Consider the following 72,089-nt stretch of genomic DNA (forward strand, 5'->3'; position numbering starts at 1 on the left):
TTTAAGTACTCAGTCATCTTCACCTTACTTCCCCCTGAAGAACTGGGTTGTGCTTCAACAACCGGGACTGCTAGTTCAGGTGGTGGTGGTGGAGGTACTGTTTCTCTGGCTTCAGGCTGTACTGGACTTGGATGAAAAGGTGGGGGTGGATACATGTGATATGGTGGATAGAAGGAAGGATAGGGCATATATGGCATGTAGGGTGGATATGGGGCAAAGCTGGAGTAATCCGACGTGCCTCCCATCGGATCCCCTGGGCCCTGTGGAAAGGGTGGATAGCCAAATCCCGAGGCCTGTACGCCTCCCTGGGACTCCCCCATACCTTCTTCTGACCTTCCTACACCCATGCTTACGTCTCTACTCTGAGCCTCCTCCATAGCAACTCTCTCTTCTTCTGATCTTCCCCCTCTGCCTATTCCTCTTCTGCTTTCGTCAGAAGACCTTCGAGGGTCTCTTGACGTTCCCTCCCTGCTTGACCTGTGAGTCCTTGCCCTTGGCAATGCAGGAGGACGAGCAGCTGTACCCTCACTTTCAGGTGGGACTCCAGTCAATCTCGCGGATCGACGAGTTCCTCGCATCTTAACTCTCTCTGGAAAACAACACATAACAGAGCACATAAGCAACACATATCATAGCATTGCACATCATCAACAGATAGACAGGACTAACATCCTATCCTAGTGGACATGTTTTCCTATTGTGCTTGACCAACTAAACCTCTATGAGCCCAACTCTAGTTTTATAGGTCCGACCATGTGAACCAAGGGCTCTGATACCAATCTGTAACAGCCCGGAAACCGAACTGCTATCGGCACTAGGATCTAGATCGACTTAAGGTCGCCGGGACCCGTAGTAAGCCTGCTATACTGTCTGTGTACCTGTGAAATCCCATACATGATCATACATTTTCTATCAAACCATTAAAACTTTTCTTTCCTCCAGGGCTTAACCTGTGCATGCACTATATCTCTGCTATTTTATCCCCACTCAAGGCGGATATAACTCATCATATTAAGCCTGGTTTTCTCATCAATATGACCAAGAAAAAGAAACATACATAATCTGATCATGTGTCTACAACAAGGGATTACAACACTTCTCAGTCAAGCACAAGTCTATACATTGTACATTATCTCTTTACATATACATGTCCACACTAGCTCTTACAAACTATATACTCTTCCTGTACCCTGCTGACTTCCCTCTGAACTCTGAACCTGCACAACTGGAGTTAGGGGAGAGGGATAAGCTACTATAGCCCAGTGAGTAGAACAGGATAAAGAACAGGTGATAAAACATGCTCTCATGAAAGCTATCACATCACAAGTAATCACATCATCTCAGTATGGACGGATCAACACTCCCTCTATCTGGGTACTGCATCTCATCTGGGGTACCGAAGTACCATGTGCCTGGTCCCCTTAGGGCTGTTCCAGGTCTTTGTGCCTGGTCCCCGTAGGGCTGTTCCAGGTCTTTCCTTCGAGGGCTATTGAATCCGTACTATGTCCATACAGTCATAGAAACAATGTACAAGGAGCAATGCCAAGTACAAGGATAAATGCAATGCATCATATTCGTGTACACTAATGCACTCACCCTATAGCATATTCATGATGCATGAAGTATGATAAAATATGCATTTCTCATATTCAAACATTACGTTCAGTTCCACTCACCTCGGGTTGACTCTGAACTGACTCGGCAGGTTCTGAAACTGGACTCACTGCTGACCTCCCTGATTCCTCTGGTCCGTACCTACACAGGTGGACTCAAATGAGGGACCAAACTAACTAACGAACATCTCTACGAAACTCCCTAAAAACCTCTACAAGATCCCCTAACAAGCACATAAAACATGCAAAAGAAAGCTGGACAGGGCACTTTCGGCGGCAGGTTCGGCGGCCGAAACCCCTCTCCAGAGACGAAACTCATGCATGTTCGGCGGCACCTTCGGCGGCCGAAAGTCTCATCCAGAGACGAAACTCAACCTTCGGCGGCACTTTCGGCGGCCGAACCTTGCCTCCAGAGATGAAAGTCCCAAGTTTCGGGGGCAAGCTTTGGCAGCCGAAACTGCCTCCACAAGTGTAACGACTCAAAATCGGACCGCTACCGGCGCTAGGATCCAGATCGGCTTAAGGCCGCCGGGACCCGTAGCAAGCCTGACATGTAACCTGTAAACCTGTTTAATCCCATACATGATCAACAATCATACGTAAAAATTAAAAACTTTTCTTTCCATATACATCAACCCAACTCAACCTGTGCATGCACTGTACATAACATAAATCATAAACCTTGATCCCTCAGTGGGATCTCATCAGTGCCCCCAAATGGGTGACACAACATATGTTGAGTTGGTTTACATAAATGACATAAAAATCTCTAAGATCATGTATTAAAAGGGATAACAACAATCTACGGTCAAGCACACTTCTAACATCCATAAACATCATCTCATTTCATAACTATACTGATTAAGACTTTACATTACAATTTTGATCATGTCCATTGCTAGCTATTACATAAACAAAACTTCATTACTCTATCCGGACTCCTGCTCTATCCTGTACCTGCAAGCCTGGGGGTAAAGGGAGAGGGGTGAGCTAAAAGCCCAGTGAGTAGAACTATAAAACATATTAACACTATGCTCCAATGAAATGCATCATAACACAAACAATTCACATAAGGGTTGGGTGAACTTGTCACCAATTAGTCCAAGCTAACTCTGTGCCAGGCCGTAGCATGGGGTCCTGGTCTTCCTGTCATACATACATTACTTACCATTGTCCCAGGGCCTCCTCTAGGCTCCTGGTCTTCGAGTCCCATAACCGTGCCAGGCCGTAGAATGGGGTCCTGGTCTTTCCTTACTCTGTGCCAGGCCGTAGAATGGGGTCCTGGTCTTCCTGTCATGGACTAATTGGGTCATCCAACATTCACCCACATCAACAACAATCGATGCAATGCAGCATATTCGTGAAAACTAATGCAATCATCCTATTGCATAATCATGATGCATGAAACATGATAAAACATTCCATTTAAAAGATTAAGTTTAGTTCCACTCACCTCTGGCTGACTCTGACAACACCGAAGCAGCTGAACTCACTGCTGGGGTCCTCGGTTCCTCAGGTCCGAACCTACACAGGTGGACTCAAATGAGGGACCAAACATACCTGAACATAACTATAAACTACTCCCCAAAAACCCCCTAAAACATCATGAAACAACCATACACAATCATGCAAAGGAGGCCTGGACAGGGCACTTTCGGCGGCAGGTTCGGCGGCCGAAAGTCCCTCCAGAGCCGAAAGTCAGGCAGGTTCGGCGGCACCTTCGGCGGCCGAAACTGCCAGACAGAGACGAAAGTCTCCTTTCGGGGGCAAGCTTCGGCAGCCGAAAGGCTGCCTCCCCAGCCATGTTCGGCGGCCGAAAGTCCTTCGGCTGCCGAACCTGGTTTCTGCCAAAGGGCAGAAACTTGGCTCCCTTTGCACATTTCGCCTCCAAACCTTTCCAACATGCATCAAACCTATTCTACAACACACAAACACAAGCATACATGTTCCTAGGGGCCTCAAACCATCATAAACCCCATCTACAACACATCAAGCATCCACATTGTTCAAGAACATACATTTATACCCATAAACATAACCATAACCTAAACATGCATTCTACCCCATAGATCTACTTAAAACTTACTTTAAACATGTAATGAGCTTAAGATCGGCTCTTACCTCTTGAAGATCGAGAGAGAGACGACCTAAACTTGAAGTTGGGAGAACTTGAGTTCTTGAACCTCCAAGCTCCAAAACTTTGCTCAAAAGCTCAAATCTTCAAAACAAAGTTAAAACAAGTGAAAATCTTGAAAGATTTAGAGGAAGAACATCAAAAATGGGTGAGGGACGGCGGAGAGCTCACCTTGGCCGAAAATGGGGAAAAGCTCGCCCGTTTTCGGCTAAGGGACCCTTTTATAGTGGCTGGCCAGACCACGTTCGGGGGCCGAATGTGCCTCCGCATGCATGCCATGTTCGGCAGCCGAACCTGGACTTCCCTCACTTATGCTTTCGGGGGCCTAAAGCACACCCGCAACGCGTGCATGTTCGGCGGCCGAACTTGAGGTTCGGCGGCCGAACCTGAGTTTTCCTCCAATGCTATTTTCATGCAAAAAACTCATTTTCTTTCATGCTTAAAACATAAAACACATTAAAACATTTCATAAGAACATGGTTTTACCCTACTAGAGGCTTCCGACATCCGAGATTCCACCGGACGGTAGGAATTCCGATACCGAAGTCTAGCCGGGTATTACATTCTCCCCCCCTTAAGAACATTCGTCCTCGAATGTTCCTCAACTAGCACATGCAAGGCATACAACATATCATACACATAAAACACATAGAGACTAACCTTAGAAAAGATAAGGGTACTGCTGGAGCATGGACTCCCGTGTCTCCCAGGTGCATTCTTCCATATTGTGGTGGTTCCAAAGGACTTTCACCATCGGGATTTCCTTGTTTCTCAGCTTCCTGATCTGGGTGTCTATGATCCGCACTGGCTGCTCAACATAGGTGAGATCCTCTTGGATCTCCACATCAGGCTCACTAAGAACCTTGCCCGGATCTGACACGAACTTTCTCAACATAGAAACATGGAAAACCGGATGGATTCTTCCCATTGAAGCAGGCAAATCTAGCTTGTACGACACATTCCCAATCTTTTGCAAGACTTCAAAGGGTCCGATGTATCGTGGGGCTAGTTTACCTTTCTTCCCAAAGCGAACCACTCCTTTCATTGGAGACACCTTGAGCAATACCAGATCCCCCTCCTGAAACTCTACTAGTCTTCTGCGGATGTCTGCATAACTCTTCTGTCTGCTTGCAGCAGTCTTGATTCTTTCTCTGATTAAGGGTACCACCCTGCTGGTGATCTCTACTAACTCAGGCCCTGCCAAGGCCTTTTCTCCAACTTCTTCCCAGCAAACAGGTGACCTGCACTTCCTCCCATATAAAGCTTCATATGGAGCCATCCCGATGCTAGCATGATGGCTGTTATTGTAGGCAAACTCCACCAAAGGTAGATGCTGCCTCCAAGAACCGCCAAAGTCCAGCACACACATTCTTAGCATATCTTCTATGGTCTGGATGGTCCTCTCTGACTGTCCGTCTGTCTGTGGATGGAAGGCAGTGCTAAAATCCAACCTGGTACCCATGGCATCCTGCAGACTCCGCCAAAACCTGAAGGTGAACTGGGGTCCTCTATCTGACACTATAGAAACAGGAACCCCATGCAGTCTGACTATTTCATCAACATACACCTATGCCAACTTGTCCACAGAATAGCCACTCCTGACAGGGATGAAGTGAGCAGATTTGGTGAGTCTGTCCACAATCACCCATATGGAGTCCAATCTATTGGACACCGCCGGTAACCCCACTACGAAGTCCATAGCTATATTCTCCCATTTCCACTCTGGAATAGGTAGCGGGTTAAGCATTCCAGCCGGCTTCTGATGTTCCAGCTTCACCCTCTGACACACTTCGCAGGCTGACACAAACTGTGCCACTTCTTTCTTCATCGCTGGCCACCAATAAACTTTCTTCAAGTCTTGATACATCTTGGTGGCTCCGGGGTGAACACTGTATCTTGCATTATGAGCCTCTCTCATAATGTCTCCTTTTAGCCCTATGTCATCTGGTACACACAATCGACTCCCATAGCGGAGGATCCCCTTACTGTCAAATCTGAACTCGCTGTCCTTGCCTGACTGAACAGTCCTGGCAATCTTCACTAACTCTGGGTCCTCATGCTGTTTCTGAGCCACCTGCTCCAGAAACACAGGTGTCACTCTCATCTGGGCCACTAAAGCACCTGTACCAGACAACTCCATCTGTAGACCTTCATCAATGAGCTTGTAAAACTCCTTCACCACTGGTCTCCTCTCTGCCGTGATGTGGGATAGGCTGCCTAGTGACTTCCGGCTTAGGGCGTCTGCCACGACATTCGCCTTACCCGGATGATACTGAATCTTGCAATCATAGTCACTCAGCAGCTCTACCCATCTCCTCTGCCTCAAGTTCAAATCCCTCTGACTCAAGATGTACTGCAGGCTCTTATGATCTGTAAAGATCTCACATTTAACCCCATAGAGGTAGTGCCTCCACATCTTGAGTGCAAAAATTACTGCTGCCATCTCAAGGTCGTGTGTGGGGTAATTCAACTCATGCTTCTTTAGCTGCCTCAAAGCATAAGCAATCACCCTTTCATTCTGCATTAGTACACAACCCAGTCCCACACGGGACGCATCACAAAAGACTGTAAAGTCCTCATCACTAGATGGCAGAGCTAAAACTGGTGCTGAAGTCAACCTCTTCTTAAGCTCTTCAAAACTCTCTTCGCACTGGTCGGTCCACAGAAACTTCTGATTCTTCCTGGTTAGTCTGGTCAGAGGAGCTGCTATTTTCGAGAAGTCCTGAACGAACCTCCTGTAGTAACCTGCCAAACCCAAGAAACTCCTGATCTCTGTCACTGAAGTGGGTCTAGGCCAGTTAGCCACAGATTCTATCTTCTTGGGGTCCACCTCAATCCCATTCTCTGACACGACATGCCCCAAGAATGAAATGCTCCTCAGCCAGAACTCACACTTAGAGAACTTGGCATATAAGCCATGTTCCCTCAAGGTCTGTAGAACCAACCTCAGATGATGGGCATGCTCCTCTGCGTTCCTGGAATACACTAAGATATCATCTATGAAGACAATAACAAAGTGATCCAGGTATTGGCTAAACACTCTATTCATGAGATCCATGAATGCTGCAGGGGCGTTGGTTAACCCGAACGGCATTACAAGGAACTCAAAATGCCCATATCTGGTCCTGAAAGCCGTCTTTGGCACATCCTCATCTCTGATCCTCAGCTGGTGGTACCCAGATCTCAGATCTATTTTGGAGAAACAACCCGCTCCTGCTAGCTGGTCGAATAGATCGTCGATCCTTGGCAATGGGTACTTGTTCTTGGTAGTGGCTTTGTTCAACTGTCTGTAGTCGATACAAAGCCTAAAGGATCCATCCTTCTTTCTCACGAACAAAACTGGAGCACCCCAGGGTGAGGTACTCGGTCGGATGAAGCCCTTGTCTACCAACTCCTGTAACTGCTCCTTCAACTCTTTCAATTCTGCTGGCGCCATCCTGTAGGGAGGGATAGAGATCGGTTGGGTTCCAGGCATCAGTTCTATCTCGAACTCTATCTCCCTAGCAGGTGGTAAACCTGGCAGCTCGTCTGGGAACACATCTAAGAACTCTCTAACCACTGGCACTGAGGCAGGCTCTCTAACCTGACTGCTAAGCTCTCTCACATGAGCCAAATACCCCTGACATCCCCTCCTGAGCAACCTACGAGCCTGAAGAGCTGATATCAGACCTCTAGGTGTACCCCTCCTGTCTCCTCTGAAGACAACCTCAGACCCATCCTGACCTCTGAACCTGACTACCTTGTCCCTGCAGTCCAAGGTAGCACCATGGGTAGATAACCAGTCCATCCCTAGAATGACGTCAAAATCTGTCAAATCTAGAACCACTAGGTCGGCGGACAAGCATCTTCCCTCAACAAACACAGGACTACACTGGCAGACTGACTCTGCCACAGATGGATCACACTTGGGTCCACTGACCCAGAGAGGACACTCTAACCCAGAAGTCATTAGACCCAACCTCCCCACGGCTCTCGGAGCAATAAAAGAATGAGATGCACCAGGGTCCATCAAGGCATACACATCTGAACAACCAATGATTAAATTACCTGCCACCACGGTGTTAGATGCATCTGCCTCCTGCTGTGTCATTGTGAAGATCCGTGCTGGAGCTGATGGACCTTCACCTCTGAAGCCCGCTGAAGAAGAGGCTGCCCCTCTCCCTCTACCTCTGCCACTGGCCTGAGTCATGGCTGGAGCTGCTGGCTGCGCTACACTGCCTGAAGCTGTCTGCTAGGACTGAGCCATCGGGACTGCTCTTGGACAATCTCGAGCCATATGCCCCTCCTGACCACATCTGAAACAGGCGTTCGTCCCAAACCGACATACTCCTTTGTGTGGCCTACCACACCTCGCACAAACTGCATTATCCGCACCAGAGCTTGAGCCACTCCCAAATCCCAGACTGGACTTGACTTTACTCCAGAACTTATTCTTCTTTCCCTTGGGCTTACCCCATCTCTTACTGCCTGAAGCTGCTGCACTCAGGGTAGAAGGATCTAACCTTCCCCCACCCGGAGTTTTTGAACCAGAAGATTGTGCCACTGTCTGCTTAACTGTCCCCTGAATGATGGCACTGGCCTCCATTTTCCTGGCCATATCTACTATGGCATGGAAGCTCTCCCTGTCCACGGACTGAATCAAGGAGGAATACCTGGAATGAAGTTTCATGACATACCTCCTTGACCTCTTCGAATCTGTGTCCAGACTCTGCCCAGCAAAAGGCAACAGCTCCAAGAATCTGTCGGTGTACTCCTCTACACACATATCCTCTGTCTGCCTCAACTGTTCGAACTCTATCATTTTCAGCTCCCTTGAACTATCGGGAAAAGCCCAACCTGCAAACTCGTTTGCAAACTCTTCCCAGGACATGTTGTCCACTCTTGGGTTCATATAATTCTTGAACCACTCTCGTGCCTTCTTGCACTTAAGTGTGAACCCAGCCATCTGAATGGCTTTACTGTCATCAGCCCCAATCTCCTCTGTGATCACTTTAACCCTTGCAAGATATACAAATGGGTCATCCCCTTTTTCATACTGAGGAGCACCCAGTTTCATGTAATCTGTCATCCTGACCTTGCTCCCACTGGCTGAGCTAGGTCTAGAAGGTTGAGTAACTGGGGCTGCTGGTTCTGTAGGTGGTGGAGGTGGTGCAACATTTTCTGAGGTAGGGTTTGCTGGATTTGGATAGTAAGGTGGGGGTGGATACATTGGGTATTGTGAATATGGCCGGTAGTATGGTGGGTATGGCATCTGTGTGGGATAAGGGGTGAAGCTAGGGTAATCCGATGTACCTCCCATCGAATACCCGGGATGTTGTGAGAAATGTGGGTAGTAGGGTGGCTGAACAAATCCCGAGGCCTGAGTGCCTCCTTAGGACTCTCCCATACCTTCTTCCGACATGCTAACTCCCAAACTGCCATCCCTCCTCTGCTCTACATCCATCTGGTCTCCCACTTCCTCTGACATTCCGCCCTGAACTGTTCCTCTAACTGATCTGCTCCTACCCAGATCCAAAGACCTCCTAGGGTCTCTTACTACTCTTTCTCTGTTAGACCTACTAGACATTGCCCTAAGCAATGCTGGAGGACGGGCGCTCGTGCCCTCATCCTCAGGTGGTACTCCAGTCAATCGTGCAGATCGACGAGTTCCTCTCATCCTGTTTTCTGAAAAATAGCACACATAGCACAAACATTAGCATCATATGGTTCATATGGGCACACATGAACCCGCATCACATACATCACATATCATAGCATATCATTAATGCACATGCATATTATCATGGCATTTCACATCATCATGCAAGTCAGGACTCCACATCCTATCCTAGTGGACATGATCTTTCCTATTGTGCTTGACCTTCTATAACATCTATGAGCCCGACACTCTAGGTCCGACCATATAAACCTAGGGCTCTGATACCATTCTGTAACGACCCGAAAATCGGATCGCTACCGGCGCTAGGATCCAGATCGGCTTAAGGCCGCCGGGACCCGTAGCAAGCCTGACATGTAATCTGTAAACCTGTTTAATCCCATACATGATCAACAATCATACGTAAAAATTAAAAACTTTTCTTTCCATATACATCAACCCAACTCAACCTGTGCATGCACTGTACATAACATAAATCATAAACCTTGATCCCTCAGTGGGATCTCATCAGTGCCCCCAAATGGGTGACACAACATATGTTGAGTTGGTTTACATAAATGACATAAAAATCTCTAAGATCATGTATTAAAAGGGATAACAACAATCTATGGTCAAGCACACTTCTACCATCCATAAACATCATCTCATTTCATAACTATACTGATTAAGACTTTACATTACAATTTTGATCATGTCCATTGCTAGCTATTACATAAACAAAACTTCATTACTCTATCCGGACTCCTGCTCTATCCTGTACCTGCAAGCCTGGGGGTAAAGGGAGAGGGGTGAGCTAAAAGCCCAGTGAGTAGAACTATAAAACATATTAACACTATGCTCCAATGAAATGCATCATAACACAAACAATTCACATAAGGGTTGGGTGAACTTGTCACCAATTAGTCCAAGCTAACTCTGTGCCAGGCCGTAGCATGGGGTCCTGGTCTTCCTGTCATACATACATTACTTACCATTGTCCCAGGGCCTCCTCTGGGCTCCTGGTCTTCGAGTCCCATAACCGTGCCAGGCCGTAGAATGGGGTCCTGGTCTTTCCTTACTCTGTGTCAGGCCGTAGAATGGGGTCCTGGTCTTCCTGTCATGGACTAATTGGGTCATCCAACATTCACCCACATCAACAACAATCGATGCAATGCAGCATATTCGTGAAAACTAATGCAATCATCCTATTGCATAATCATGATGCATGAAACATGATAAAACATTCAATTTAAAAGATTAAGTTTAGTTCCACTCACCTCTGGCTGACTCTGACAACACCAAAGCAGCTGAACTCACTGCTGGGGTCCTCGGTTCCTCGGGTCCGAACCTACACAGGTGGACTCAAATGAGGGACCAAACATACCTGAACATAACTATAAACTACTCCCCAAAAACCCCCTAAAACATCATGAAACAACCATACAAAATCATGCAAAGGAGGCCTGGACAGGGCACTTTCGGCGGCAGGTTCGGCGGCCGAAAGTCCCTCCAGAGCCGAAAGTCAGGCAGGTTCGGCGGCACCTTCGGTGGCCTAAACTGCCAGACAGAGACGAAAGTCTCCTTTTGGGGGCAAGCTTCGGCAGCCGAAAGGCTGCCTCCCCAGCCATGTTCGGCGGCTGAAAGTCCTTCGGCTGCCGAACCTGGTTTCTGCCAAAGGGCAGAAACTTGGCTCCCTTTGCACATTTCGCCTCCAAACCTTTCCAACATGCATCAAACCTATTCTACAACACACAAACACAAGCATACATGTTCCTAGGGGCCTCAAACCATCATAAACCCCATCTACAAGACATCAAGCATCCACATTGTTCAAGAACATACATTTATACCCATAAACATAACCATAACCTAAACATGCATTCTACCCCATAGATCTACTTAAAACTTACTTTCAACATGTAATGAGCTTAAGATTGGCTCTTACCTCTTGAAGATCGAGAGAGAGACGACCTAAACTCGAAGTTGGGAGAGCTTGAGTTCTTGAACCTCCAAGCTCCAAAACTTTGCTCAAAAGCTCAAATCTTCAAAACAAAGTTAAAACAAGTGAAAATCTTGAAAGATTTAGAGGAAGAACATCAAAAATGGGTGAGGGACGGCAGAGAGCTCACCTTGGCCGAAAATGGGGAAAAGCTCGCCCGTTTTCGGCTAAGGGACCCTTTTATAGTGGCTGGCCAGACCACGTTCGGGGGCCGAATGTGCCTCCGCATGCATGCCATGTTCGGCGGCCGAACATGAGGTTTGGCGGCCGAACCTGGACTTCCCTCACTTATGCTTTCGGGGGCCTAAAGCACACCCGCAACGCATGCATGTTCGGCGGCCGAACTTGAGGTTTGGCGGCCGAACCTGAGTTTTCCTCCAATGCTATTTTCATGCAAAAAACTCATTTTCTTTCATGCTTAAAACATAAAACACATTAAAACATTTCATAAGAACATGGTTTTACCCTACTAGAGGCTTCCGACATCCGAGATTCCACCGGACGGTAGGAATTCCGATACCGGAGTCTAGCCGGGTATTACAACAAGGGGTTCGGCGGCCGAACCTTCCTTAGGCGGCCGAACCTGGTTTTGCCCGTTGGACAGAACCCTGCTCTGTTTCATGCAAACCTTACCCAAAACGTACCCAACATGCATCTCAACTACTCCCAACTAGCACATACCAGAAAACATGCACAAAGAGGTCCAAAACTAGCCTAAAACCTCACAAAAACACATCAAACAACACTGAACATGCTTGAACATATACATCTCCCAAAAAACCTCACCTAAACCTACTCATACATACTACCCATCAAACTTTCATACAACCTTTAAAAATTAGCAAAGAAGTTCAGGATCCACCCTTACCTCCTGAAGAACTTGAGGATGAGTGATCCTAACGTGGAGATATGAAGAAAACCTCTTCCAAAGCTCCAAACTTCCAAACTTGCTAGTTTTGCTCAAAACCTTCAAAACACACCAAAACTCTTAAAACCCTTGAAAGATTTGGTGAAAAACATGGAAAACATGAAAGTCAACTTGGGAGAGGCTGGAACTCACCTCTGGCTGCAAGTGGAGGAGAAATAGCCTCTTTCCACCGACCTTTGGCCCTTAAATAGGTGGCTGGCCAGACCACCTTCGGCAGCCGAATGTGAATCCGAAACCATGCAATGTTCGGCGGCCGAAAGTGACCTTCGGCGGCCGAACCTTTGCATTTCTCCCTTATTGCTTTTCTTTCAAAACTCATTTCCACATGCCAAACTCTTTAAAACACAGCGGAAAACAGATGTCTTACCCTTCTCGAGGGTTCCGACACCCGAGATTCCACCAGACGACAGGAATTCCGAGGCCAGACTCGAGCCGGGTATTACACCTTCTTTCCCACAGACGGCGCCAGTTGATGATCTGAGATCCAAAAAAAGGGTTTACAAAGGGTTCTGTAAACTTAGAAAAACTTAGTTTGTCCGGAGGGTGTCTTTCCTTTTATCCTGCTTTTCTTGTGGCGTGTCCCAACCTTTCTACTATAGTACCACATTTTCTGTCGTATGGGCTCGTACGTACGGATAACGCAGTGACCCTCCCTATGTCAGGCGGCCATTTAACTCCCTCCGGCGCTCGAGTGGACAGGGCTGTGAAGTAATTGGACTTATTGTCCTTTTCTTTCACGACAGGGTTGGAGAGAAAGAGAGTCTGACTGGAGAGTTTGGATGGAACCATTCTTAAGGCCGAGCGAGCTGGTCATATCTCAAACCGGTATGGAGAAATTCAGCGGTCATCAGAATTTATCATAGGAGAGTTTTTTCTTTGGTGAAAATGGATATTTTTTTTATATCATTTTTAAAAAATAATTGACAAACTGGGTGAGTATGAAAAAGAAATTATATGTACCGGAATGATAGAAATGAAAGAATATCTTTCATAGTTTATAAGAGAAAGAATTTTCCACTATATGAAAGAAAAATGACAAATCCAATGAAAGAATACAATAATATTAAGCAAAAATGACGAAATCCCAATGTAGGACTAAGATAAGTTGCATTCAGGAGGAAAGCCTTGGGGAAATCTGTTGGCATCTGTGCAATAGTTGTATATCATGTAGTTGTTCCTCACCCATTGCAGCCTCCCTTGACTTGTTGAATCAAGCTCTTCTGACAGCCATGAATTTGTCATGGAGTTTGAAGTCCCACAGGAAGATATCCCATTAGACCAAGCACATGCATTTGCTTTGAAGTTTCTATAGGAGGCAGTGAATGGAGCCTGACTCCAATCTGTCTTCACTAGACCACCTCTTGTAGCCCAATCATCAGCATTCCATAGACTAGAGTAAATTCTCATGGGCTGATTCTTTAGATATGGAACACCCATTGATTCCAAGTTCTTGAACTCTCTAATTGGAGTGCCATCTACAGAGAAGATGATCCTCTGGGAATTCCATAGAATGGTATATGTGTGGAAATCTGCAGTTGGATCAAACCACAGATAGAATTGCTGCTCTCTGTTGCCTTTGCCTTGGCTAAACACATTAGTGTGGAGGATGTAAGGATCGCCACTCAAGTTCCCCAAGAACTCAAAATCAATCTCATCCCAACTGGAATCATTTGATTTTAACTGCATTGAGTTTCAAATTCTACAATTTTAGACCCATAATCATATAATTGAAAATATTAGCAGAAAAAAAAAATAGCAAAAGGAAGTGAAGAACATACGTAATAGGCGGTGACAGTGCCAGCAGAGTTGCCAGGGACAAGCTTGAGCTGCATATCAATCTTTGCAAAGAGATATTCATTCCTGGACTGAAATCCAGAGCCAGAAGCTTGATCAAGAGAGAGAGAAAGAAGCTGTCCATTGTTGAGAATTTTAGCTCGGCCGTCTCCCCATGTAATATCAAAATCATTATAGAAGTTGCTGGCGGAAGAAACCATCAAAGAGGAGATAAAAAGAGACGCAAACAGCGAAAGCACCATGTATAAAGAAGCCATATTTTGCGAGAACAATTCGATTTCGCTTTGGAAGATGAGAGGAGAGATGGGTTTGAGAGAAGTACGGATTGGTAAGCATTTATAATGGGGAAGAGAGGAGTGGAAAAAAGAGAAGGGTGTAGGAAAGGTCCGTCCATTCACTGTGAGCTTAGCTGTGCACAGATGTTTGTTTACTGTGAGAAAATGATAATGCTTACAGCTGTAAAACGGGGCTGCTGTTTGAAATTATAATAATAAAATACTACAGTAAGTGATAGGGACGCGTCTCAGGCTTTTAGTCGGGTCTTCATAATGCTTACCTGGCACCTGGCTAAAAGACGGTGCAGGAACTCAAAGTTTGTGAGAAGATATTTTAATTTTGTTATTTTTATATTATTAAATTTCCCCAAATAAATAATTACGTTAAAACCGAAGAGAAACAAGCCATTCACCCAATTGGTTTTTTTAATAAATTATTCAATATCTCAAATCTCTTATTACTTAGAATATAAATATTACACAATGATTTGACTTTAACCCTCTAAATATATGTTAGGGAAATCCTTTAAAAATTTACCTGCACCGTCTTTTGCAAGTTGGCATGAAAGCATTATGAAGATGCAATCCAAAGCCTGAAAGACGCTTAATTATCATAAATTTTGTGATTTGTTTGGTAGTGCGATTTTACAGCTATAAGCAGCTCCGTTTCTCCACGTCCCCCATCGAAACGCCTGTCCCTAGGTAAGCTCATGGGACCTTCCTATGCTCTTTCCTTTGCCTTTCTTTCTTCTCACTCGTCTCTTCCCCGCTATAAATTACTACCCAACCCATCGTTCTCTACAAACCCATTTCTCCTCATCCAAAGCTAAATTAATTTCTTATAGCAAACTATGGCTTCTTTACACATGGTGCTCTCGCTATTTGTGTCTGTTCTTGTCGCCTCTTTGATGGTTTCTTCCGCCAGCAACTTCTATAATGATTTTGATATTACATGGGGAGACGGCCGAGCTAAGATTCTCAACAATGGACAACTTCTCACTCTCTCCCTTGATCAAGCTTCTGGCTCTGGATTTCAGTCCAGGAATGAATATCTGTTTGCAAAGATTGATATGCAGCTCAAGCTTGTCCCTGGCAACTCTGCTGGCACTGTCACCGCCTATTATGTATGTTGAGATCTTCACTTCTTTTTGCTTCTGTTTCTGCTAATAATTTCAATTTCAATTATGCGACTCTAGTACTAACATTGTGGATTTTGAAATTGAATCTGCAGTTAAAATCAACTGGGTCCACTTGGGATGAGATTGATTTTGAGTTCTTGGGGAATTTGAGCGGCGATCCTTACATCCTCCACACTAATGTATTTAGCCAAGGCAAAGGCAACAGAGAGCAGCAATTCTATCTGTGGTTTGACCCAACTGCAGATTTTCACACATATACCATTCTATGGAATCCCCAGAGGATCATCTTCTCTGTAGATGGCACCCCAATTAGAGAGTTCAAGAACTTGGAATCAATGGGAGTTCCATATCCAAAGAATCAGCCAATGAGAATTTACTCTAGTCTATGGAATGCTGATGATTGGGCTACAAGAGGTGGTCTAGTGAAGACAGATTGGAGTCAGGCTCCATTCACTGCCTCCTATAGAAACTTCAGTGCAAATGCGTGTGCTTGGTCTAATTGGGTATCTTCCTGTGGGACTTCAAACTCCATGACAAATTCATGGCTGTCAGAAGAGCTTGATTCAACGAGTCAAGAAAGGCTGCAATGGGTGAGGAACAACTACATGATATACAACTATTGCACTGATGCCAACAGATTTCCGCAAGGCTTCCCTCCTGAATGCAATTTATCTTAGGCCTACGACGCTGGGATTTCATCAGTTGTACTTAAAACATGTATTATTCTTTCATTCTTTTATTGGATTTGTCATTTTTCATTCATATAGCGGAAAATATTATTTCTCCTTCCCTGTTCACTATTTAGAGTTTGCATATTAAATTAATAAATTTGAAACAGTAGCTAATATCTTGTATATTTTGTAAAATAAAATTTTAGTTAGTAGATTAAGTAAATACATGAAGTGAACTCGCAAAGAATTTCACAATTTAATTTATTATTTTATGTATTTATTTAATCATTTCATTAACGAAAAAATAGATAAGAAGAAACTCTTTATATTCATTTTATAGTAGAGATGAAATTGAAAAATAATCATCCATTATAATCCAAAAAGAATATAGTTCCGTTGAATATAGTTCCGTAAATAACATAGAGAGAGAATGAATGAAATAACTTTTGGAAGTAATCATATTTGTTTTTGGCAAATATGCTCATTTGATACTTGAACTCACTTAGATTATATCTAGATAAATAGAATGGAAAAATATGGATATGTGTATTTCCGGATAAAATAGTTATTTTAAGGCCTACAATGATTTCCTAAGTATTAGATAGCTGTTGTTAAACCAGTCCAATGCTTTATGAAATAGGTGGAGTGATGTCACCAAATTTTTTTATACATGTGAAAATAAAGGAAAAGAAACAATATATATTTTTTACATATCTATTTAGTTTATCAATTATTTTTTAAAATAATATAAAAAAATATCTTCATTTACAATAGAAAAATTCTCTTATAATGAATTATATAAACGTTGAAATTATAAAAATAACAAAACAAAAATCCTAAATAATGAATTTATAAATAGACTCCTAGGCTCTAGATAAAGAATAATTTATTTTGAATACACTTAAAAAAAATACTAAAACATATAATGATAAAACTAAAAAAATATCCTTTTTGAGTGGATTCTATTATGAGAAAATTTAATTTTTTTTCACCCGCACTCCTAATATCATGTTTGAATGAGGTGAGGAAAGTTTAGATTATGGAAGCGAAAAAGAGGGTAAGGGTAAAGAGGTTTTGTAACATCCCCTATTCGATTAATATTTTAATCGAGTCGGAAATACCACACACTAAATTATTTCATAATCGTTTGAAAATAACTTTATTTTATTTAATATTAGACTACTAAATTAAAAAGTAACATTTTATTTGCATAAAAGGGAGAAACTGATGGAATCTTCCCTATTTTACTATATACCTCAAAAACTGTGAATTAATTAAAAATTGAAAATACTTTTAATAATTTAAAACAATGTAGGATACTCAAATATGAGTTACCTTCATGAAGAAAAGGATGATAATATATATATATTCCATTTGCAAGCTGCATTAACAATATATATGTAGAACTACTAGTACTCCAAAGTGACTTTGATTGTCTGACTATAGATCCATCCCTCTTCAACTGTTCAACTATCTACGATCTGTGCAAGGAAAAAGAAATTTCTACGCACTAAGCTACTTGCTTACTGATACTCACTATCATACAAATTATAGGTTATTATAAAAGAAGCAACATGGTAATAACGAGTATATATATATATCATGCATTATAAATGTAAATAAAGTGCGAGAGCATAAAGGAAACAATGCAATTATCAGAAGACATTAAGCGTACTGTGATTCTCAATCATAAAGTATATTTATTGTTAAAAATGTTGTCTTAACGTAGTTTTGATTTAAATGCCAACCCTTATAAGTTTAACAAACTCAAATAGCTAAACAAGGAATGATTATATTTGTATGCACCAAGTACAAACTATAGGCCTAGAGGCTGATAACTATAGTGGTAGGCACCATTGCCATACCAAAAAGCACCTCAACGTAACCCTCGAATCATATAAATTGTAGCGTAGTACTACTAATGTGTATGACATACCACATCCTTATGCTAACTATCAATTTTTATGAAACTCACTAGGGCCAATAGTATTTATATTAAGTATTTGCATTTTTTTTACACATAATTGTGCATTCAAGTTTAAATAATAAAATCCTCTTGACATCTATTTCGAGTGTACAACTACTAGCAACTTCATACGAATACATGCATAACAATTTATTAGTTGCCATAATATGTATACATAACTTATATGTACATTTACTTAGTAAGTAAACATATTAAATAAATCAATTTATATTTTTCACCTAGAGGGCAGATTTCTGTTCAATTTTGTAGCCAAATTTTAGCATGGTTTAAAGCATATTTAACTCATAAAATTTGTTTCTCTATGACCTAACTTTCTAAAAAAATAAAGATCAACTCATTTGGATAACTATAACTCAAGTTATAGTGCATTCTCTCTAGGTTGCAAATGGTGCAACTAACAACCTTGGTTTGGTCACCTATGCTTGTATTGACTTGTGTAGCTTTAAATATAAGGTTAACAACATAATTTGGCAAAATTATCTTCTATAAATTTTTAGCTCTATATTAGTTTTAATTTGATATAAATTTCAAGTTAAATGGACAATCCTAGATCAAGTTATGCTCATTTATCTCCTAACTGCCTATAACCATTTAAAATTAAGTTTCAGGTTTAGTATTATTCACATGTACTATTCACATGTATTATTCATTCTGATTTGAAGAACAAATTCCAATAAGAATTAGGCTAATATCTCTTCTAAAAAGTTATAAGACAGTGCCATATGATTCATTTGAGACATGTTTTAGACCATTTAGACCTATCTAACTCCATATATGCATTATTTACCAAAATTGTACATAGGGCATCAATTTCGCAACAATAGTAATTTTAATCTTAAATAAGTTTTATTTGATTTATTATTTTAACCTAACTATATGCATGGGTATTTTTTATAATATATTAGCTTTCTAAAGCATCAATAATTACCTAATTTGGATAATTATAACTCAACTTATTGCCAATTAAACTAAGACGATAAAAAATAACACTACAAATCCAACATTATCTTTTCCTTTAAGCCAACTTTATTCCTATATTTCAAGCCTTTAATCACAGGATTGGACCTTATAGTCTTCATGAAAGTTATAGTTATATGTCTCAAGATTATTTTAGTATAAATTACATAGCAATTAAATATTTTCATCACAAGTTACAATATCAATAATAAGGACTATTCAAACAAATTTACTAATTTTAGCATCACAACACAATCTTAATGAACTCAAATCAATTCTCATTCCCATGCATATGAATCACTCAAAAACATCTAAATATAGTAAACTTACACATTTTTACTCAATAAATACAATTAATTGACATACACAAATTAAAGGTTAAGTGAGCACAAACTAAAGTAAGCTAGTTGCTCCTAGTTGACTTCTTTCTCCTTTCCCTTTGGCTTGGAGCTTTGGGAAGCTTCTCCTCTACAATTCGAACAACCAAAACATCACATTAAAGTGCAGTGCAATTTAAACTCTATTCAGGTCTATTCTAAAGTCATGCAAGGTAAGAGAACAATTCCTATTAGTAATATGTCCTACAGCCCATCGGTTGGTTGTAGTTAGATATTATATTTCTGTATTTTTAAGTGTTTAATACATTTTAATAAAGGCATCTATTTATATTTAATATAAAGGTTAGTTCATGAAACTACATTATTATGTAAAAAAAATTATAAAGTGCTTATAATCGTGAGATTTCTATTGCATTTCAGAAATGTCTCTAAATGTTCTTATTAATTGTTCTTATCGTTATTGGACAACGATTAGAACTGTTGAGATTGATACATATTATGTTCTTTCTTTTTAGAGGAGCAACTAATCTCATAGGTTGATATATATGAAATATCTAAAACTAATATGTAGGTACTTATTTTATAAATAAGTGCATTACTTATTTTATAAATGAGTACACTTAACTGACCTGCCTGAAAAATTCATATGGAGAATAATGTGTGTCTATGGATTACTCAAATGATAGTTGTATAAGATTCTTTGAATTGAAATCAACAAATCATCTTATATAGAGACTTCTATGTTTTGATTCATCTTACACATTACTTAGTTCATGAGTAATAAATAGAGATGAATTGGATATAGTAGAAACTGTATGAAAGTGTTTACGTAATTGAGATAGGATTCATCACTCTAGGTTTTCTTAAGGAATGTTCTATTTATTCTCTGGTTCGTTGATAATGAAATCCTTGCGCAAGGTGGAATGAAATTAGTAAATTAGATTTGAAATTTCATTCAATAGGTCAATAACTAATAAATGAGAACTAATATGATTTAACATAGTAGACACGCTCTATGTATTAAATATTAAATCGGGACATTTGTGATAAAGGGATATTAATTATACTGAGAAATTATTGACTGAAAGGTTAAGTCAAATCACTATTGACATTCCAAATATTTGGGTAGTCTTAGCATGTTGTTAGATAATATTATTGACCTTAAAATTAACTAATTAGTTAATTATATTTGTTGCCAACATATTTGGAACCTAATGCGTCATACACATAAAGAATAACATAAAAAAATAAAATGAGAAGTCAAATCAAGTAGGACTTGATTGCATATAAATTTTATGATATTAGGATAAAATTGTAATTTAAAAGAATTACAATTTTGACCTAATTAATTAAGTAGGTGTAACGACTCAAAAACTAGACCGCTGCTGGCGCCAGGGTTTAGATCGACTCAATGTCGCCAGAGCCCGTAACAAGCCTGCTATACATCCTATTACACCTAATATAATATCAAACATGATCATAAAAACATATAAAAATATTTCAATCTCATGAACTAAAACTCAGCATGTACATGCAACATAATTGAAAATATAAAACCCATACTAGAGCACTCATCAAATACTCCAATGTGGTCATCATTACATACCTCAATTTGGTCCAAACAAAACTTAAACTTTAAAACTTTTACATAATAAGATCATAAACAAGTGATTATAAAAAGAAAATTCGAGCAAAATATAATTCTAATCCACATTATGTATTACATGTCTACAACTATACTATTACATCAAAACTATACCATATAACACTGCTGACCTCCCGAGCTAACTTTGGTCCTGCAAACCTGAGGTTAGGGGATAAGGATAAACTATAAGAGCCTAGTGAGCAGAAAGATAATCATAAAATAGTTTAATAAAACATATGATTATATGAATAGATCACAACACAAATAATACATATCAAGATGGACTGTCACCAGTAACTCTCCATAATTTCAATAGTGCCCAACCCACAACGGGTGCTCCTCAGGACTTCCTCTTAAATATAATATAATATATCTATAGTGCCAAGGGTGTAGAATGGACAACCCTAGTTTTTCTCTTACATAATGCCAAGGGTGTAGAATGAGCAATCTTAGTATTTCCGAAACATAATGCTAGGGGCATAGAATGGGCAACCCTGGTCTTTACCATATCCGTCATAATATATAATAGCATGGTCGAGGGCTAGTGAATCATCCAAAATCCATCCACAATAACAATGAATTGTGCAATGCATTATATTCGTGAATTCTAATGCAAAATAATCTAATCATATACATATGGCATTCGTGAATGCATGAGCATACTTAAAATGTTTGATTTATTTAAAAAAATAGTTTAGTGTAGTTCTACTCACTTCTGGCTGATGCAAGCCTATCTTTGAAGCAGTTATCTCATTGTTGGCCTCTACAGTCTCTTAAGTCTGATCTATACAGATGGGTTAAATGAGGGGTCAAACATAACTTTTACAACTCTTATAACTACCCTAAAAAACTCCTATAAACATATAAGAAAATATGCAGAAAATGAGCTGAAAACAACTAGACAAGGGACTTTCGGCAGCTGGTTCGGTGGCTTAAAGTCCCCTTACAATCCGAAGGTCAAACCTTTGGAGGCAAGTTAGAAAGCCTTCATAGGCAGGTTTGACGACCGAATATGGATTCTTTTGCAATGCAAAATCCGATTCTGCCTCAGCCAACAGTCTCAAATATGATAATGTTGGGAAATCCCGAGATTAATTGCAACCCAAAGACGCAGCGAAAAAATAAAATTTCTCTGATTTCCTTTTCCCAGAATCTGAGTGCTTCGTTTAATTCACAAGAAGAATATGAGACTAACATGTTAATCTCGTCCAAAAGATATAATGGTAGACTGATGGTGCTGCTTTTTCAAACGAACACCCTCACTACAAAAAAACTGTGAAATTGCGACCAAAATTTTTGGTCGCTATATAGCGACCAATTAGCGACCATTCTGCTACTACATGAATGAAATAATATTTTTATTTAACAAAAAGCTCAACGACCAAAAATTGGTCGTTATTTGGTCGATATTTAGCGACCAAATTTAAAATGGTCGCTAAATTTAGCGGGAATTAATGGCGCGAACCATTTTGCGACCATATTTAGCGACTAAACTAATTAGTCGCTAAATAGCGACCAATCAGCAACCATTTCATTTTTAAAATTTTAATTTAATTTTTAATTAAATTTTATTTTATTTAAAATTTTAAAATTTAAATTAAGTGATTTGAATTGGGTATACAAAATGACGTCGTTTTGATAATTTAAGGATACTATAACCTGATCTCTAATTTCTAATCCCTAATCCTTAATAAAATTAACCATAATCCCTAATTCTTAATTTTAATCTATAATCCCTAACAAAATTAACCCTAATCCCTAGAGGTGAGCAGAAATTGGTTTAAACCGAAAAAATCGACCGTACCGAACCGATTTGAAAATTTGGTTCGGTTTTTTATACATTTCGGTTCGATTCGGTTTTTAATTTTAAAATTTTTTATTATTTCGATTCAGTTCGGTTTTGATCAGAAAAAACTGAAAAAACCGAACCGAACCGATTAATGATAATAATTTGTTTTTTCATTAATATAGAGAAATTAAATCATATTAAGATTAAAATATTTTAATTAAATTTAAAAATACAAAAAATAAAGTGTAAAAAATAAAAAAATTATTAAAAATCGAAACCGATCAAACCGAACTGAATCAAACCGAATCAGACCGGTTCGGTTCGATTCGGTTTCTGACCAAAATCGGTTCGGTTTGATTTTCATAAACACTAAAATTTCAGTTTTCGGTTTATTCAGTTTGGTTCGGTTTTGAACCGAACCGACCGAATGCTCACCCCTACTAATCCCTAATTTCTAATCTCTAATCCCTAATCCCTAATCCCTAATTAACTATACTAACAAAACTAACCGTAATCCCTCATTTATTTTTTTCATTTTACTCAAGTCACACTTCCCTCTCTCCGTTAGGGATGTAAACGGGTAGGGTATCTGCGAAAATTAAACTACCCGAATCCGAACCCGATTTATATTAGTAATATCTGAACCCGTTCCGAACCCGAATAAAAATTAATTTAAACTATCCGAATCCGTTACAAACCCGATTATTATTATCCAAATAAAACACGAACCCGTTTAATTTTATATATTTTAATTAATAATTTATATAAAAAATATTTTTCATTAATAATTTTCATTTAAAAAATCTAATATTTCTAAAGAATATTTAAATTTAAATTTTTAAATAAAAATATATAAAAAAAATTATAAATATTATTATAAAATATATTTTTTATATTAAATTAATTATTTATATAAACGGGTTCGGGTAGTGGATACCTGTACATAAAATCCGAATTCGATCCGAATCCGCAACGGGTATTATTTTTAAAACCCGAACCTATTCCAAAGCCGATTATAACTACTCAAATCCGTTCTATTAGGGTTCGGTTCAGTTTTAAATTCAAAATTTTCGATTAAATCGAACCGAACCAAAATCACCTATACTACTTCGTTTTGAAATGTACCCTTATTTGCCCTAAATCTAAAAGTCAGTAGAGAAGCTAATCTCCATTCCACGCCGCCTCACATCACACATGCCTCTGCCTCCTCTCCTCACTGTCGCTCTCTAGTCTCTCTGTCACTGGTGGATTTGTAGTTTTCTCCCAAGGTTTTTTCAATTTCTCTAGCTTCTAACCCAAATCCTCTCTCCCAGTACTTGCTTCTTTGTGTTGTTGACATTTTTTTCGCTTTCTGATGTGTTGCATGCAAGAAGAGCCTCTTCGCGGCCTCCACACAATCGTCGGCGTCGGTCGTCGCTCTCCACGCAATCGTCGGTCGTCGCTCTCCAGTCCATCGGCTCTCCGCGCCGTCAGCAACTTGGTTGTCCTCAATCCTCTGTCTTCCTCAGTTCAGTCCTCAGTCCTCATCAGCAACTGTAAAAGGTAAGTAATTTTATTTTTATAAAGAGTATGTTCTGAAAGGAGAGTGTTTATGATATGCAAACACTATCTGTAGACACAAATGATATTTGTTCATTGTGAAATGCATCCAGGCATGCTAGCTTCTACATCGAGCCATTGAATTGGGGATTTTTGTATCTGGTTCTTTGTTTTATAGTCGTTTTAGAAGGCATAAGGGGAACTGTTTTGGGTCTTTTATAAAAAGTCATTTTGAAATAAATGAATTCACGACAAAAGTGGCTTTATTTTGCAAGAATTCTGACTCATTTAATGAAGTGTTCTATTGAAAACCCTTAAAAACAACCTACTTTAACTCACATTTATTTGTAAATAAGGGCAAAATAGAAAATGAGGACGTTAATTTTAGTTGTTAGCTGTTCCAAAAACTAGAATTCAAATGAACTCTCATTTTAAAATTGATTCTGGACACATGAATTTTCTTATAAAATCGTTTTTATTGGATTCTTTTATGTATATCAAGTCTGACAATGGAGCACCTTTTATATTCACTGGTGGCAAGTGATCTTTGATTTCCGTTTTTTGGCACTTCTGGCTATTGGAGGCTCATTAGCTGGTTCACTCTTGTGCTTCTTAAATGTACTTTCTTCTACCCAGCATTTATCAACTTCTTTCATTCAGTCGCATAGAATTGGAATTTACATTAATTAATTATGATGGTAGAGCTTTAGTATTTTGTCCAAAGGAGTTTATTGGCTTTCTCTCCCACAGTGAGAGGCTGAGTACACCTGCCTTTCTCTGCATAAGTTGGTAGCTGCTTTTGATACAAAACTTGTGTTGTTTTGGTCTTTTGAGAGGGTTGTGCTTTGAAATGTGAACTAATAGCTCTAGCTTAAGTGTATGAATTGCAGTTAAATCAACATTAATAGAAAATTATGTGCAGAATGAGATTAATTCTGTCACCCCTTTTGATCTATTGCAGGGTTGTGTTTACATTTTTGATGCATACAAAGTTTATTGGAGTAGCTGTGTTAAAGGAATTCACACTGGACAGATGGTTCTGCGCTTAGTCGAAGCTATTGGTAAGCTTCTCTAAGAATTAGTTCAATGCTTTGTTTGATTTTTCTAGTCTTAAGAGCATTCATGTTAATTTCACAAAATATTTTATAGGGGAACTAATTTTGAGAATACACATATGTAGGGTGCTCTCAATCAATTTTCATGTATTGAATTTTGTCACTGAAGTTCATTCTCAGAAGTCCAATTTATGCTGTTTCCTATTTTAAATCCGAAATATGAAGTTTCTGTTGAAGATGAACATTTATGCTGATATATCTATGCTGAATGCAGATGTTTATCTTGCTGGAAATGTGATGCTAATCTTCGGCATGGGCTTATACGGATTTTTATCAGCAATGTGCCTCCTGATGTTCCTTCCCATGTCGACCGAGCCCTAAAAGGCTCTTCCCTATTTGGAATGTTTGCTTTGAAGGTAAATTTCACTCCCTGAGAAACTTGCTCACTTTCCAGGAATTTTTCTGATGCAATTGAAAGAATTTTTTTGGGGTTTGCAGGAGAGACCAAAGTGGATGAAGATTAGCTCACTTGATGAACTGAAGACAAAAGTAGGACATGTTATTGTTATGATTCTTCTGGTGAAGATGTTTGAGAGGAGCAAAATGGTGAAAATAGCTACAGGAATTGATTTACTAAGCTATTCTGTTTGTATTTTCTTGTCATCTGCTTCTTTATACATCCTTCATAATCTGCACAAGTCAGATTAAGGGTAGATGTCAGAATTCAGATTTATAAAAACTTGCATATATTGTATTTATTAATTTATTGTTAGTATTAGTTTTGATCTTCGAGAAATGTACACTATATTTTTGCAGTTTCCTGAAATGAATGATAAGGATATGTTTTTAAAAGTAAAAAAGTCAAAAGTTCTGCGTTTGCCGGGAGTCGAACCCGGGTCTATTGCTTGGAAGGTAATTATCCTAACCGTTGGACTTAAATCGTTTTATAGTAAAACAAAATTATTGTTTTGATTATTCAATTTCAAATAAAATACCAAAATATTTTTAATATTTAAAAAAAATAATTAATTAGTCTCTCTTTTAATTTCACCAATTTACTTTCACACAGCGATCAAATGCTTTTCCCTGAGGCGATCAAATAATAACGAAATAGCGACTAAACTAGCGACCAAAACAGCGACCATTTAACGACTGAAATTTAACGACCAATTTACTTCCACACAGCAACCAAATGCTCTTCCTTGAGGCGATCAAATAACAACGAAATAGCGACCAAATTAGCGACCAAAACAGCGACCATTTAACGATCAAAATTTAACGACAAAACAGCGACTAATATTTCTAATACCTAATTTGCCATGACACCAAATTAGCGACCAAAAAATGGTCGCTGATTGGTCGCTATTTTAGCGACCAATTTCCAGATTGTCGCCAAAAATTTAGCTACTGGCCAAACACCGACCATTTAATTTTGGTCGCTAAATGGTCGCTATTTCATAATAGCGACCAAATTTTGCCTTTTAGCGACCAAAATTTTGGTCACTAAATCACTGTTTTTTTGTAGTGCTCTATGGTATCCACACGAACGTCTTCTATCCTTCTAGAGTGCTAGCTCTCTTAAAGATAGATAGATTATGTGCTCCACAATCTGCAGATTATTTAAATATTATTATCTCATAATAATAAATGATTAATAATAATAGCACTTTATTATTATTAATTAATGATTAATAATAATAACACTTTATTATTATTAATTATATTAATGATTAATAATAATAACACATTATTATTATTAATTATATTAATGGGCTTTGAGCTTTTAGCCCATTAATATGTCATAGCACATCAACAACGTTCTTTTGTGTGTGACCCAATAGGCTCACATTAATTGGTAATAGGCTCAGTCCCACAAGGCCCATAAGTCATAAGTGGCCTCTAGCAAGACATTATGACTACCCAATTAATATGAGGATCAATAGTCCGATAAAGCCTAATAAATAGAACATGTATTAATCCCTTTGTCACACGATATCTAGTTTGAACATAAATCATGGTCAATGTCAAACTTATAATGTTCAAACTTATGATTTCTCCATCTCTAAGTAGACTGATAAATTCAAATGATATTGATCACACTATCAATTCATTTGAGCACGGCCATGCATTTCTCAGTCTCACTTATCGAGGGGCCCAGAAGATATCTCTATTAGAGAGGAACAAATCCTATCTTGATTGTTCAATATCCTCTACATAATTTCTATTATGCTCAATCATAACCTTTATGATTGTCCGATTAAAGACAATGTTTGGTTATGTCAAAACATAACAGTCCTTATGTTGGAAACTATGACAATCTCAAGTCAAAGGATTAAGACATAACTATTTTGAGATTCACTTATGACAATAACCCATGTAGTGATCTCAATGCGGGTCGATCCAATACTTTATTTTCTAACAAGTATCTATAATTATTGAATTATATCAACATATACATAATCATCTCATGATTATCAATCAATAATCATACTAGTTATATTTTATTATTATCAACATTATTATAAGTAACCAGGGATGATAATCATTATTATGTAACATGCAAACAAATAATAATGATAAAAATCTCTTTTATTAATAACCAAAACGACATACAAAAAGGTCCAAGATAATGGCCTAGGGCATATACACTAACAGATAAAACCCTCATGCAACAGCTCAAAAGCATACATTTACAACTCAACACACCAAGAACCACTTAAAACTAACCTAAATTTCAACATGCATCATCAAAACAAGAAATCATCCACTATCTCAAAACTAAAAACTTAAAATCCAAACTTTGTATGCATTATCAAACATTGAAACAACTTAAAATTTCTTTAAAAACTCAAGCAACAGAAGAGAGGTAAGGATTATAACTTATCTCTTGGAGACACAATGGTCACAGCAATCAAGGACTCAAAAAAGAGGATAAGATGAACTCCAAAGGGTCCCTAAAGGCTCAAACTCGAAAAATTCAACTTGATTCTTCAAAACAAAGGTAAAACCCATGAATTCATAAAGGATTTATGGAAAAATCAAAACAAAAATCATCAAGAGGTCTTAGGTTCACCTTTGCTGAAAGAAAAGAGAAGAACTCTCAAAATTTGGGTCTGCCAGCTTGAGTTCGGCGGCCGAATCTTAATGATTTGAAAATCATTTTTTTAACACATTATAAAATGCTTAAAATTCATTTTATAAAAAATCTATTTTACCCTTCTAAAATTTCTAATTTTGGAATTTTGGATTCCAATGTAGATTTTTTTGAAAAGTTAGAATTTCAACACCGAAGTTTAGTTGGATATTACAATACAGAAGAAATTAAAATTGTCTAAGATTTATATGACTTATTTATTAAAGTTTTAGATATAATTGTAACTTATTTATTTAATTAGTTAAACAAATAAATAAATAATATTATACTTAAATTCTAGGGTTTTAATATATAAGGACCTCTTATGAAAAGTCGGGTGTGATAGACTTTGGTGAGTCTCCATAATTTGTAGGAAAAAGTAAAGGGCCCGCATTCAAAACCTCTTCTCTTTCTCGATCCTTAGAATGATTCTAAGTTTTTTTATTAGTATTCCGTATGAATATCCTTAGAGAATGTGCACTTTGACGGTTTATGGTTTGCAATAATCAACTGAAACGAACGATCTCACATTTTGCTGCAAAGAAAATAAAAGATATTTATTTTCTTCACTCCTACTCTGTTTTATTTGTTTAAACGTGATCCATTTTTGTGAAAAAAAATTTTTTTCCTATTCTTTCCGCTGCATTTAATATGATTAAATTCTAATACTAGTATTAGAGTGTTAATTAAAGTATAATAGTCCATTATGTTTATTATTGGGTTAATTAAAATTAAACTGTGTATGCTAATAAATTTTGGTGTTCTTTAAAAAATATTTTTCTAGATTTATTGTCACGAAAAATTACTTGATTTGGAATCAAATTGTTTTTTAGTTCTTTGATCAAAGTTAATTTTTGTTGGAAATTGTTTACAATAAATCGTGTTGAAGGGAGAACACAATCTCAGGATTACCGCATGTCCAGGTTCGTTAGTCGACAAGGGACGTGCACAGCGGCCGACGCAAGCCTATGGACCGGCGTTGCATGGACGGCATGCACAGTGGTCACAGTGTGGACCCAGCAGCCTAGACGTCGCTGGGGAGGAATTGCTGTGAAGACCAAAATTTCCTTCGTGATGTTGCCGATCTCAAGGACGCCGGCATCGTTGTACAGGTGCCGCTAAAAGCGCAAGTGTTGCACTGTCTCGGCGACCTGTGTTGGCGGCTGGAGCGTCCAACGGGCTTCTGTGTAGAAGGGGGCGCCGGCTAGGGCATCTTCCGAAGGAAGAAGATGAAACTCTTAGCCAAATTATGATTTGGTCCCTGTACTTTTTGAAAATTTTTCAAAGTTGTCCTTTGAGGGCTGAAAATAATTTTAAAAAAAATTCAGTCTATAAATTAAATAGTTATTTAATTTTAAATAGTTTTTATTAATTTAGGTCATTTAAATATTTTAATAGTAATTAAAAATTAATTTTAGTGTAATTTTTAACTTGATTAGAGACATGAATAAAATTATTTTATTTATAAAATTAATTTTAAAAATTAAAAATATTAAAATAATTTTAAAATTACTGTTAAAATTAATTTTCTAATTGATTAGAGGTATGAATAAAATTATTTTATAATATAATTTGTGAAATTTTATTCGAGAATTAAATATTTTTGTTTTAATAATATTATTTTTTATTAATCATATTATTTGTCGCTTATTTTTATTTTTATATATACTAATTTTATACAACCTACATTGCAGGTTTAATATTCGTAAAATATATTTATGTATATATATTTATTATATATAAATTATTATTATTTAATAATTTTATATTCACTTTTTATTCTTTTAATAATATATGATGACCGCTGGATTTCGTCATCCCAGTTTGGGGCTGGACCCATGACAATAGCCCATTATTTGAAGGCCTTCGAGTCTCCCACATGAATCAGGTCCGGTCCGCTCAGCTTTAAGACCGAACTCCAGTTATCTTCCTCAACTAGGCCGACCCAGTCCACACGGCCCATCAAACAGATCCTACCTGGGCTCAACTTTAATCCAATCCTCGGGTCCAGCTTAGAATCAGGAAGGGGACTGATCCATCCGCCTTGTGGGTCCATCCACATGCGTGCCCGAGGGGAATCAGAGGCCGTTACACATGGGACAGGAATCTGATATCCTCGTACGATTATATCAATATGGTAGAGACAGGTGGCCCAATAGAAGTCGGGCCGTTACACGTCACTGACAGACAATGGAAACAGATAAAAGGAAGAAACATTCTCTTCTTGAGAGCCCTTTTTTCAGCCAAGCTTACAGAACGCTTTGTAAATCCTATTTTCTGGATCTCAGATCATCAATTGGCGCCGTCTGTGGGAACGAAGGAGATCTTTTCATCACCGGAGTTCCACTCTAAACAAACCCACTGAGATCCACGATGGCTAATCACAGTGAAAACAACAATCTTAACACTCCCAATGACCTGAGCTCCACCCAAAAGGGGCAGCAATTCTCTTTTTCCAGTCCTACAACTCCAAACAATCAACCACCCATCCCTTTCAACCCCTTGCCAAGCCCGGCGGGGAATGTGTCCACCGCTGCCTTGTCCAACCAGGACCTCCAAGCCATCGCCCTCTAGTTACAAAACACCGCCCACTGGTTGGGGCAGATAATGCAACAACGGGGCCTCAGCACCCCAGTACAGGTGTTGCCGGTGGTGGAAGAGCCTCGGACCAACGAACCTCAGCCTACCTTCAACCATCCCCAAACTGTCAGCCAAGAAACCGGAGACGGGGGGAGAAGAGCCGGAGAAGAGGAAGAGCCGGAAGCTCGAGTTCAGAGGGTGAGGGAGTTGATAGAGAATGATAAAGTTGATAGTTATTCTGTCGGAACCACCGGAAGAAAGGGGAACGAGACATAGGAGGAGGAAGGTCGCGCGGAGAAAAGGCCTAGGCAGGAAGAAGAGAGCGTAGACCAAAAGCTGTAGAAGATGAGAGAGCAACTTTTGGCTGAGTTAGGGGCGAAAGACCCCAGCCAAACTCTTCTGCCTACCTCTTCACCCTTCTCAAAGTGGGTGCAGCAGGAGACCGTCCCGAAGAAATTTATGATGCCACCTATGGCGGCGTACGACGGAGCTGGAAACCCCCGGGAGCATGTCTTGAACTACAAGACTTTCATGGAGCTGCAGACTCTGTCAGATGCCTTGATGTGCAAGGTATTCCCGACGACGCTCTCAGGGCCAGCACGGGCATGGTTCAACAGCCTCAGACCGGAAGCATAAGAAGCTTTGGAGATCTGGCCACCCACTTCATTAGCCGGTTCATCACCAGGATGCCTGCAGACAGAAAGACGAGTTATCTAGAAACAGTCAGGCAGAGAAGGGATGAATTGCTCAGGGAGTACGTTGCTCGTTTCAATACGGAGGCCTTGCAAATTCCCGAGCTGGATGAGGGTAGAGCAGTGGAGGCTATGCAGAAAGGGACGACTTCACCCGAGTTCTTTGGCTCGTTGAGCAGAAAGCCTCCTACCTCACTGGCCAAGCTGATGAAGAGGGCAGAGAAGTACATCAGGCAGGATGATGCCTTAGTAACAAGCAGATTTGCCAGGGGAGCGACGGATAAGGGGAAAGCCCTGGAGGAAAGGAGGCCGGAGAGGCACGAGAAGAAACACGGCAAGAAACCTGAACTCTACAGACAACCATGGGAGAGAAGGGACCAAAAACTCCCCCCTCCTCGGGCCTTAGAATAGAAGACACTTCCCCCATGGGTTCCAGAGAAGCCGACCCCACTTAATGCCTCCCGAGCCGAAATGATCATGGCCGTCCAAGACAAGGAACTCCTACAATGGCCCAGACCCATGATAACTGAAGCGGACCAGCGAAATCCCGACAAATACTGTCAATATCATCACACACACGGCCATGACACCAATAACTGCTTCCAGTTGATTGCTGAGATCGAGAGGCTAATAAAGAGGGGACACCTCAAGAACTTTGTGAAGAAACCGGAGGGACAAAGACCTCAGCCGAACCCAGCAACGCAAACACTCAGGAGAATGGGAGCGGGGCCAGTAAATGATGGGTCCAGTGGGACCATCAACATGATCGTTGGAGGAAAAGAAGGTTGAATGAGCCGGTGAAACAGAAGATGTACTTCCCTTAGAATATTTGTAAAAATAAATTCTTGTACTATGAAAACACGAATGAATGGAATAGCACCACCTTATGACAATGCAATAATTATCTCTATTACTGTGAGTATTAACTCTCTCAGAAAAAGAAAAAGAACAGGCATCAGAAGACCTCCTTGAGACATAGAGACCTCCTAGAGGTAGAAGACCGGGATCCCCAAGATCTCTCGGATTCAAGACCAGGATCCCCAAGATCTCCTGGCATCAGAAGACCTCCTTGAGACATAAAGACCTCCTGGAGGTAGAAGACCGGGATCCCCAAGATCTCCCGGATTCAAGACCAGGATCCCCAAGATCTCCTACCATCAGAAGACCTCCTTGAGACATAGAGACCTCCTAGAGGTAGAAGACTGGGATCCCCAAGATCTCCCGGATTCAAGACCAGGATCCCCAAGATCTCCTGGCATCAGAAGACCTCCTTGAAACATAGAGACCTCCTGGAGATAGAAGACCGGGATCCCCAAGATCTCCCAGATTCAAGACCAGGATTCCCAAGATCTCCTGGCATCAGAAGACCTCCTTGAGACATAGAGAACTCCTGGAGGTAGAAGACTGGGATCCCCAAGATCTCCCGGATTCAAGACCAGGATCCCCAAGATCTCCTGGCATCAGAAGACCTCACTGAGACATAGAGACCTCAGGAGGTATAAGACCGGGATCTCCGAGATCTCCCGGCACTAACACCAAACTGAGACATAGAGACCTCAGGGAGGTGGAAGACCAGGATCCCCAAGTTCTCCTGGCATAACAAGACCGGGATCCTCAAGATCTCCCGGCACAAACACCGAACTGAGACATAACGACCTCAGGGAGGTGGAAGTCCAGGATCCCCAAGATCTCCTGGCACCACAAACACCGAACTGAGACATAGAGACCTCAGGGAGGCGAAAGACTAAGATCACCCAGATCTCCCAGAGCAAAGCTAGACCTGACCTCCCAAAGGAGCTCAGATCCTAAGAGAAGGGGACTCAGATCTCATATGACAACCAAAGGAGGCAAAGCGCCATGCCGATCTCAAGAATATACTAAAGCAAATATAAAAAGTCTAAGTCCGAACTCGGATTGTAGGCTAGTAAGATACAGACCCCAAAGATTGATGAATGACGCTAAACCAGCTCGGCTAACCTAGAGGAAGATCTAAGCAACAAAGTACCCAGCCGAGGAATACCCAAAAACTGAGTCATCAGATGAAGAACGACAAGAGGCCAAAAGTGCCGATCTGAAAAAATGAACTCAGAAAACCAAGCAAAGAAGAAGAACCGAGCTCAGAAAGCTCAAAGAACAAAACGAAGATAACAAACCTCTTATGAGCTGAAAGGAAGTTCAACGGCGTGAGCAGATAAGAAACAGAACTGAAAACAAGAAGATCAACCCTGCTCGTTGTTTTAAAGAGGTACATAATCCCTTTTACTTCAGTCATATAAAGGCTACACGCCCGAACTAGTACATATAAAATAATGGAAAGAAAGTTGAAGATATTAAGTCGGCTGTTAAAAACCGAGCTCATAGTAAAGACCTAATGAGGTTGAAATCTATGAAAAAGTACAGCTTGAAGATCTTAGCCTTAAGGCAAATCCAGCTCGGAGAAAATTTACAGATAAGAACGCCCTTGTGAAATTAGAAAAGATTATAAGTCAGAGACTAAGTCTCTTGCTAAGTTTTCAGCCCTGATTAACTGAGAGGCAAGAAATGAAAGGCGATGTAGCCAATTCCTTACAAGATTTATTAGGCACCGCCTAAGTGTTTTGTTCTCAAATCTTTAAAATTAAACAAGTTAGATTGTTTGCACAGAATAAGTAGCCCGAGGAGGAGGGAAGAACAAGCAGAGGTAAGAATAGCTCAAGTATAAATAAAGCCAGAGAAATAAATAACAATCAAAATAATTCAAAATACCAACACAACTCGAAAATTAAATTTCATTAAAAAGAAAAGTAATTACAACCTACTTTACAGTCTACTCTACTGAAGGAAAAACAGTCCTTAAAGGACTTACATGTCTAGGGGCATTATCATCTACATTATCCCATGTACTATCTATATTTACATTGTTGGCATTGCTGTCCGTGGGAGGCCCAGCATCCTCCTGCTCAGACCCCCCGGTGCCCATAAAAGGCATGATCTCCTGCCCTTGAGGCCCAGCATCGTTGTTCCCCAGCTCGGGTTCTGCCTCAAAAGGCCCAGCTGTAGTGCGAGAAGCTCTTTTGGGTAGAGGTCTGTCATCTTCCCCATAAAGTACCTCCTCTCCATCAGAGTCCTCTTCAGCACCTCAGAGTTTGGCCAAAGGAGTGGAGGGATTGTATCTAGCTGTCCTCAGACCTCTATTATACCCAGACACGAACATGCGGAAGCCCTTATTCCATATGGCAGTTTTCATTTCATCAGAGCCTTGGAACTCCGCAAGTCGCTTCTCACAGGCCTCAGCTATCTTGGCTTTGAATTCAGAAGAACTCTTGTAATCCTGGAGGCGAGCTTCACAGGCCTGCTCGATCTCTTTTTTCAGCTCGGGAGACTCTTTATACTCCATCAGACACCTCTCACACTCCAGCTGGACCCTGTCTTCAGTGAGTCTGACATCCTCAAGCAGGGCTGAGCATCTATGCTCCAAAATCTTGACCTCATGGCAGAGCTTTTGATTATGAATTTTAGACTCCTCTGCTGCTGAGGCCAGATCTCTAATGCAATCAGAACTCTTACTCAGCTCCTGCTTGAGAACTTCAACCCGAGCTAGTGCCCCCTCCTTTTGGACCTCCACCTTGTTAAGACGAGCCTAGGCTCCTTCAAAATCAGCCTTCAAGACCTCATACTGACGCTGAGCCTCGTTCCTCTGGATTATAGCCTCGTCCCTTTCACGAAGGGCATCTACCGTGGAGGACAGCTGCTTCAGGACTTCTTCACAGCGGACCTCAGCAGCAGCTGCCCTCTCGTCAGATTCTTTAAGAACCCTCCGAGCGTGAGACAACTCCACCTCTAGGGACTTGGCATGCTCATGGGCCGCGGCTAGATTACTCCATGCATCACTGGTGGCATACAAGTTTTCCTCCAGATGTGCCTCCTCAACCCGGCGATCCACCGACTCCCAAAGAGAGTGGTCACAAGGGTCCACCTCCATGAAGAGGCCCATCACCTAGCGCAAAAAGAGAAAGCTGTCACAACAAAGAAACAAAGAAAATTAGAAGACAAGCAAAAACCGGGACGAACGACTTACCATCAGGAGCATCTCCCTGATCCTATCTCCGAGCTCCCCTCAAGGTAGGGACCAGAAGGCTGCCTTCTCTCGTGTGAAGCCAGCCAGGTGGCCGATCAAAGCAAGCAGACGAGAGTCCGAAGCCTCCGTGATTCCCCTGAATATCCGCTCCCGTAAGATCTCCGCTACAACGCTCACCGGAGTTTGATGAGTGATGTCCTCCGCGTTCAAAATGTCATTGTCAGGAGCAGACAACAGGGGTATCACAGGAACATCCTTCTTCTTTTCAAGAGGGGGGGAGAGCTGGAGCTAATCCCTTGGAAGCTTCCTTTTTCTTTCCAATAGGAGGGAGAGCTGGAGCTGATCCCTTGGAAGCCCTGGATTTCTTCCGAGCAGGAACTGGGGCGGACATTTCGGGAGGGGCAGGACGTTTGTCCCCGGCCTTCTCCGTGGCACCTCCTTTATTAGCAGGGCCGGATCCAACCTCTTCAGGAGCAGGGGCATCTCCAGTAGGGGCCTCCTGGACATCTTCGTCTACAAGAATAACCTCCTTTCTTTTCCCTGAAGCTCCCTCTTCAGTAATGGGGCCTCGAGCCCCACCTTGGGGACCTCCCCCTCAGCAACAGCGGGGACTTCAAGCCCCACATTAGAATCATCCACATGAGGAAGTACAGGATCCGTCCTCGCCATCTCGGCGTCCTCAGCCACTTCAGAAAATAATCCTTGGAGTCTCTTCTGTCCTCTCAGTAGAAGCACGTCGAGGCCGAGGGGCTTGGGAAGACTGGTGAGCCGAGCTCGATCTGCTGCGGCTAGAAGGCCAAGACGACTTACTATGTCGGGAGCTTGGCCTAGGAGCTTGCGAGGAGGTCGGAGGAGGAGGAGGTCGGATAACCGATCTGGAAGAAATAACCTCAGCCACCCTTTGAGTAGCCTCCCTCACGAACTGCCCAGCTAGGAGGGCATCCAGAGCAGCGTCCATGCTCTCCCGGGACAATATGAGATTCTTGGGAGGCTTGATCTGATCCATCTTCACCTCGGAAGCTACAAAATTAAAAATCAAAGCAAATCAGAACAGTTCTCAGCAAAGATCGCGTAAGCAAAAACTAACACATGCAGATAGAATAAGATACCCGCGTCCTTAATATCCCTAAGGTCGGACGCGTACAAGCACTTTTCGACGTCATACTTCTTATCCACAGAAGTCAGTCGAATGAATCCGACCTGCTCGGTAAGGCCCAACTGGGGCAGGTCGTTGCAACCCAGAGAGACATCCTGCCAGGCGAGATCAAGCTCCCAAGCCAATCCCGTATTCTTCTTCAACTCCACCACCAGAAACCCCTCTACCCAGCCCTTGATGGAGTCTTTATAAACCGTGAAAATAAACAACCCTCCGCGGGGGGCAAAGTAATAAAATTTTTGGCTCGCTTTGACTAGCCTGAAAAAGCTGACGAACAGGTGAATCGTGGGTGTAAACCCCCAGCTCAGACACACAGATTCAAAGCAAGACATGAAAAGAATGGAGTTAGGGGTTAGCATTCGAGGGGTGATCTCGAAATACTGGAAGACCTCTTTGAAGAAAGGAGAAAAGGGGAATGACAGACCGTACTCTCTCTGTTTGATGAAGAAGACTAGACTGACGTCCCTTTGAGGGTCGATTAGGCCAGGAGGAGAAGAATCAGGAAGAACGATCCTCTCATTCTGGTAAGGAGCCTGGATGTGATAAAGAGGGGTATCCAGGTATTCCTTAGAGATGAAACTCCTAATGTTAGATGGGGTGATGCTAGACTCCTGGTTGACGACATCGGGGAGACTAGAACTATCCATGGTAAAAGAAGAGGCGTACCTGAAAAACGATTAAGGCAAATGAGCAGAGGAAAGCAAAGAGAGCAGTAGAACAGAGAAGAGCCAACGTTCTGGGAAGACTGACGGGAAGTGAAATTTGAAACAATAAAGAGCCGAAAAGATGTTTTGAACAGTTTTGTCCTTGGGCGGCGCGGTCATGATGACTCTCGGTATTTACCCCCTCTTCAATCGGGCAATAACTGACGAGGAGGTAAATGGGCAATTGATGACCGCTGGATTTCGTCACCCCGGTTTGGGGCCGGGCCCATGACAATAGCCCATTATCTGGAGGCCTTCGAGTCTCCCACATGAACCAGGTCTGGTCCGCTCAGCTTTAAGGCCGAGCTCCAACTATCTTCCTCAACCAGGCCGACCCAGTCCACACGGCCCATCAAACAGATCCTACCTGGGCTCAACTTTAATCCAATCCTTGGGTCCAGCTCAGAATCAGGAAGGGGACCTATCCATCTGCCTTGTGGGTCCATCCACATGCGCGCCCGGGGGGAATCAGAGGCCGTTACACATGGGGCAGGAATCTGATATCCTCGTACGATTATATCAATATGGCAGAGACAGGTGGCCCAATAGAAGTCGGGCCGTTACACGTCACTGACAGACAATGGAAACAGATAAAAGGAAGAAACATTCTCTTCTTGAGGGCCCTTTTTTCAGCCAAGCTTACAGAACGTTTTGTAAACCCTATTTTCTGGATCTCAGATCATCAATATATATTATTTTAATAATCTAATGCCACAAATTTGGCTTTTTATTATTTATATATAACTCAAATTTCAAACTTTATTAATAGTAAATTAATTTAAATAATAAAATCATTATTTACTTTAAAATTTAAATTCAATTATAAAACTATAATCCATTTATAAATTTAAATATATATACAAATGTCAAATGTTATTATTAACTTTAAATTAATTTAAATTATGAAATATTATCTATTAATTATATACTTCTAAATAATTAGATAAATATAGATTACATATTATCTATTTATGATTAAAATTTTTAAATGTTAAAATTTATTAAATTCAGTAAATTATTTTTATTATAATAAGTGATCTAATTCTCCTAAATTTAAACTAATAACATTATAAATTAATTTTACTTGTATAATATTATAAATATTTTTTACTGTAAACAAAAAATTATAATAAAATATGACTATAAATATTAAATAAATTAATTTTATAATTATTAAATATCGTATATTATAAAATAAAATATAAAAAGCTTATGGTAATTATTAATAAATTAATAAAAAATATTTTTTTCATTCTTATGATTCCACATATTTTTTTATGATTCGCTAATTAAATTTCACTTTTTATTTTAGTTTCACTCTATGTTAAATTTTCTATTATAGATTAACGCGGTTGTCATATTATTCAACATATTTTATAATATCAACAAGTTCATAGCACAATTGTTTATAACTTAAAAAGTCAGGGTTTAATTGATAAATTTTTAAAATTTAGAGTGTAGTTATAAATTCTTTTAAAGATTAGAATTTTTTTTATCATTTCTTATAAAATTAAAATTTATAATACTAAAAATAATTTATAATAGAGTTAATGATAAAAAATTTTTTTTAAAAAAAATAATTTATAATAGAGTTAATAATAAAAAAATAACTTTTTTCCATTTTTGCAATCCCAAGTTACTTTTTTATGGTTCGCTAATTAAATTCTATATTTTTTATATTTGTTCCAATTAGATCCGTGTTAACATTTCTGTTAAAGACTAACAGAATTGTAATATTATCTAACATATTATTGTCATCTTATATTTTTAGTTCAATAAAATTTAGAATACAATTAATTATAACTTAAAATATTAGGGATTAATTAATAAATTTTTAAAGTTTAAGGTGTAATTATAAATATTTTTAAAAGTTAGAATTTTTTTTATCATTTTTTTCTAAAATTGAAATTCATAATATTAAAAAAATTATATTATTATTATAAATTTCTTAATTTTATTAATAATTTAGTATATCAATTTATTATAATTTAATTCAAAATTAATCTACAAAATTTTATATTTCATTTTATTTAATATTATTGATAGAATGTTGATTTTTTTTATATACAAATAGTATTTACATAATTTATAATAGCGTAAATATTTAGCAAAATACTATAATATTATATATGATATTTTACATAATAAAAATTCATTTATAATAAATATTAACCTATTAACGTATTCAAATATTACTTTAAACCTAGTGAAATTAACAAATAGGACACTTGTTAAGCGATGAAGGGAGCAACATTTAACAAAGTTCAATTAAAATTACTATTAATAATATTTCTAGTGATATTTAAAAAAATTCATGGATTATAATTACACTTTAGTTAATTCTAGGGCCAAACAGAGATTTTTTTTCTCTCTCTAAAAATTAGAGAGAGAATAGTTATAATTTTCTTTTGATTCTTGCATCATCATTTTGTCGGTTCCGAGGAAGGCAGTATGAAATCCAAGTATCCGACCAAAAACCTGATACGCGTATTGATCACTATTGAACATGTTTGGTAGTGCGATTTTCCAGCTATCATAGAATAAATATTATAAGCATCACCAAACACACTCCTGTGCACAGCTAAGCTCACTCGACCTTCCTATGACCTTTCCTCAGCACTTTCTCTTCATTTCACTCGTCATTTGCCCACTATAAATGCTACCCAACCCATTCTTCTCTACAAACACATCTCTCCTCTTTCAAAGCTAAAACGATTTCTTACAGCAAAATATAGCCTCTTCAAACATGGTGCTTTCTCTGTTTATGTCTGTTCTTGTCTCCTCTTTGATGGTTTCTTCCGCCAGCAACTTCTATAATGATTTTGATATTACATGGGGAGACGGCCGAGCTAAGATTCTCAACAATGGACAACTTCTCACTCTCTCCCTTGATCAAGCTTCTGGCTCTGGATTTCAGTCCAGGAATGAGTATCTCTTTGCAAAGATTGATATGCAGCTCAAGCTTGTCCCTGGCAACTCTGCTGGCACTGTCACCGCCTATTATGTATGTTTTTCATTTCTTTTGGTACTGTTTCTGCTAATTATTTCAATTATGTGATTCTAGTCCTAACATTGTGGATTTTGAAATTGAATATGCAGTTGAAATCAAATGGGTCCACTTGGGATGAGATTGATTTTGAGTTCTTGGGGAATTTGAGTGGCGATCCTTACATCCTCCACACTAATGTGTTCAGCCAAGGCAAAGGCAACAGAGAGCAGCAATTCTATCTGTGGTTTGACCCAACTGCAGATTTCCACACATATACCATTCTATGGAATCCCCAGAGGATCATCTTATCTGTAGATGGCACCCCAATTAGAGAGTTCAAGAACTTGGAATCAATGGGTGTTCCATATCCAAAGAATCAGCCAATGAGAATTTACTCTAGTCTATGGAATGCTGATGATTGGGCAACAAGAGGTGGTCTAGTGAAGACAGATTGGAGTAAAGCTCCATTCACTGCTTCCTATAGAAACTTCAAAGCAAATGCATGTGCTTGGTCAAATGGGGTATCTTCCTGTGGGACTTCAAACTCCATGACAAATTCATGGCTGTCAGAAGAGCTTGATTCAACAAGTCATGAGAGGCTGCAATGGGTGAGGAACAACTACATGATATACAACTATTGCACAGATGCCAACAGATTTCCCCAAGGCTTCCCTCCTGAATGCAACTTATCTTAGGCCAACATTCTTTTATTCTTTTTATTCTTTTAGCCCTTATTTGATATTCAATTTTTATGAGAAAAGAATTAAATTCTATCAATAAAATTCAATTCATTTCTATCGAATTCAATTCATTTTTATTCATAATAAAATTTATTGGAATCAATTTAAATGTAATAGAATTCAATTGAAATCTTTTATATTAAACAAATTTATAATAAAATTTAAATTACTTTAATTTATTCATCAATCTTATTATTTTTAAACTAAATATAAATATTTATTCTTATAAATAACAATAATTTTTATCACATTCATGAAAAAACATTATTAATATTTTTGTAACATTTAAAATCTAAATTTACATAATTTTTTATCATTAAAAATATAAAAATTATTTTTTAAAATTAAAAAATAATATAATAAATTTTTAATATTAATTATAAATATATTAAGTATTAATAGTCACTATTAAATTCAAATAATTTTTGTAAAGAGTAATTATTAATTAAAAATAAAAATAAATTTAAAATTAAGAAAAAAACAAAGGATGAAAGAAAAAATAAACAAAATTTTCAAAGGCTAATTAAATAATTTTAATATAAATAACCTTAAATAAAATAATTTTTTATAAAATTTTAATAATTTTAATCAGAATTTAAGAGAATTGAATTTTTATATTATTAATTTTCTTAAACATAAATTAAAAAAAAAAAGAATTCATTTCTTTTGAATTTTTTCAAAATTTGACATTCTAAATAAGAGTTTAATGGTTTGTCATTTTGCTTTCATATAATGGAAAATACTATTTCTCTTCCCCATTTACTATTTAGAGTAAATTGCATGTTAAATATGATGATTTGAGATATGAGAAAAATAGGGTTTATAATGGTTGGGTCAGCTTGGGTTAGGGGAAGGTGCCCTCTCCCCTATATCCCTTTCCTTTTTATCTGTTAGCCGTGCCTGACAGCCCCTCAGCTACAGTGTCATCTATTTCTTTCATACAGGACCGTACGTACGGAACCGTCAGACGCCCTCTCCATGCCAGGCGGCCATTTAATTCCCCCGGCGCGCGTGTAGACAGGGTTGTGAGGTGACTAGGCTTGCTGTCCTTTCTCCTATCACGTTCCAGGGCCGAGCTTGGTGTTGAAAGGGCTGAGGTCTACGGGAGGCCCGACCTCAAGGCTGGGTGGTCCAGGCCAGCTCGTTGAAGGGGCCCCATGACCTTTGGATTAGGGCTGCTATCATGGGTTAGGCCTTATACCGGGGTGGTGAAGTCCAGCAGTCATCAATTGCCCCTTTACCTTCTCATCAGTTATTATATGAATGATGAGGGGGTAAATATCGAGAATTAATATGACTGCACGGCCCGAGGACTGTTTCCCTTAAAACTTCTTTTCTTCTCTCTTCTTCTCTTTACTATTTCAAAATTCGAATCTTCTCAATCTTCCCGAAACTCTCACTCTTCTCTGCTCTCTGCGCGTATTGCTAGCTCTGTCCCCCTACCCCTGCCATTTTCAAGGTACGTTCTTTATTCATCCATAGATAGCCCAAAATTCCCTGATATCATTAACCTAGAGTCCAGTATTACTCATTCCACCCTAAAAAATTTCTTTTTCCGGGAGTATGTTGATACCCCCTTTTTCATATCCGAGCTCCCTATCGAAATGAGAGGATCGTTCTTCCCGATCCTCCCCCTTCTGGTTTGGTCGACCCTCAAAAGGACCTTAGCCTGGTCTTTTTCATCAAACAGCGGGAGTATGGTCTAACCTTTCCCTTTTCCCCCTTTTTCATCGAGGTCTTCCGGTATTTCGGGATAACCCCTAGGATGCTGGCTCCCAACTCCATCCTGTTCATGTGCTCCTTTGAGTCTGTTTGTCTAAGCTGGAGGTTCACTCCCACAGCGCGTCTGTTTGTTACCTTCTTCCGATTAGTTAGGGCAAGTCAGGGCTTCTACTATTTTGCCCCTCGCGGAGGTCTGTCTATATTTTCGGGTCATAAAGACTCAATAAAAGGCTGAGTAGATGATACAGATCCAATAGGGCAAATTTCTAACAATGGTTTGGAGCAAACTTATGTCATTCAAATGGATCTAAAAGGAGTTCAAAATCATATTCATATGATCCATATATATTTGGGGCGTGCTTCAACTCATATGGGATAGATTTGGTGCAACACTTGCAATTATAGGCTTAGGGAGCCTAATCAAGCCCATGGGCTAAAACTACACAAAGGGAAGCCTAAAGTGAAGATCAAGTAAGGCTTTTGTGAAGATTCAGCTTTGTTATGATGGGCTTGCTATATTTTTATTATTTAACACTTGTTTTATTTTAGCTTTGTTTGGGCTTGTATTCTGGCCATACTTTATCTTTTAAGTTTTAGAGTGTTGGGCCATGTTTTGGGCTTATGTTTTAATACTTATGTGTTATTTTAGTGTGTGATTGGGCTTGGGCCTTATGTGCTTAAGTCAAGTCCAAGAAGGGTGTCTTAGGGTTTTATTCGTTTTTCTCCTTACTATATAAGGATAAGAAATAATTGTAAGAGGCAGCTTTTAATCAAAATTTTAGAATTATTTTCATGCCTTTGGCGTGTATTGCTTTGAGTGAGAGTGAGGATTTGCTTTCATCAATTGCACCAGGAATCTTGGCTAACTTATCAACTATTCATTGTAGCGTTTGTCAGATTCTCATCTAAATCCTTCGATCACTGGTGTTTCAGCTTCTCTAAGTTTGGGGTGCCATAGGAGGTGGGTTTATCAAATCTTTGGATTCCATATCTACTTGTGCGTGTGGGTTTGAGGCTTGTGCCATAGGGTTCCGCGTCAGTAGAGGGGTTTGCAGTTGTGGAGCTGAAAAAGGACTCCGGACTGTCTTGTGAGGTAGAGCTCTCCTGGGAAGATGTCCCTATGGGCTGTAACGACTTGCCCCAGCTGAGTCTTTCCGAGTAGGTTGGGTACCTTCGACTGACTTCTATTGAGAAGAAGTATGATGTCGAAAAGTGCATGTTCGTGTCCAGTCTTCAGGACTGCAAGGATGCAGGTATTATACTTTGTTTAATTGCTCTGTTTCCCTTCTTAATTTTTCTTGAAGCATTTTTTAACTTGTGTTGATTTTGGGTCTTTGCAGCTTCTCAAGTGGATATGGACAAAATTAAGGCTCCTAAGAACTTCACCCTGTCCCGAGAAAGTATGAAGGCTGCCCTGGATGCCTTCCGAGCTGGGCGATCCATGTCTGAAGCTACTCATGACGTGGCCCAGGTCATCTCATCCAGGTCGGCTGGCCGATCTGTCCACCCAGCTCCAGCTTCTTCTCGAGCTCCTAAGCCGAGCTCCCGGGGTGTTAGGACCTCCAAACCCTCCAGCCGTAGCAGCTCTAGTTCCCTTCCTAAGTCTTCTCGGGCCACTAGGTTGCAATAGGCTGCCATCGCGAGGGCGGAGCTTGCCCCAGAGATCACTGACAGGCCAGTGGAGGATCCTGGGCGCGTGAGGGCGGGCATTGCCTTGTCTTTTAGGGATGCCCCTGAAGAGAGGGTTGAGGTTTCTCCCTCTGGTGGAAAGGCTCCTGAGGGCGCGAAGGAGGTCGGCCCAGCAGGCGAGAATGTCCAAGAAGCCTCTACTGAAGCTTCCCCCATTGATGAGGGCATTCCTGTAGGGGGGACTGAATCTGAGCTAATTGATGGCGTTCCTCCTCAAGAAAAGACCTCAGCCATCCCTGTGGGTGCTGCTAAGGGGGCCGCGGGCAAGCGTCCTCCTTCTTCTAAAGCTCTTGCCCCGGCTCCTGCTCCTAAGAAGTCTCGGGCTTCCAAGAGACCAGCTCCAGCCTTGTCTCCCCTCGAAAAAGAAAAGACTCCTGTGGTGCCCCTGCTCTCTGCTCCTAACAACGAGATTCTGAATGTAGAGGACATCACCCACCAATCTCCAACGAGTGTGGTTGCGGAGATATTACGGGAGAAAATGTTCGGTGGGGTCACGGAGGCTTCAGACCCCCGTTTGCTTGCTCTCACTGGTCTTCTGGCCAGTTCTACTAGAGAGCAAGTAGCGTTTCGATCTCGTACTCGAGGGGAGCTCGGAGACACCATCAGGGAAATGCTCCTTATGGTGATTTGTCCTTTTTGATTTTTGTTTTTATTTTGGTTCTCTTTGTTTCCTTGTGCTAACAGTTTTCTCTTTGTGCTAGGTGACGAGCCTCTTCATGGAGGTGGACGCCCGTGACCACTCTCTTTGGTTCTCTGTGGATCGTCGGATTGAGGAGGCGCGCCTTGAGGAGAACCTGGTTGCTACCAGTGATGCCCGGGGCAATCTTGCAGCGGCCTAGGAGCACTCAAAATCACTGCAGGCGGAGCTGTCCTACACCCAAGTAGCCCTCAAAAGGGCTAATGAGAGGGCAGCTGCGGCAAAGGTGCGTCGCGATGAAGCCTTAAAGCAGCTGTCCTCCTTGGAGGAGATCCGGCGGGAGAGGGACGAGGCATTGGGTCAAAGGAAGGAGGTCTGGCATCAGTATGAATTGCTGAAGGCAGATTTCGAAAGGGCTTAGACTCGGTACGACACTGTGATGGCCTAGAGGGACGAAGCCCTGGCTCGGATAGTCGTTCTTGAGTAGGAGCTGAGCAAGCGTGCGAGTAATGTTAAAGATCTGACTCTGGCAGTAGAGACATCCAAGCTTCAAAATCAATATCTCTGCCAGGAAGTTGAAGCTCTAAAAAAGAGGTGTTCAGCCCTGCTCGAGGATGCCAAGCATGCTGAAGACAGAGTCCAACTGGAGTGTGAGGAACGCCTAAGGGAGTATAAGGAGTCAGCAGAGCTGAGAAAGGAGATTGAGCAGGCTTGTGAAGCTCGTCTTCAAAGTTATAAGGACTCTCCTGAGTTGAAGGCCAAGATAGAGGAGGCCTGTGAGGCGCGACTTACGGAGTTCAAAGCCTTTGACGAACTGAAAAACGAGATATGGCATAGGGGATTCTGCCTGTTTGCCTCCGGGTTCAATAAGGGCTTGAAGGAGGACAAGGACGACCTCTCCACCCCATTAGCACGGCTCCGAGCCCCTGAAGTGGACTCTAACGGTGAGGAGGTGTGTTATGAGGAGGATGATAATCCTCTGCCCAAAGGAGCTTCTCACACTTCCACTGGGTCTCTTGAAGAGGATACCGAGCTTGAGGAGAGGGAGGAGCAGGAAACCACCAAGCCCGAAGAGAGCGATGCCAGGCCTCAAGAGGAGGGTGCCAAGTCCCAAAGGGAAGACGCTGGACCTCGGGGGAAGGAGATAGTGCCCTTCGTGGGTGCTGGGGGATCCGAACAAGAAAACACCGGGGTCCCCAAGGATGGTAGTGTAGATGTAAATGATGTAGTTAATGATGTAAGTCCTTTACGGATAATTTTTCCCCCTATAGTTATAGATGATTAAATATAGCTTGTAATTTAACTTCATTTTGTTTAATGAGATGAGGCTTTTGTTTGTGTTTATATTTGAATTATTTCTGCTTGCATTTACTTTTTCTGATTCTACCGAACTGCTCATCTTATTAAAAGTCTAAACTGCTAAAGGCCTAATTTGCTTAATCTGTCAATCTGTTAAGGATAAAAAACTTTTAAGCCAAATATTTATTCTGTAATTTTCCAAGGAAATCAACCATATTAAACTGACCAGCCCGGTTACCAATTTTCTCGTCTTTGAGTTAATCTGGGCTGAAACTCTAGCAATTGATTGAACTTCTAACTTATGAATTTTCTAATCTTGGGAAAGCATTCATGTTTTTATCTCGTCGGTTTACCAAGGACGCAAGCTCAGACGCATAGTTTTTGTATAACCAAAGCAAGTTAGGTAATGTACCTTCTTAGAATGGTGAACCCGTCTTCCTGAGTGGAATTGAGTTTGTGGCATTGTCTGTTCATGCCTTTGATTTGCCCCTTGGTTTGAGGAGATAAACTTGAAATTTGTTGGGCTTCCTGAGTTTGACTCTCTTTTCACTTGGTTTTACCGAGTTCAGATTTGTATATCTTAGTTTGGGATTCAGCCCTCATTGTCCTGAGTCATATTCGGGGCACTTTTGGCCTTACTGTCGCTTTATCATCTCAGCCGGTTTTATGGTGCCGGGGGCGCTTGGGGAGCCCGGTCACCTACCTCTCTGAGGTCTTGAATGAGATTCAGGCTCTAAGGCCTTATTGTCGCTTCATCATCTCATCCGGTTTTATGGTGCCGGGGGCACTTGGGGAGCCCAGTCACCTACCTTATTGAGGTCTTGAACTAGATTTAGGCTCTATGGCCTTACTGTCGCTTCATCATCTCAGCCGGTTTCATGGTGCCGGGTGCGCTTGGGGAGCCCGGTCACCTACCTCACTCAGGCCTTAAACTAGATTCAGGCTATATGGCCTTACTGTCGCTTCATCATCTCAGCCGGTTTTATGGTGCCGGGTGCGCTTGGGGAGCCCGGTCACCTACCTCACTGAGGCCTTGAACTAGATTCAGGCTCTATGGCCTTACTGTCGCTTCATCATCTCAGCCGGTTTTATGGTGCCGAGGGCGCTTAGGGAGCCCGGTCACCTACCTCACTCAGGCCTTGAACTAGATTCAGGCTCTATGGCCTTACTGTCGCTTCATCATCTCAGCCGGTTTTATGGTGCCGGGGGCGCTTGGAGAGCCCGGTCACCTACCTCACTGAGGTCTTGAACTAGATTCAAACTCTATGGCCTTACTGTCGCTTCATCATCTCAGCCGATTTTATGGTGCTGGGGGCGCTCGGGGAACCCGGTCACCTACCTCACTAAGGCCTTGAACTAGATTCAGGCTCTATGGCCTTACTGTCGCTTCATCATCTCAACCGACTTTATGGTGCCGGGGGCGCTTGGGGAGCCCGGTCACCTACCTCACTGAGGTCTTGAACTTTCGCACCTGTTTTCTTTTTCTTTTTCCTTTTAAAGAGGGCGAAAATAATAACGGTAAATAACATAATTTGATAATTTTTGTAACGACCCGAAAATCGGACCGCTACCGGCGCTAGGATCCAGGTCGGCTTAAGGCCGCCGGAACCCGTAGCAAGCCTGACATAAAACCTGAAAACCTGTTTAATCCCATACATGATCAAGAATACACATAAAAATTAAAACTTTTCTTTCATACATTCTCTCATACACCAAACTCAACCTGTGCATGCACTGAACATAAATATAACTATAAACATTGACCCCTCTTTGGGATCTCATCAAAGCCCCAATGGGTGACATAACATGCATTGAGTTGGTTTACATATACATCATAAAACATCTGAGATCATGTATTAAAAGGGATAACAATACTCTATGGTCAAGCACACCTCTAACATCCAAGAACATTTTTACATTACATTTCATTTCTATACTGTACTTATACATAACATCTCAACATTTTTCATGTCCACACTATCTATTACATAACCAAGACTTCATTACTCTTGCTGACCTCCTGGTCTACCCTGTACCTGCAAACCTGGGGGTTAAGGGAGAGGGGTGAGCTATAAAGCCCAGTGAGCAGAATAATCAAACATTTAAAACATATGGTAATATGGAATGCATCACATCACAATCATATCACATCAAGGATGAAGTTGTCACCAATAGTCCTCTACATGGTCCAACTGTGCCAGGGGCGTAGAATGGGCCTCACTGGTCTTTCTCTTACATAACATAGCATAACATAACATTCCAACTGTGTCAGGGGCGTAGAATGGGCCTCACTAGTCTTTCTCTTACATGGTGCCAGGGGCGTAGAATGGGCCTCACTAGTCTTCCGTACCGTATCATCATCATATCGTGACATATGAGGACTAAAGGATCATTCAACATTCATCCGCATCATCAACATATTATGCAATGCAACATATTCGTGAGTTCTAATGCAAGCACCCTATTATATCTCATGGCATTCATGATGCGTGAATCATGCTAAAACTGGTTTATTTATTTTAAAGCATAAGAGTTATTCCACTCACCTCTGGCTAGCTCTGACAGACACGGAAACAGCTGAACTCACTGCTGAGGTCCTCGGGTCCTCGGGTCCGAACCTACACAGGTGGACTCAAGTGAGGAACCAAACATACATGAACATGACTCTGGCATTGCCTTGTCTTTTAGGGATGCCCCTGAAGAGAGGGTTGAGGTTTCTCCCTCTGGTGGAAAGGCTCCTGAGGGCGCGAAGGAGGTCGGCCCAGCAGGCGAGAATGTCCAAGAAGCCTCTACTGAAGCTTCCCCCATTGATGAGGGCATTCCTGTAGGGGGGACTGAATCTGAGCTAATTGATGGCGTTCCTCCTCAAGAAAAGACCTCAGCCATCCCTGTGGGTGCTGCTAAGGGGGCCGCGGGCAAGCGTCCTCCTTCTTCTAAAGCTCTTGCCCCGGCTCCTGCTTCTAAGAAGTCTCGGGCTTCCAAGAGACCAGCTCCAGCCTTGTCTCCCCTCGAAAAAGAAAAGACTCCTGTGGTGCCCCTGCTCTCTGCTCCTAACAACGAGATTCTGAATGTAGAGGACATCACCCACCAATCTCCAACGAGTGTGGTTGCGGAGATATTACGGGAGAAAATGTTCGGTGGGGTCACGGAGGCTTCAGACCCCCGTTTGCTTGCTCTCACTGGTCTTCTGGCCAGTTCTACTAGAGAGCAAGTAGCGTTTCGATCTCGTACTCGAGGGGAGCTCGGAGACACCATCAGGGAAATGCTCCTTATGGTGATTTGTCCTTTTTGATTTTTGTTTTTATTTTGGTTCTCTTTGTTTCCTTGTGCTAACAGTTTTCTCTTTGTGCTAGGTGACGAGCCTCTTCATGGAGGTGGACGCCCGTGACCACTCTCTCTGGTTCTCTGTGGATCGTCGGATTGAGGAGGCGCGCCTTGAGGAGAACCTGGTTGCTACCAGTGATGCCCGGGGCAATCTTGCAGCGGCCTAGGAGCACTCAAAATCACTGCAGGCGGAGCTGTCCTACACCCAAGTAGCCCTCAAAAGGGCTAATGAGAGGGCAGCTGCGGCAAAGGTGCGTCGCGATGAAGCCTTAAAGCAGCTGTCCTCCTTGGAGGAGATCCGGCGGGAGAGGGACGAGGCATTGGATCAAAGGAAGGAGGTCTGGCATCAGTATGAATTGCTGAAGGCAGATTTCGAAAGGGCTTAGACTCGGTACGACACTGTGATGGCCTAGAGGGACGAAGCCCTGGCTCGGATAGTCGTTCTTGAGTAGGAGCTGAGCAAGCGTGCGAGTAATGTTAAAGATCTGACTCTGGCAGTAGAGACATCCAAGCTTCAAAATCAATATCTCTGCCAGGAAGTTGAAGCTCTAAAAAAGAGGTGTTCAGCCCTGCTCGAGGATGCCAAGCATGCTGAAGACAGAGTCCAACTGGAGTGTGAGGAACGCCTAAGGGAGTATAAGGAGTCAGCAGAGCTGAGAAAGGAGATTGAGCAGGCTTGTGAAGCTCGTCTTCAAAGTTATAAGGACTCTCCTGAGTTGAAGGCCAAGATAGAGGAGGCCTGTGAGGCGCGACTTACGGAGTTCAAAGCCTTTGACGAACTGAAAAACGAGATATGGCATAGGGGATTCTGCCTGTTTGCCTCCGGGTTCAATAAGGGCTTGAAGGAGGACAAGGACGACCTCTCCACCCCATTAGCACGGCTCCGAGCCCCTGAAGTGGACTCTAACGGTGAGGAGGTGTGTTATGAGGAGGATGATAATCCTCTGCCCAAAGGAGCTTCTCACACTTCCACTGGGTCTCTTGAAGAGGATACCGAGCTTGAGGAGAGGGAGGAGCAGGAAACCACCAAGCCCGAAGAGAGCGATGCCAGGCCTCAAGAGGAGGGTGCCAAGTCCCAAAGGGAAGACGCTGGACCTCGGGGGAAGGAGATAGTGCCCTTCGTGGGTGCTGGGGGATCCGAACAAGAAAACACCGGGGTCCCCAAGGATGGTAGTGTAGATGTAAATGATGTAGTTAATGATGTAAGTCCTTTACGGATAATTTTTCCCCCTATAGTTATAGATGATTAAATATAGCTTGTAATTTAACTTCATTTTGTTTAATGAGATGAGGCTTTTGTTTGTGTTTATATTTGAATTATTTCTGCTTGCATTTACTTTTTCTGATTCTACCGAACTGCTCATCTTATTAAAAGTCTAAACTGCTAAAGGCCTAATTTGCTTAATCTGTCAATCTGTTAAGGATAAAAAACTTTTAAGCCAAATATTTATTCTGTAATTTTCCAAGGAAATCAACCATATTAAACTGACCAGCCCGGTTACCAATTTTCTCGTCTTTGAGTTAATCTGGGCTGAAACTCTAGCAATTGATTGAACTTCTAACTTATGAATTTTCTAATCTTGGGAAAGCATTCATGTTTTTATCTCGTCGGTTTACCAAGGACGCAAGCTCAGACGCATAGTTTTTGTATAACCAAAGCAAGTTAGGTAATGTACCTTCTTAGAATGGTGAACCCGTCTTCCTGAGTGGAATTGAGTTTGTGGCATTGTCTGTTCATGCCTTTGATTTGCCCCTTGGTTTGAGGAGATAAACTTGAAATTTGTTGGGCTTCCTGAGTTTGACTCTCTTTTCACTTGGTTTTACCGAGTTCAGATTTGTATATCTTAGTTTGGGATTCAGCCCTCATTGTCCTGAGTCATATTCGGGGCACTTTTGGCCTTACTGTCGCTTTATCATCTCAGCCGGTTTTATGGTGCCGGGGGCGCTTGGGGAGCCCGGTCACCTACCTCTCTGAGGTCTTGAATGAGATTCAGGCTCTAAGGCCTTATTGTCGCTTCATCATCTCATCCGGTTTTATGGTGCCGGGGGCACTTGGGGAGCCCAGTCACCTACCTTATTGAGGTCTTGAACTAGATTTAGGCTCTATGGCCTTACTGTCGCTTCATCATCTCAGCCGGTTTCATGGTGCCGGGTGCGCTTGGGGAGCCCGGTCACCTACCTCACTCAGGCCTTAAACTAGATTCAGGCTATATGGCCTTACTGTCGCTTCATCATCTCAGCCGGTTTTATGGTGCCGGGTGCGCTTGGGGAGCCCGGTCACCTACCTCACTGAGGCCTTGAACTAGATTCAGGCTCTATGGCCTTACTGTCGCTTCATCATCTCAGCCGGTTTTATGGTGCCGAGGGCGCTTAGGGAGCCCGGTCACCTACCTCACTCAGGCCTTGAACTAGATTCAGGCTCTATGGCCTTACTGTCGCTTCATCATCTCAGCCGGTTTTATGGTGCCAGGGGCGCTTGGAGAGCCCGGTCACCTACCTCACTGAGGTCTTGAACTAGATTCAAACTCTATGGCCTTACTGTCGCTTCATCATCTCAGCCGATTTTATGGTGCTGGGGGCGCTCGGGGAACCCGGTCACCTACCTCACTAAGGCCTTGAACTAGATTCAGGCTCTATGGCCTTACTGTCGCTTCATCATCTCAACCGACTTTATGGTGCCGGGGGCGCTTGGGGAGCCCGGTCACCTACCTCACTGAGGTCTTGAACTTTCGCACCTGTTTTCTTTTTCTTTTTCCTTTTAAAGAGGGCGAAAATAATAACGGTAAATAACATAATTTGATAATTTTTGTAACGACCCGAAAATCGGACCGCTACCGGCGCTAGGATCCAGGTCGGCTTAAGGCCGCCGGAACCCGTAGCAAGCCTGACATAAAACCTGAAAACCTGTTTAATCCCATACATGATCAAGAATACACATAAAAATTAAAACTTTTCTTTCATACATTCTCTCATACACCAAACTCAACCTGTGCATGCACTGAACATAAATATAACTATAAACATTGACCCCTCTTTGGGATCTCATCAAAGCCCCAATGGGTGACATAACATGCATTGAGTTGGTTTACATATACATCATAAAACATCTGAGATCATGTATTAAAAGGGATAACAATACTCTATGGTCAAGCACACCTCTAACATCCAAGAACATTTTTACATTACATTTCATTTCTATACTGTACTTATACATAACATCTCAACATTTTTCATGTCCACACTATCTATTACATAACCAAGACTTCATTACTCTTGCTGACCTCCTGGTCTACCCTGTACCTGCAAACCTGGGGGTTAAGGGAGAGGGGTGAGCTATAAAGCCCAGTGAGCAGAATAATCAAACATTTAAAACATATGGTAATATGGAATGCATCACATCACAATCATATCACATCAAGGATGAAGTTGTCACCAATAGTCCTCTACATGGTCCAACTGTGCCAGGGGCGTAGAATGGGCCTCACTGGTCTTTCTCTTACATAACATAGCATAACATAACATTCCAACTGTGTCAGGGGCGTAGAATGGGCCTCACTAGTCTTTCTCTTACATGGTGCCAGGGGCGTAGAATGGGCCTCACTAGTCTTCCGTACCGTATCATCATCATATCGTGACATATGAGGACTAAAGGATCATTCAACATTCATCCGCATCATCAACATATTATGCAATGCAACATATTCGTGAGTTCTAATGCAAGCACCCTATTATATCTCATGGCATTCATGATGCGTGAATCATGCTAAAACTGGTTTATTTATTTTAAAGCATAAGAGTTATTCCACTCACCTCTGGCTAGCTCTGACAGACACGGAAACAGCTGAACTCACTGCTGGGGTCCTCGGGTCCTCGGGTCCGAACCTACATAGGTGGACTCAAGTGAGGAACCAAACATACATGAACATGACTCTGGAATACTCCCAAAAAACCGCCTAAAAACACCTCAAAACATTCATGGAATACATGCAAAGGAAGGCTGAACAGGGCACTTTCGGCGGCAGGTTCGGCGGCCGAAAGTCCCTCAAGAGCCGAAAGTCAGGCAGGTTCGGCGGCACCTTCGGCGGCCGAAACTCCCAGACAGAGACGAAACTCATGCATATTCGGCGGCACTTTCGGCGACTGAAACTGCCCTCCAGAGACGAAAGTCCTCTTTCGGGGGCAGGCTTCGGCAGCCGAAGGCTGCTTCCACAAGCGGGTTCGGCGGCCGAAAGTTCCTTCGGCGGCCGAACCTGAGTTTCTCTAAAGTGGCAGAAACTCAGCTCCAACATACACAAACGCCTCCCAAACCTTTCAAACATGCATAAGCCTATTCTACAACACTCCCAAACATACACAAACAAGCATACAAGCTCATAGGGGTCTCAAACTAGCCTAAACCCCAACTACAACACATCAAACATACCCACATTGCTCAAAAACACACATTAAACCCATAAACTCAAAACAACCTAAACATGCATTTCTACTTCATGAAACAACTTATAACTTGTTTAAAACATAAAGTGAGCTCAAGATCGGCCCTTACCTCTTGAAGATCGAGAGGAAAACGACCCTAGCTCAGAGATGGGAGAGATTTGAGTTTCTTGAATCTCAAAGCTCCAAAACTCGCTTTATGCTTGAAAATCTTCAAAACAAAGTGAAAACTAGTGAAAATCGTGAAAGATTTGAAGGAAGAAACTCAAGATGGGTGAGGGACGGCGGAGAGCTCACCTTGGCCGAAAGTGGGGAGAAAAACTCGCCCGTTTTCGGCTAAGGGACCCCTTTATAGGTGGCTGGTCAGGCCATATTCGGGAGCCGAACGTGCCTCCGCATGCATGCCATGTTCGGCGGCCGAACATAAGGTTCGGCGGCCGAACCTGGATTTCCCCCACTTATGCTTTCGGGGGCCTAAAGCACTCCCGAAGCACAAGCATGTTCGGCGGCCGAACCTGGGTCTTCCTCCAAGATTATTTTCATGCAAAAACTCATTTCCTTTTTACTTAAAACCATGAAATACATTGAAACATTTTATGAAAACATGTTTCTACCCTACTAGAGGCTTCCGACATCCAAGATTCCACTGAACGGTAGAAATTCCGATACCGGAGTCTAGCCGGGTATTACATTCTCCCCCCCTTAAGAACATTCGTCCCCAAATGTTCACCAAACAACACATGCATAGCAATCAGCATAAAATACATATAAAGCACATAAACTTACTTTATAAAAGATGGGGATATTGCTGGAGCATGGACTCCCATGTCTCCCAGGTACACTCCTCAATATTGTGGTGATTCCAAAGGACTTTCACCATCAGGATTTTCTTGTTCCTTAGCTTTCTGATCTGGGTGTCTAGGATCCGCACTGGCTGCTCAACATAGGTGAGATCCTCTTGGATCTCCACATCACGCTCACTAAGAACCTTGCCCGGATCTGACACAAATTTCCTCAACATAGAAACATAGAAAACCGGATGGATTCTCTCCATTGAAGCAGGCAAGTCCAGCTTGTACGATACATTCCCAATCTTTTGCAAGACTTCAAAGGGTCCGATGTACTGTGGGGCCAGCTTACCTTTCTTTCCGAATCGAATCACCCCTTTCATTGGAGATACCTTGAGCAATACCAAATCCCCCTCCTGAAACTCTACTTGCCTTCTGCGGATATCTACATAACTCTTCTGTCTGCTTGCAGCAGTCTTGATCCTTTCTCTGATTATGGGTACCACCCTGCTGGTGATCTCTACTAGCTCAGGCCCTGCTAAGACCTTTTCTCCAACCTCTTCCCAGCAAACAGGTGATCTGCACTTCCTCCCATACAAAGCTTCATATGGAGCCATCCCGATGCTAGCATGATGGCTGTTATTGTAGGAAAACTCCACCAAGGGTAGATGCTGCCTCCAAGAACCGCCAAAATCCAGCACACACATCCTAAGCATATCTTCTATCGTCTGGATGGTCCTTTCTGATTGTCCGTTCGTCTGTGGATGGAAAGCAGTGCTAAAATCCAACCTGGTACCCATGGCATTCTGCAGACTCCGCTAAAACCTGGAGGTGAACTGGGGCCCTCTGTCGGACACTATTGAAACAGGAACCCCATGCAGTCTGACGATCTCATCAACATACACCTGCGCCAACTTGTTCACAGAATAGCCACTCCTGACAGGGATGAAGTGAGCAGATTTGGTGAGTCTGTCCACAATCACCCATATGGAGTCCAATCTGTTGGACGCTGCCAGTAACCCCACCACGAAGTCCATAGCTATGTTCTCCCATTCCCACTCTGGAATAGGTAGTGGGTTAAGCATTCCAGCCGGCTTCTGATGTTCCAGCTTCACCCTCTGACATACTTCGCAGGCTGACACAAACTGTGCCACTTCTCTCTTCATAGCTGGCCACCAATAAACCTTCTTCAGATCTTGATACATCTTGGTGGCTCCGGGGGGAATGCTGTATCTTGCATTATGAGCCTCTCTCATAATGTCTCCTTTTAGCCCTATGTCATCTGGTACACACAATCAGCTCCTATAGCGGAGGATCCCCTTGCTGTTGAATCTGAACTCACTATCCTTGCCTGACTGAACAGTCCTGGCAATCTTCACTAACTCTGGGTCCTCATGCTGTTTCTGAGCCACCTGCTCCAAAAACACGGGTGCCACTCTCATCTGGGCTACTAAAGCACCTGTACCAGACAACTCCAACTGTACACCTTCATTCATGAGCTCGAAGAACTCCCTCACTACTGGCCTCCTCTCTGCCGCGATGTGGGATAGACTGCCTGGTGACTTCCGGCTTAGGGCGTCTGCCACAACATTCGCCTTACCCGGATGGTACTGAATCTTGCAATCATAATCACTCAGCAGCTCTACCCACCTTCTCTGTCTCAAGTTCAGATCTCTTTGACTCAGGATGTACTGCAGGCTCTTATGATCTGTAAAGATCTCACATTTAACCCCATAAAGGTAGTGCCTCCACATCTTGAGTGCAAAGATTACTGCTGCCATCTCAAGGTCATGTGTAGGGTAATTCAACTCGTGCTTCTTCAGCTGCCTAAAAGCATAAGCAATCACCCTTTCATTTTGCATTAGCACACAACCCAGTCCCACCCGGGACGCATCACAATAGACTGAGAAGTCTTCATTACTAGATGGCAGAGCCAACACTGGTGCAGAAGTCAACCTCTTCTTAAGCTCTTCAAAACTCTCTTCACATTGGTCGGTCCACACAAACCTCTGATTCTTCTTGGTCAATCTGGTCAGAGGAGCTGCAATCTTTGAGAAGTCCTGAACGAACCTCCTGTAGTAACCTGCTAAACCCAAGAAACTCCTGATTTCTGTCACTGAAGTGGGTCTAGGCCAGTTAGCCACAGCTTCTACCTTCTTGGGGAACTAACCATGTTCCCTCAAGGTCTGCAGAACTAACCTCAGATGATGGGCAAGCTCCTCTGCATTCCTGGAATACACTAAGATATCATCTATGAAGACAATAACAAAGTGATCCGGGTATTGGCTAAACAGTCTGTTCATGAGATCCATGAATGCTGCAGGGGCGTTGGTTAACCCAAACGGCATAACAAGGAACTCATAATGCCCATATCTGGTCCTGAAGGCTGTCTTCGGCACATCCTCTTCCCTTATCCTTAGCTGATGGTACCCCGATCTCAGATCTATTTTGGAGAAACAACCTACTCCGGCTAACTGGTCAAATAGATCGTCGATCCTTGGCAACGGGTACTTATTCTTGGTAGTGACCTTGTTCAACTGCCTGTAGTCGATACAAAGTCTGAGAGATCCATCCTTCTTTTTTACAAATAGCACTGGAGCTCCCCAAGGTGAGGTACTCGGTCGGATGAAACCCCTATCTACCAGCTCTTGCAACTGATCTTTTAACTCTTTCAATTCTGCTGGTGCCATCCTGTAGGGAGGGATAGAGATCGGTCTAGTTCCAGGCATCAATTCAATTTCGAACTCTATCTCCCTAGCAGGTGGTAAACCTGGCAGCTCGTCTGGGAACACATCTAAAAACTCACTGACCACGGGCATTGAGGCGGGCTCTCTGACATGACTATCCAGCTCTCTCACATGAGCTAGAAAACCCTGACAACCCCTCCTGAGCAGCCTACGAGCCTGTAGGGCTGATATCAAACCTCTAGGTGTACTCCCCCGGTCTCCTCTGAAGACCACCTTTGACCCATCCTGACATTTGAACTTGACTACCTTGTCTCTGCAGTCCAAGGTAGCACCATGGGTAGATAGCCAATCCATCCCTAGAATGACGTCAAAATCTGTCAAGTCTAGAACCACAAGGTCGGCGGACAGGCATCTTCCCTCCACAAAAACTGGACAATACTGGCAGACTGACTCTGCCACTGACGGGTCACACTTGGGTCCACTGACCCATAGGGGACACTCTAACCCAGAGACCATCAATCCCAACCTCTCGACGGCCCTCAGAGCAATGAAAGAATGAGATGCACCAGGGTCCATTAATGCATACACATCAGAACAACCAATGATGAGATTACCTGACACCACGGTGTTGGATGTGTTTGCCTCCTGTTGAGTCATGGTGAAGATCCGCGCTGGAGCTAACGAACCCTCACCCCTGAAACCCGCTGAAGAAGAGGCTGCCCCTCTTCCTCTACCTCTGCCACTAGCCTGAGTCGCGGCTGGAGCTGCTGGCTGTGCCACACTACCAGAAGCTGTCTGCTGAGACTGTGCTCCAAAAGCTGCTATGTATGCTTTGGATGTTGTTTTTGGAGTTTAATCTAGTTGTTAAGCTCCTTTATGCATGGTTAAGGGTTAATGCTTGGTTTTGAGAAGTTTATGCATGTTTTAAGAGGTTGGATGCTTGTTTTGGGGGGTTGGGAGGCTTGTATGCACAAGGGCTGAGTTCTGGAAGAACTCAGGTTCGGCCGCCGAAGGTGGTTTCGGCCGCCGAACCTGCCTATGGATGCATGGATTGGCCGCCAAACCTTGCCCCCGAAAGTTGTGTTTCAGAGCTGGAGCAGACTTTCGGCCGCCGAAAGTGCCTGACTTTCGTCTCTGGAGAGAGGGTTCGGCCGCCGAAAGTGCCCCCGAACCTGCATGACTTTCGGCTCTGGAAGGGACCTTCGGCCGCCGAACCTGCCGCCGAAAGTGCCCTGTCCAGCCTTTTCTTGGGTGTTTTCTATACATGTTTCTATGATGTTTTAGGGGGTTTTTGGGTAGTTGTTTATGAGTTGTTTAGAGTATGTTTGGCACCTCACTGGAGTCCACCTGTGTAGGATCGGACCCAAGGAACCGAGGTATTTAGCAGTGTCAGCCGTTTCAGAGTCGGCCCAGAGCTAGTCAAAGGTGAGTGGAACAGAACTCTGTTTTAAAGTTAATGAATGTTTTAGCATGATCCATGCATCATAAAATGCCATGATATGTAGTAGGTTGTATTGCACTCGAATTCACGAATATGACGCATTGCATAATATATTGTTGATGTGGATGAATCTTGAATGATCCTCTAGCCCTCAGTACAATATGATATGATAAGATATGACATGGTATGATATGAGATAGAAAGACCAGGTCGCCCCTGGCACTATGTTATATGTAAGCGAACACTAGGTGAGGCCTAATCGCCCCTGGTGTAGTTGGACATGTTATGATATGAGTTATGTAAGCGAATACTAGGTGTGGCCTCATCGCCCCTGGTATAGTTGGATATGTAACGATATGTAGAGGGCTATTGGTGACAAATTCATCCTTGATGTGATATGTCTGTGATGTGATGCATTCCATGATAGCATACGTTAAAATGAACTGTTTTCTTTATGGTTTCTACTCACTGGGCTTTATAGCTCACCCCTCTCCCCTAACCCCAGGTTTGCAGGGTCAAAGGTAGTTCAGGAAGTTATCAGGATATGGCTATGGTCATGCTATGTAAGAGAATAGTAGTGGACATGATGTAATGAAAAGTTATGTAATGATGTAAAAGAGTTGTATTGTAAAATGATTTTATGTAATATGTTCAGAGTTATAGTATTGTGCTTGGCCCGAGTTGGATAATCCCTTTGTACATGAGTTTTATATTATGTTGATATATGTGTTGGACCGAGTTTGACATAGGGTATGCTGACCCTAGGGGTTCTATGAGTTCAGTCATAGTGCATGCACAGGTCAAACTGGGTAAAGGTAAAGTTTTAAATGTTTTATGGAAATGATTGATCATGTTTGGGATTATACCAGCTGTACAGGATGCGTAGTAGGCTTGCTACGGGTCCCGGCGGCCTTATGCCGATCTGGATCCTAGCGCCGGTAGTGGTCAGGTTTCTGGGTCGTTACAGGAACCCGCAGGGAAAATGATCTTTGGTCTGGAACCCGAGGGGGGAGTGGTCTCTGGTCCCTTCGGTCCCAAGGTTGTCTATAAGCTTCAGGCCTTTTGTTTTGCCTTTTTTCGTGCCTTTCCGGCCTCCTTTCCTCTAGGGCTTTCCCCCTGTCTGCCGCTTCCTTGGCGAACCTGCTCGTCATTAAGGCATCATCCTGCCTTATGTACTTTTCCGCCCTTTTTATCAGTTCCGCCAGCGAGGTGGGGGGCTTTCTACTTAACGAGCTAAAGAAGTCTAGGGAGGTCGTCCCTTTCTGCATGGCTTCTACTGCTCTACTTTCGTCCAGCTCGGGGATCTGCAGGGCCTCCATATTGAAACGGGCTACATACTCCCTTAACGATTCATTTCTTCTCTGCTTGACTGTCTCCAAATAGCTGGTTTTCCTGTCAGCTGGCACTTCGGCTATGAACCGGCTAATGAAGACGTTGGCTAGATCTCCAAAGCTCCTGATACTCCCAACTTCTAGGCTGTTGAACCACGCCCGTCTGGCCCCGTGAGCGTAGTGGGGAATACCTTGCACATCAAGGCATCCGATAAGGTCTGCAGCTCCATGAAGGTTTTGTAGTTGAGGACGTGCTCCCTTGGGTTTCCAGCTCCGTCATACGCCGCCATAGGTGGCATCATGAATTTCTTGGGGATAGTTTCCTGCTGTACCCTTTTCGAGAAAGGCGAGGACGCGGGTAAGAGGGCCTGCTTGGGGTCCTTCGCCCCCAATTCAGCTAGGAGCTGTCTCTCATTCTCTGCAGTTTCTCATCCACACTTTCTTCCTCTTGTCTGGGCCTCTTCTCCAAACGATATTCCTCCTCCCACTCTTCACTTTCTGTCCTCCTGGTTGTTCTGGCCGAGTAACTCTCTGCTTCATCATTTTCTATCAGCTCCCTTACCCTCCTTCCATGGGCTCTAGCCTCCGGTTCTTCTTCTTCACTGGCTCTTTTGCCTCTTTCTCCGATTTCTTTGCTATTTGTTTGAGGATGGTTGAAAGTAGGCTGGGGTTCGTTGGTTCGGGGCTCTTCTACCACAGGCAACACGTTCACTGGGGTACTGAGGCCCCTCTGTTGCATCATTTGTCCCAGCCAGTGAGCGGTGTTTTGTAAATGAATGGCCATAGCTTGTAGGTCCTGGTTGGATAGGGTAGCTCCGGGCACATTCCCTGCCGAGTTCGGCGAGGGATTAAAAGGGACTGGTGGTTGGTCGTTGGGAGTTATGGGACTGGAAAAAGAGAACTGTTGCCTCTCTGGGCGGAGCTCAGGTCATTGGGGGTATTAGCAATGTTGTTTTCGCTATGGTTGGCCATTTGTGGATCTCAATGGGTTTTGTAAGAGTGGAACTCCGGCGATGAAAAGATCTCCTTCATTTCCCACAGACAGCGCCAAATGATGATCTGAGATCCAGAGAAAAATAGGTTTACAATGGTTGGGTCAACTTGGGTGAGGGGAAGGTGCCCTCTCCCCTATATCCCTTTCCTTTTTGTCTGTTAGCCATGCCTAACGACCCCTCAGCTACAGTGTCATCTATCTCTGTCATACAGGCCCGTACGTACGGAACCGTCAGACGCCCTCTCCACGCTAGGCGGCCATTTAATTCCCTCCGGCGCTCGTGTAGACAGGGCTGCAAGGTGACTGGGCCTGTTGTGCTTTCTCCTGTCACGTTCCAGGGCCGAGCTTGGTGTTGAAAGGGCTGAGGTCCACGGGAGGCCCGACCTCAAGGCTGGGTAGTCCATGCCAGCTCGTTGAAGGGGCTCCATGACCTTTGGATCAAGGCCGCTATCATGGGCTAGGCCTTATATTGGGGTGGTGAAACCCAGCGGTCATCAAAAAAAAAAAAAATATATATATATATATATATATATATATATATATATATATATATATATATATATATATATATATATATATATATTACAATGTGTTTAGAGGGAGAGAAAGGAGCTTCTATAGAAAGAAAATAAAGTGGTAGAATATAAAGTATCAAAACTTTGTTAATATTTGAATTTGACGGATTGAAAAAGTGAGATTTTTAATAGTTTTAAAGCTCAAAAAGCTTTACATTTCTTAAAAAATCTTCAACCCAATTATAAATATTACTTTAAAACAAAGACATTATTTCCAAAAACTTCCATTCAAACACTTCCACTCAAACATAATGTTAAAGTATAAGTGTAAAATAATGCTATAATTAATAGATTTATTTAAACATTTACCAATTTTAACATTTATATTTTAATCTTAAAATTTTGAATAATAAAATCAATTTTTTTACATTTACTTCAATTTTAACTATTTGATTTAATTAATTTTGACCAAAAAATTTATAATCTACGTATGTTATGCTACATAAAATTATTTTTCAAAATATCTATTAGATAAAAAAGATTTAAACATTTATATTAATTCATATTTATATCTAAAATTTTAAATTTTAAATAATAAAATTAAATCTTTTTCAATTTCAATTTGTTATAATTATAATAAAGAGTATGAAATTGAATATGAAAAAGTTAACAGCAAATAATAATACAGTTCCTAAAGTTTTATATTAATAAACGTATACTCTTTTAATTTAAATTTTATATTAAAAGTATATTTATTTTCTATTTATCACAAGATAATATTAAATAAATATTTATTATAAATAAATTTTTCACTACATAAATAACATATAAATATTATATATTAAAATATTTCATTAAAGATTTATACTCATTATTATTATTATTATTGTGTACATATTTTTAATATATGAAAAATTATATTTTATATTGATAATATTAAATAAAATGAAATATTACACGTACAGCTATTCCTCTATAATTTTATAAAAACTTAGATATATTAATCACAAATATTTAATATTTTTACTTTGCACATTTAGAATAATACGTCTTCCATTTCATAATTTTTATTTATTTTACTTTTTCACACACATTAAAATGAGTATAATTAAAAAATTAATAAAATTAAATGGGTTATAATAGTAAGTTTATATGTAATTATATTTTAAAAAATAAAAGTGAATAATAATTTTAGAACAAATAAAAAAAGAAAAGTGGACAAAAATTATGAGATGTAGAGAATACTAAAAAATATTTTGAAAAATTTTATAAGAATGAAATAAAATTAAATAGGATTATCATTGTTAATTTATATGTTATTATAATTTAATAAAAGAAAGTAAATAATAATTTTGAGATAAAAAAGATAGGTAGAAATTATAGAACGGAGGAATATTCGTTTATTAAAAAAAAAAAACAGTTTATTTCTTACAACTGTTAAAAAAAAAAAATTTCTGTGAAAAGATAATTTCATATATGGAGATAGATAATTTCATATAGTGAAGTCCATAAATAGAGCTTTCTTGTCTTAGAAAAATGACCCTGGAGAAATCCAAGCTAGGAAGGAAATGTGTGTCTTCTACTCATAACGATCTAGGCCATGGAGAATAGAAGAAGCACAGACGAAGGCTGGGCACCAGAAACAAGTCAAACCATAATCAAATGCTTCAGATTGGCTAGGAAAGAGAGGGTAGAGCTCTTAGGTGCTATTGGCTTTGGAAGTCACGATCAATCAAGGTAGAGCTCTTCATTTTGCTAAGAATAAAAATGGAACTAAATTTTCGATTTTTTAATTATTAAGAACTATATTTGGTACTAAATTTTAGTACGGTTTCAATACAATTTTAAGTAATTTCTAGTTAATTTTAGTTTTAATTTTAATTTTAATTTTAATTTCAGTTTAAATCTTCACATTTTCAGATAAAATTATAATATTTTTATTAAAATAGTAGATAATTAATTAACATCAAAATAATAATAATAATATTAATATTAATATTTAAACAATAATATTATTAATATTAATATATATTATGTACAATTGTCCATAGGAATATTATAGTATTTTATATTAAATGATTAATTAAATAATTTTAATTAAAATATATTATATAATTAATATATAAAGATATATTATATTACTAATATATATAATTCACTCGTACAATTAAAATTTATAAAATAATTAATATATTTATGGCCGAAATAATAAGTATATATACATAAACACATATATAAAATTTAGGCAGTATAAGCTATAATTAACAAATTAAATTATTTAAAATATATTATTAAAAATTTTTAATAATTTATTAGAATATATAATTATTTTATAATATTATTAATAACTATTTAATAATTAGGAAGGATAGTTATACTTAAATTATATGAATAATTTAATTTATAAAAATAATTAAATAATATTACATATAAAAATAATAATAAAATATATGTATATACACATATTGGACTAAATAATTATTAAATTAAGTCTTGAATATTATTTATATTTTGACATATTTATTATTTTCTACTATATGTTATTAACCATTTATAAAATTTAAATTTAAATTTTTGTAAGTAGAATCATATATTTTTAGTAACAAATATAATTTATAATATTATAATAAAACTATATAAGATATAAAATATATTATTAAAATTATATAATGGAATCATAATAATATTAAAATTATTAAAAAAATATATACATAAAATCAGTTTTTCGATACAATTTAAGGTTGATATAAATTTAAGGGTGATTTACGATTTAGTCCCTGGGTATTGCCATTATTAACGAGTCAGTCCTTGTATTTTTAGAAACCTATTAAAACGTCCTTATATTTTCTTTTCCGTCAACGAAATAGTCCTTCCGTCCTCTTTTCCGTTAAAATTAGATAAAGGATGAGAGAGAAAATTTTTAAATTCCAATTTTACCCTTAAATAAAACATTTTATTTAGTCCTTATCGTTTCTTTTCGTCAACGAAATAGTCCCTATATTTCTCACATCTATTAAAACGTCCTTATCGATTCTTTTCGTCAACGAAATAGTCCCTATGTTTTCTCACATCTATTAAAACGTCCTTATCGTTTGTTTTCGTCAACGAAATAGTCCTTCCTCTCTCCTCCTCCTCCTCCTCTCTCCACCTCCTCCTCCTCCCACCTCCTCCTCCTCTCTCCTCCTCCTCCTCCTCCTCATCATCATCCTCCTCCTCCTCCTCCTCCTCATCATCATCATCATCATCATCATCATCATCATCATCATCCTCTTCCTCCTCCTCCTCCTCCTCTCTCCACCTCCTCCTCCTCTCTCCTCCTCCTCCTCCTCCTCATTCAAAAAAGAAGAAAAAAAAAAGAGAAGAAGATGATGATGATGATGATGGAGGAGAAGAAGAAGAAGAAGGAGAAGAAGCAGAAGTGAAGAAAAAGCAGAAGCAGAAGTAGAAGTGAAGAATCGAAGAAGGAGGAGGAAGAATCGATGAAGAAGAAGGAGAAGGAGGAGAAAGAGGAAAAGAAGGAGGGCAATTTGGTCTTTTACTACATTTTTAACGGCAAAAATAGACAGAAGGACTATTTCCTTGACGGAGAGAAAAGATAAGGACGTTTTAATAGGTTTCTAAAAATACAGGGACTGACTCGTTAATAATGGCAATACCCAAGGACTAAATCGTAAATCACCCTAAATTTAATACAATTTCTGTGCGATGCTTGACAAAGAATCTTAATAAAAATCAAATAACTAGATTAGATCATTATGATTTCTTATTATATCAATTATTTTTTTATTTTTATATGATTTAATATGATTTTTTAATTTAATTTAATTTAAAACTTTCAAGAATCATACACACTCCTAATAAATGACATGCCCAGTATACGACTATTAGAGATTACATGTTTATTAAAATAAAATTCTCACCTTTGATGTCTACCGGGCTGCAGCAACGTAGGAGAAGGTTAGATCCAAAAAAACGAATCAAGTCCAAAGCTTCCGAAACTCTTTCACGCAAACCGGTCCAATACTTTCAGCCTTGATCTAAGTACACGGAGCAGGCCGAGTCACTCATACCGGTGATGTGACATGAAGAAAGTCAGCAGGTCCAGTTACTTCACAGTCCTGCCCACACTCGCACCAGAGGAATTAAATGGTCGTTTGGCGTGAAGAGAAAGTCTGACGCTTCCGTACGTACAGACCTGTATGACATAAACAGATAGTACTGTAGCAGAAAGACCGTTAGGCGTTACTAGTGGACAAATAAAAAGAAATAAAAGGAGAAAAATACCCTTCTCTCTACCCAAACTCACATAACTACTGTAAATCTTATTATTTTAGATCTTATATTATCAACCTTAAATCACCCTTACCACTAAAAGGATTTAAAACATCCGTCGAGAAGAAGCTCCACCCGCATAACAAAATAACAAAAAAAAAAAAGAAAAAACCTATACAATTTACTTGAACGACAAGAGAAAAAGAACCACCCTTGAGAAAGAATAATTGAAGCTGCGTTCTCGACAATAGAAAAAACTGTGCCTCATGAGGAGAAAGCCTTGTTCTATTTTTATTATTACTATTTTTTATAACGTGCGTATATTTCATGATTTTTTATATTTTTATTAATTTTTATATATTATTATTATTAATAATTTTCAATCAATTAAATTTAATTATCTATTATAGTAATAAATTTATAAATATTATTCACTCTTAATTAAAATTGATTGCATGAATTTTTATATTTCATTAGAATTAAAATTATTATTTTAAATTTACCAAAAAATAATTTTAAAAATTCATTAGAAATTCCAAATTCAATCATTCAAATTAATATTTTATATCATTTTATTTTATTCCATTAAAATCATAATTTTATTTTAATCTATTATATTATTCCTATATAAATAATATAAGAATAATTTTTGTTTTAAAATTGAGTTTAAAATTATGTTAAGATTCCTATTCTTTATTATAGTTTTAGAAGTTGAAATTTAGTATTAATTTAATTTTTATTAGCCCATTAAAATAAAAATACTTCTTTCTTAGCATAATATTAAATTATTAATATATTTTTATCTCACATTATTAGGATTTTATAATTTAAAATTTCTAAAATATATTGAATTATACAATTTTTATTAGCAAATAAAAATTAAATAAAATTAGTCATTAATTTTATAGTTTTCCATTCGTGTATCATCTTCTTGTCGGTTGCCAAGAATGCATTATGAGATCCAACCAAAAGCCTGAGACGCGTATCTATCATATGATATACTATTGGACATGTTTGGTAGTGCGATTTTACAGCTATCACATAATATTATAAGCATCATCAAAACACCTGTGCACAGCTATGCTCATGGGACCTTCCCAGTTCCCCCATGCCCTTTCCTGCGTCCTTCCTCTTCTTTTCACTCGTCCCTTCCCCACTATAAATGCTACCCAACCCATTCTTCTCTACAAACACATCTCTCCTCTTTCAAAGCTAAAACGATTTCTTACAGCAAAATATAGCCTCTTCAAACATGGTGCTTTCTCTGTTTATGTCTGTTCTTGTCTCCTCTTTGATGGTTTCTTCCGCCAGCAACTTCTATAATGATTTTGATATTACATGGGGAGACGGCCGAGCTAAGATTCTCAACAATGGACAACTTCTCACTCTCTCCCTTGATCAAGCTTCTGGCTCTGGATTTCAGTCCAGGAATGAGTATCTCTTTGCAAAGATTGATATGCAGCTCAAGCTTGTCCCTGGCAACTCTGCTGGCACTGTCACCGCCTATTATGTATGTTTTTCATTTCTTTTGGTACTGTTTCTGCTAATTATTTCAATTATGTGATTCTAGTCCTAACATTGTGGATTTTGAAATTGAATATGCAGTTGAAATCAAATGGGTCCACTTGGGATGAGATTGATTTTGAGTTCTTGGGGAATTTGAGTGGCGATCCTTACATCCTCCACACTAATGTGTTCAGCCAAGGCAAAGGCAACAGAGAGCAGCAATTCTATCTGTGGTTTGACCCAACTGCAGATTTCCACACATATACCATTCTATGGAATCCCCAGAGGATCATCTTATCTGTAGATGGCACCCCAATTAGAGAGTTCAAGAACTTGGAATCAATGGGTGTTCCATATCCAAAGAATCAGCCAATGAGAATTTACTCTAGTCTATGGAATGCTGATGATTGGGCAACAAGAGGTGGTCTAGTGAAGACAGATTGGAGTAAAGCTCCATTCACTGCTTCCTATAGAAACTTCAAAGCAAATGCATGTGCTTGGTCAAATGGGGTATCTTCCTGTGGGACTTCAAACTCCATGACAAATTCATGGCTGTCAGAAGAGCTTGATTCAACAAGTCATGAGAGGCTGCAATGGGTGAGGAACAACTACATGATATACAACTATTGCACAGATGCCAACAGATTTCCCCAAGGCTTCCCTCCTGAATGCAACTTATCTTAGGCCAACATTCTTTTATTCTTTTTATTCTTTTAGCCCTTATTTGATATTCAATTTTTATGAGAAAATAATTAAATTCTATCAATAAAATTCAATTCATTTCTATAGAATTCAATTCATTTTTATTCATAATAAAATTTATTGGAATCAATTTAAATGTAATAGAATTCAATTGAAATCTTTTATATTAAACAAATTTATAATAAAATTTAAATTACTTTAATTTATTCATCAATCTTATTATTTTTAAACTAAATATAAATATTTATTCTTATAAATAACAATAATTTTTATCACATTCATGAAAAAACATTATTAATATTTTTGTAACATTTAAAATCTGAATTTACATAATTTTTTATCATTAAAAATATAAAAATTATTTTTTAAAATTAAAAAATAATATAATAAATTTTTAATATTAATTATAAATGTATTAAGTATTAATAGTCACTATTAAATTCAAATAATTTTTGTAAAGAGTAATTATTAATTAAAAATAAAAATAAATTTAAAATTAAGAAAAAAATAAAGGATGAAAGAAAAAATAAACAAAATTTTCAAAGGCTAATTAAATAATTTTAATATAAATAACCTTAAATAAAATAATTTTTTATAAAATTTTAATAATTTTAACCAGAATTTAAGAGAATTGAATTTTATATTATTAATTTTCTTAAACATAAATTACAAAAAAAAAAAGAATTCATTTCTTTTGAATTTTTTCAAGATTTGACATTCTAAATAAGAGTTTAATGGTTTGTCATTTTGCTTTCATATAATGGAAAATACTATTTCTCTTCCCCATTTACTATTTAGAGTAAATTTGCATGTTAAATATGATGATATGAGATTAGAGAAAAATAGGGTTTACAATGGTTGGGTCAACTTGGGTAAGGGAAAGGGCCTTCTCCTGTATCCCTTTTGATACGGATCCAATAGGGCAAATTTCTAACAATGGTGTGGAGCAAACTTATGTCATTCAAATGGATCTAAAACGAGTTCAAAATCATATTGATAGAGCATAATTTAGTTCATTTTATATTAATGTTATTGATAAATATTTACATGATTTCTGCTTAATTTATTATTTTTAATATCATTTTGCAGAAAATGGTGTAAAAGGATATTTTGGAGAAAATCCCTCTAAAACTGTCTTATTTGGAGAAAAAGAGAGCAAGCCTGTCAAGTTGGATTCAAAACGAGCTAAACGGAGAAAAATATTTTGAAGCTGAAATATTGACGCAAATGGGCCTCGAACATATGGATCACTCACGCCCAAATGGCCAAGCTCAATTCTTGCGCGAGGACAGCCCACTCCAGCACCCAACACTCACGCGGCCCGCTTCTCCAAATTCACTTCACGTGGACCACATTCCCACTTCACCCATTCTTGCACAATGGCCCAACGTCACCACTCCAGCACATGGTCCCGCCAAGGCATATGGACCAAGCAGCGGACAGCACATGGACCTTTCACTTGCAACATGGCCCGCCACTCATGCCCCACTTCAACCCACGCATATGGACCGCACAGCGTGGGCCCGCGCTTCATCACTGTCTTCACGTGGACCATGGACCAGTGCTTTTTCTCAAAGTTCACGCGAACCACTCACACCAATTCTTCCACTTCAGCGCTCTCACACGTGGACGGCAAATTCCCAATTAGGGCGTCTCTCCAGCTCTATTTAAAGAGCTTTAAGCAGCCAGAACAAGACATACAAAGACAGAATTCAATTCCCCAAATCGGCGAATTCCACAGGGAGGCAGAATTCAAGATTTCAATTTCGGTTCTTTTCTTTTCCTTTTAATTTTTTGTTTTCAATTCAGTCAATGAGTGGCTGATTTCTTTAATTCTAGTTGAGAATTGATTGTAACTAAGGTTGTTTAATGGGTTGTGAGATCTGAACATAAATTATCGTCTTTGGTTTTGTTCAATATTTATGCAATTGATGCTTTAATTACATGATTACTTTGTTGTTTTGATCAAATTGGCCACTTGATTTTAATTGTAAAGTTAATTGATTGTTAGTTGGGATTATTTTTAGTCCGTAATTGCTGGAAATATTCTGACCTTAGAACACTTGGCGTAAAAACCAAGGAATTGCATGATCTAGCATTATCTCCATACATTTGGGTAGCTAGGATTGGATCTCTCTATTTCTTTATGCAATTGACAATTGTTTTAATGCCTATGGCCCAAGGACGTTCCTTGGCAATTTGTTAATTAGTAATTAATTAGAGGACGTTCCCTAATTAATTTAATCATAAGGAGAGACATGGTGGTGAGAAGCGTCTTCCACCCCCATAACTAATCTATTGAACCCATCAAGATAATCTAAGTTTCAATGATCAACCCAAACAACCAAAGTTGATCCATATATTCAACTAGGCTTTTCTCATATTGATTTACTCTTTTATTTTAATTATTTGCTTTCTATTATTACTCTCATTATTAGTTACTACAATCAATCTCAAACCCCCCATTTTACTTTTATTGCAATTTATTTTTATTCTGTTTTCAGTTTATCTCATTTGATCCCACTTTCAGTCTTTTATCTCATCTTTAATTTATTATTGTTTCAGTTTATTTTATTGGTCTTGTTGAGAAAAATAAATAGGTAATCAATTCTCTGTGGATTCGATCCTTTCACCACTATCTGCAGTTGTAAAATTGTTGATAACCAGAAAGGTTATTTTTGACCGGCCTCGACAACCGCGAGTCAAAAATTAGCGCCGTTGCCGGGGAGTTGATTTCACCTATTTGTTTGTTTTTTTTCATGACCAGATCTGAAAGTAGGGACACACTACCCTTTGATCCAGAAATTGAACGCACTCTCAGAAGACTTAGAAAGCAAGCCGCAGAAGCTTCATCTGAAGCAACCAAATTTTGCCAACAAGCCGCACCAATGGCAGAACCTCAAGCACCAGCTGCTGCCCATGATGGACATGCTGTCCAAGGCCAGATAATTCAAGAAAATCCAGCAAATAGACCACAAGCACAAAGGGAAAGAACCATGAGGGAGTTAGCAACTCCCATAGGTGATTATGCTCCACTTTGCATCACCTATCCACCTCTTACAGTTCCCTTTGAACTGAAATCAGGTTTGATTCATCATCTCCCTAAATTTAGAGGTTTGCAAAATGAAAATCCACATAAGCACTTAAAAGAATTTAAAATTATTTGCTCATCCATGAGACCTCAAGGGATCTCTGAAGA

The 72,089-nt window shown here is 40.2% G+C and overlaps 5 protein-coding genes, 1 long non-coding RNA gene and 1 pseudogene across 6 annotated transcripts; 6 read left to right on the forward strand and 1 right to left on the reverse strand.

The window, feature by feature from the left end:
- Positions 1 to 13,274: 13,274 nt before the first annotated feature.
- Positions 13,275 to 14,428, reverse strand: LOC110631062 (xyloglucan endotransglucosylase/hydrolase protein 22). Its single transcript, XM_021778772.2, has 2 exons — positions 14,088 to 14,428; positions 13,275 to 13,989 (listed from the first exon to the last, which is right to left on the reverse strand). Exons 1-2 carry the CDS (start codon positions 14,358 to 14,360, stop codon positions 13,405 to 13,407), a joined length of 858 nt encoding a protein of 285 aa, XP_021634464.1. The 5' UTR covers positions 14,361 to 14,428; the 3' UTR covers positions 13,275 to 13,404.
- Positions 14,429 to 15,160: 732 nt separating this feature from the next.
- LOC110630940 (probable xyloglucan endotransglucosylase/hydrolase protein 23) lies at positions 15,161 to 16,300 on the forward strand. The gene is made up of 2 exons (XM_021778592.2): positions 15,161 to 15,502; positions 15,610 to 16,300. Exons 1-2 carry the CDS (start codon positions 15,230 to 15,232, stop codon positions 16,192 to 16,194), a joined length of 858 nt encoding a protein of 285 aa, XP_021634284.1. The 5' UTR covers positions 15,161 to 15,229; the 3' UTR covers positions 16,195 to 16,300.
- A 7,690-nt stretch (positions 16,301 to 23,990) lies between these two features.
- LOC122721817 lies at positions 23,991 to 24,907 on the forward strand. The gene is made up of 2 exons (XR_006348586.1): positions 23,991 to 24,172; positions 24,278 to 24,907. It is a non-coding gene; the product is annotated as an uncharacterized LOC122721817 (long non-coding RNA).
- A 49-nt stretch (positions 24,908 to 24,956) lies between these two features.
- LOC110600526 lies at positions 24,957 to 26,227 on the forward strand (annotated as a pseudogene).
- A 14,257-nt stretch (positions 26,228 to 40,484) lies between these two features.
- On the forward strand, positions 40,485 to 41,611 carry LOC110630964 (probable xyloglucan endotransglucosylase/hydrolase protein 23). The gene is made up of 2 exons (XM_021778630.2): positions 40,485 to 40,824; positions 40,920 to 41,611. The coding sequence occupies exons 1-2, from the start codon at positions 40,567 to 40,569 to the stop codon at positions 41,502 to 41,504; spliced, it is 843 nt and encodes a 280-aa protein (XP_021634322.1). The 5' UTR covers positions 40,485 to 40,566; the 3' UTR covers positions 41,505 to 41,611.
- Positions 41,612 to 67,852: 26,241 nt separating this feature from the next.
- LOC110630961 (probable xyloglucan endotransglucosylase/hydrolase protein 23) lies at positions 67,853 to 68,984 on the forward strand. Its single transcript, XM_021778627.2, has 2 exons — positions 67,853 to 68,192; positions 68,288 to 68,984. The coding sequence occupies exons 1-2, from the start codon at positions 67,935 to 67,937 to the stop codon at positions 68,870 to 68,872; spliced, it is 843 nt and encodes a 280-aa protein (XP_021634319.1). The 5' UTR covers positions 67,853 to 67,934; the 3' UTR covers positions 68,873 to 68,984.
- A 552-nt stretch (positions 68,985 to 69,536) lies between these two features.
- Positions 69,537 to 71,896, forward strand: LOC122721753. Its single transcript, XM_043950451.1, has 2 exons — positions 69,537 to 70,659; positions 71,658 to 71,896. The coding sequence occupies exons 1-2, from the start codon at positions 70,270 to 70,272 to the stop codon at positions 71,661 to 71,663; spliced, it is 396 nt and encodes a 131-aa protein (XP_043806386.1). The 5' UTR covers positions 69,537 to 70,269; the 3' UTR covers positions 71,664 to 71,896.
- Positions 71,897 to 72,089: the final 193 nt, after the last annotated feature.

This window comes from Manihot esculenta, chromosome 14 (assembly GCF_001659605.2).
Source record: "Manihot esculenta cultivar AM560-2 chromosome 14, M.esculenta_v8, whole genome shotgun sequence".
NCBI classification, from domain to species: domain Eukaryota; kingdom Viridiplantae; phylum Streptophyta; class Magnoliopsida; order Malpighiales; family Euphorbiaceae; genus Manihot; species Manihot esculenta.

Excerpts from the sequence above, each read along its gene's own strand:
- LOC110631062 (XM_021778772.2), bottom strand. The coding sequence starts at position 14,360 with ATGGCTTCTTTATACATGGTGCTTTCGCTGTTTGCGTCTCTTTTTATC. Across the intron at positions 13,990-14,087 it reads GCACTGTCACCGCCTATTAC|TTAAAATCAAATGATTCCAG; the intron begins GTATGTTCTTCA and ends AACTCAATGCAG.
- LOC110630940 (XM_021778592.2), top strand. The coding sequence starts at position 15,230 with ATGGCTTCTTTACACATGGTGCTCTCGCTATTTGTGTCTGTTCTTGTC. Across the intron at positions 15,503-15,609 it reads GCACTGTCACCGCCTATTAT|TTAAAATCAACTGGGTCCAC; the intron begins GTATGTTGAGAT and ends TTGAATCTGCAG.
- LOC110630964 (XM_021778630.2), top strand. The coding sequence starts at position 40,567 with ATGGTGCTTTCTCTGTTTATGTCTGTTCTTGTCTCCTCTTTGATGGTT. Across the intron at positions 40,825-40,919 it reads GCACTGTCACCGCCTATTAT|TTGAAATCAAATGGGTCCAC; the intron begins GTATGTTTTTCA and ends TTGAATATGCAG.
- LOC110630961 (XM_021778627.2), top strand. The coding sequence starts at position 67,935 with ATGGTGCTTTCTCTGTTTATGTCTGTTCTTGTCTCCTCTTTGATGGTT. Across the intron at positions 68,193-68,287 it reads GCACTGTCACCGCCTATTAT|TTGAAATCAAATGGGTCCAC; the intron begins GTATGTTTTTCA and ends TTGAATATGCAG.
- LOC122721753 (XM_043950451.1), top strand. The coding sequence starts at position 70,270 with ATGGCCCAACGTCACCACTCCAGCACATGGTCCCGCCAAGGCATATGG.